General features: G+C 38.3%; 8 protein-coding genes across 9 annotated transcripts in view; 5 read left to right on the top strand and 3 right to left on the bottom strand.

Annotated features, from left to right (window-relative positions):
• Positions 1 to 1,743, top strand: part of LOC107803601 (uncharacterized) — a 7,807-nt gene extending 6,064 nt beyond the window's left edge. The window contains exon 6 of the mRNA XM_016627349.2: positions 960 to 1,743. Coding sequence (XP_016482835.1) covers positions 960 to 1,418 — 459 coding nt within the window. The 3' untranslated portion in view covers positions 1,419 to 1,743. The remainder of the gene's footprint in view (positions 1 to 959) is intronic.
• A 2,687-nt stretch (positions 1,744 to 4,430) lies between these two features.
• Positions 4,431 to 8,729, top strand: LOC107803599 (uncharacterized). The gene is made up of 2 exons (XM_016627347.2): positions 4,431 to 4,630; positions 6,412 to 8,729. Exon 2 carries the CDS (start codon positions 6,515 to 6,517, stop codon positions 8,459 to 8,461), a length of 1,947 nt encoding a protein of 648 aa, XP_016482833.1. The 5' UTR covers positions 4,431 to 4,630; positions 6,412 to 6,514; the 3' UTR covers positions 8,462 to 8,729.
• Positions 8,730 to 11,599: 2,870 nt separating this feature from the next.
• Positions 11,600 to 19,770, top strand: LOC107803604 (uncharacterized). 2 transcript variants are annotated; one of them, XM_016627351.2, is made up of 10 exons: positions 11,600 to 11,984; positions 13,206 to 13,324; positions 16,015 to 16,112; positions 16,857 to 17,062; positions 17,189 to 17,845; positions 17,988 to 18,136; positions 18,419 to 18,640; positions 18,875 to 19,024; positions 19,206 to 19,247; positions 19,325 to 19,770. In XM_016627351.2, the coding sequence occupies exons 1-10, from the start codon at positions 11,804 to 11,806 to the stop codon at positions 19,652 to 19,654; spliced, it is 2,154 nt and encodes a 717-aa protein (XP_016482837.2). In that variant the 5' UTR covers positions 11,600 to 11,803; the 3' UTR covers positions 19,655 to 19,770. The 2 variants fall into 2 exon arrangements, with proteins under 2 accessions (XP_016482837.2, XP_016482838.2); XM_016627352.2 differs by lacking the exon at positions 19,206 to 19,247 and having other exon boundaries at positions 11,603 to 11,984.
• Positions 19,771 to 32,434: 12,664 nt separating this feature from the next.
• Positions 32,435 to 41,420, top strand: LOC107803598 (65-kDa microtubule-associated protein 5). Its single transcript, XM_016627346.2, has 11 exons — positions 32,435 to 32,703; positions 33,687 to 33,890; positions 33,982 to 34,236; positions 34,332 to 34,547; positions 35,439 to 35,594; positions 35,744 to 35,903; positions 37,195 to 37,343; positions 38,745 to 38,832; positions 39,446 to 39,519; positions 39,598 to 39,672; positions 40,007 to 41,420. The coding sequence occupies exons 1-11, from the start codon at positions 32,620 to 32,622 to the stop codon at positions 40,256 to 40,258; spliced, it is 1,713 nt and encodes a 570-aa protein (XP_016482832.1). The 5' UTR covers positions 32,435 to 32,619; the 3' UTR covers positions 40,259 to 41,420.
• On the bottom strand, positions 41,355 to 44,585 carry LOC107803600 (cytochrome P450 98A2-like). Its single transcript, XM_016627348.2, has 3 exons — positions 44,093 to 44,585; positions 42,315 to 42,712; positions 41,355 to 42,129 (listed from the first exon to the last, which is right to left on the bottom strand). The coding sequence occupies exons 1-3, from the start codon at positions 44,583 to 44,585 to the stop codon at positions 41,485 to 41,487; spliced, it is 1,536 nt and encodes a 511-aa protein (XP_016482834.1). The 3' UTR covers positions 41,355 to 41,484.
• Positions 44,586 to 46,159: 1,574 nt separating this feature from the next.
• Positions 46,160 to 49,232, bottom strand: LOC107803602 (protein MAINTENANCE OF PSII UNDER HIGH LIGHT 1). Its single transcript, XM_016627350.2, has 3 exons — positions 48,854 to 49,232; positions 48,016 to 48,150; positions 46,160 to 46,759 (listed from the first exon to the last, which is right to left on the bottom strand). The coding sequence occupies exons 1-3, from the start codon at positions 49,040 to 49,042 to the stop codon at positions 46,343 to 46,345; spliced, it is 741 nt and encodes a 246-aa protein (XP_016482836.1). The 5' UTR covers positions 49,043 to 49,232; the 3' UTR covers positions 46,160 to 46,342.
• Positions 49,233 to 68,935: 19,703 nt separating this feature from the next.
• LOC107810030 (putative RING-H2 finger protein ATL69) lies at positions 68,936 to 69,457 on the top strand. The gene has a single exon (XM_016634752.2). The coding sequence runs from the start codon at positions 68,936 to 68,938 to the stop codon at positions 69,455 to 69,457; it is 522 nt and encodes a 173-aa protein (XP_016490238.1).
• Positions 69,458 to 69,825: 368 nt separating this feature from the next.
• LOC107810029 (cytosolic sulfotransferase 15) overlaps positions 69,826 to 70,594 on the bottom strand; it is a 1,268-nt gene continuing 499 nt past the window's right edge. Inside the window, exon 1 of the mRNA XM_016634751.2 lies at positions 69,826 to 70,594. This exon is cut by the window's right edge and continues 499 nt beyond it. Within this exon, the coding sequence (XP_016490237.1) occupies positions 69,956 to 70,594 (639 nt within the window). The 3' untranslated portion in view covers positions 69,826 to 69,955.

The raw sequence follows: 70,594 nt of genomic DNA, 5'->3' as shown, positions 1-70,594 counted from the left end.
GCCATACTTGCCAAAGATTTGAGCTTTCTTGCTTTTTTGGACTAGAAGCTAGATAAAGCTCGAACCTGTTAGGTTATTTTGTTTCAGAGGCCTCCAAGTATATTAAAGTGAAAGAGAGACGGGATCGGCCGAGAGCGAGTCTGGTGAGAGTAGAAAGGAGGAAGATGATGATTATTTTAACAGGAAAAGGGGGAGGGGATAGGGGTGTGGGTTAATTTTAAGCCACATGTCACACTTTGCTGGTGCAAATAAGATATTTAATGACTAATTAATCTTTTAATAGCTGACCGTTAGTCATAACTCAGAAGGGCAAATTTGTGCCACTTTTGTAACGGCAGGGGTGCGGATGACCCCGACTATTTACGGAGGACAAATGCAGACAATTTCGAAAGTTCAGGGGTAAATTTGACCCTTTTCCCTTCCTTATATGAATCGAGAATTTATTTAGAGTTGCACCAACACTTTCACTCATTGCAGTTGAGTTTTCTCCAAGAGAGTGATGTAGATTAAACTAAGGTTGCACTCATTTTTTATTTATTTTTAATCTGTTAAAGATTTATATGTCAATAGAAAATGAAAATAACTTAGTGTTAGATAACCCAAATTATGGGATATTGGAATTAAGTTGGTTTTAAATGGAGCAATACGGATAAAGGATTCTTATCACTGACCCAACTACCTTGACATTGAGGTGTATGTTATTGTTTCTCTCAGTTAGTTAGCGTTTTTATATGGCATAATTAAATAAGGAGGAAGATGCAATGTGATAAGGCAATGTCGCATGTCGCATATCACAGATCAGGTGTTTTTTGTATAATGTGATAACACAATCATTTGTGGTTGTCATGAGAGTTGTGAAAGCATGATGTTTTCACATAGTAATCAGCTTACAGTGTACAGTGATCACTTTATATTTTCTGTTATCAATTCATGACGTGAATGGCATTTTTTTCCTGCAGGAGACGTGTCATGCTAGCAGTAGTGGTAGGGGAAGAGGTAGGGGTAGAGGAAGAGGTCGTGGCCGGGGACGTGCTGATAGGGAGCTCTCGCGGCCTGATATGCAGCTTGAATCCTGCACATCTGTTCAGCAGAGTGGTTTGCAGAATCCAAACCCTGGAACTCACACAGAAAACTGCACTGAACCGAAGGGATCACCTAAACAGGATTCCAGTGCTTGTGACAGGGAAAGTTCAGTTGTAACAACTCCTGATCTGAAGGTCAACGTAGATGAAAGCGTTGATAAATCAGCTGCACCAGATATAGCAGCCTGCAATCCATCGCCAAGGCCTGCCAATGAGAAAGTGGAGGAAGGCCCCCAATGGTCTCTCGAGATGGAGAGAATGGTTATCGACCCTGTCCATATGTCACAACTTAATTCAAGTTTGGCGGAGGAGGAAGAAGATTATGATGAAGAGTAGACAGATAAAATAACAAACAAATGGTCTATTCAGCATATGCTATTTATTTGGTAGCAAGTTCCTATGGGCCCTAACATAAAGGACATGAATCCCTCTGCCTCCCTTTGTGATTTGTTGCAGTATATGTATTTCTTAGTTGTCTTTGTGACTCCAGTCTTGTAATGGTCTCTAACCGTTTCCTCTTTCCAGTAGAAATAAGTAGGAAATGCGTGTTGCTCTCCAACCAGCACTCCATGTACCAGTTACTGTATGAAATAGCGAGGGATAACTAGTTTGTATCTTTATTCGATTTACATAATATTAGTCCTTGACTTCTGCTGAAAAAGGGTGCCATAAAATTTTCGAAAACTAGAAGGGGTTAAAGTGCCCTTTGAAGTGCCCCTACTACATTATTGCCTACTCCAGCATACATAATATCAAAGTTATGCTGGTCTCTTGTTCTACACACATTTTGATACTTAACTTTAACCATCCTGCTGGTTACTCTTCTCTTATTTTGAATCATTTTTATCAGCTTAAAGCAAAACAAACTGGAATACCATTTTGATGATGGATCGATCTATTGTGAGTTTCTTATTAACATTCAGAAACTCTCTTCCTTGATGTCAGAAGATTTATAGCTGTCATTTAACTAGGCAAATCCTAAACGCTCCTGTCAAAAGTGATCAATATACTAAGAAGTAATATGAACTCATTTCTTTTTTAGTCCGTGTTAAGAAGAATGACCCCTTTCTATATTTGTAAATAATTTACCTTTTTAAAGTGATTTATAGCCACACAATGTGACTCATTTTACACCACAAGTTCAAAAGGGTTCTCTATTTTTCTTAAATTACATGCCTAGTCAAATAGGTTCACATAAATTGAAATGTATGAAGTATTATTACAAGACGCCTAGTAATACTACACTTGGTCAACAGTACATAACTCTCCTTACCAATAAGATATAGACATTTAAATTGGGATAAAAGAAGGTATATATATAACAGACGGATAGCATTTGGGTACTGTAGACGCATTAGGGTTGAGGAGGTCGTGTGGACTATGCGTATGATGAGGAGGGATAGAGCGACCGGACCAGACGAAATTCCTATTGAATTTTGGAGGAGTGTGGGCAGAGAAGGTTTGGAGTGGCTGACTAGGCTGTTAAATATTATTCTCAGGACGAAGAGGATGTCGGACGAGTGGAGGTGGAGCAGGATGGTACTATTGTACAAGAACAAAGGCGATATCCAGAGTTGTAACAACTATAGGGGTATCAAGTTACTAAGTCATACCATGAAAGTTTGGGAGAGGGTGGTGGAAAAGAGGGTGAGGAGAACTGTGTCTGTATCTGATAACCAGTTCGGGTTCATGCCGGGTCGTTCAACTACGGAGGCTATCCACCTTATTAGGAGGTTGGTGGAACATTAGAGGGATAAGAAGAATGATTTGCACATGGTGTTTATTGACCTGGAGAAAACGTATAACAAGGTACTTATGGAGGTTCTTTGGAGATGCCTGGAGGCAAAAGGCGTGCCGGTTGCTTACATTAGGGCGATTAAAGACATGTATGAGGGAGCTAAGACCCGGTTTAGGACAATGAGAGGCGACTCCGAGCATTTTCCGGTTGTTATGGGGCTTCACCAAGGATCTGTGCTTAGCCTATTTTTATTTGTCCTGGTAATGGACACACTGATGCACCATATTCAAGGGGAGGTGCCATGATGTATGTTATTCGCTGACGACATAGTTTTGATTGATGAGACGCGAGGCGGCGTTAACGAGAGACTGGAGGTTTGGAGACATGCCCTTGAGTCTAAAGGTTTCAAGTTTAGCAGAACTAAAACAGAATACCTAGAGTGCAAGTTCAACGCCGAGTCGAGGGAAGTGGGTATGGACGTGATGCTTGAATCACAGGTCATCCCCAAGAGAAGCAGTTTCAAGTATCTTGGGTCGGTTATACAAGGGGACGAGGAGATCGACAAAGATATTGCGCACCGTATAGGGGTGGGATGGATGAAGTGGAGGTTAGCATCTGGAGTCCTATATGTCAAGAAGGTGTCACTGGGGCTCAAAGGTAAATTTTATAGAGGAGAGGTTACACCAGCCATGTTGTATGGGGCAGAGTGTTGGCCGGTTAAGAACTCGCATATCCAGAGGATGAAATTAGCAGAAATGAGGATGTTGAGGTGGATGTGCGGGCACGCTAGGATGGATAAGATTAGGAATGAAGATATTTGGGAGAAGGTGGGCGTGGCCTCGATAGATGACAAGATGCGGGAAGCTAGGATCAGATGGTTCGGACATGTGCGGAGGAGAAGTCCAAACGCCCCAGTTAGGAGATATGAGCGGTTGGCTTTGACAAGTATAAGAAGAGGCAGAGGGCGACCCAAGAAGTATTGGGGATAGGTGATCAGGCAGGACATGGCGAGGCTTCAGATTTCTGAGGACATGGCCCTTGATAGAAAAGTATGGAGGTCTAGCATTAGGGTTATAGGATAGGGGGTAGCGGAGCTCTTTGCTACTCCGCACCGGATGAGAGGCTAGTCTCACAGGGTTGTGTCCTAGAGTGCTAGTGGTTATTGTTGTGTCCACACTTCTCTTTTACTTTTCATAGTACCGGACCTTTCTTTCATCTATTTTCTGGTACTTTTGATTCTGTTACTATTTTTATGCCTTCTGCTGTTAGTACTGATATATTGTCTTTTCGTCTGCTTGAGGTGAGGGTCTATCGGAAACAACCTCTCTACCCCTTGGGGTAGGGGTAAGGTCTGCGTACACTCTACTCTCTCCAGACCCCACTTGTGAGACTTTACTGGGTTGTTGTTGTTGTTATTTATTTACGGTAGCTCTTTTTTTTTTCTTTGAAATGCATGACCAAACCTTAGTTATTTTACGACAAAAAGATAGATGACGGTATTCAAATCACTTGTAGGAATTGATAGAGCCCATTTCTCCGCTTTTTACTGGTCCAGGCCCACGGTATAAATGTCTAGGTTCTTACTAACCCAGCCCATAGACTGTTTCCGCAGACACAATTAGGTATAAATCTCAACAATCAACCACATGCATCTTCCTTTTTCTTTTCAGCTGGTTGAGGCAGCTGAGCTCCGCAAACTAAACCCTAGCTCCTCTGCCCTCCTCCTTCTGCCACTTTCTCTTATCTCTCCATTAACACCACTACTTGATCCGTTTTTAAGATCAGCGTCAAAATTAGATTATCAGAAAAGGTAATATCCGTCCCTATGTTTTTTGTTTTTGCTTTTGCTTTTTATCAGTTATAAAGTTATGCGCTTATTTTTATCTGAACAAAGAAGAAACGATTTAATGCGATGTGCTCAATATAGCTTCTCTCGAATCTATACAACGTTATTTTTATTTTTACCTTTTTAATAATGCTGATTTTTGTTCCTGTTTAATAGATACTTGTAATTTCTTCTATTTGCTTCTGTGTCGGTGTTTTTTCTCCCTATTTGGTCTTGTTATGAAAAGGGAATCAAATGTTTAATGCTGATTTTTTTGGTTCTATTTGTTAGCTTATTCCTGAAACTTAAACCTGTGTCTATGTATGTTTATTTGTTATTCTCATTTTATTAATATGAAGAAAGTTTTGACTAAGACTTTGGAGAAAAGGTTACTCATAGTACTGCTCGGGAAGTTTCTGAATTTTATTTCCAAGTGGATTAGTACATGTCCGCTTTTAGACCAAATTGATCATTGAAAAGCAAAAAGATTCTATAATTTTGGGGTGGAGTAATTTTGTATATGTTTTAATAAAGTTGAATGGAAAGTGGTACTGTTTGGACAAAGTAATTTTTGTGTGCTTGTATAAGTAAAACGGATTTCATTGGTACTGAATGTACATTGTGACTTTGTTTGTATCCGAGGATATGATCAAGGTCATGGATCAAGTATTATGATGAATTCTTTTGATTGTAGCTTGACAAAATGATTTATTGATGCTCTAAATTTCAATAGCTTTGTCAACTGCATTTTCCCGTGGAGAAAGATTGGTGATTTCATCTTTTTCTTGGAGTTACTTATAAACTTTAGTTTCGATACATGCAATTTGGTTCCAGACCGAATTTTTGGAACCTATTCAACTCAGGTTTTGAAGCGTACTTTCTAAGCCAAGCTGTATGATTTTGGCAGTCTTGAATCAGTTGACATGTGATTAAGTTTTTGATTACCCAGATTGTTTGTTGATGGAAAGTGTTGGTCGTATAATCATTTTATTTTCTTGCTGCTTTCAAACTGTGATGAAGTATATCAAGATATCAAAAGCAACATGGTCCCCCTCTATTTTCATTAAAAAGGCAGCCCCGTGCATGAAGCATCATGAAGCATCATGCATTCACGGGGGGTCATGGAAAGGGCCGCACCCTATGGTGTGATGTAGGCAGCCTACCCTGATGCAATCATCCCCTCTATTTTCGTATTCCAACATTTTGTCCTATGAAGCTGTTGTACTAATCTTACTCCACTTTGTTTTGGTGCCTCAACACTTTCATGAAATATATCAATCAACTATGCCTGAGCCCCATCCTGTATCTTTTTGTTCTATTTATGTTCATTTCATTTCAATACTACTAGACAAATTAGGAGATTTTTACAACTGGAGGTTCTTTAAATCTATGACTTATGCATACTCGGGCAGCCAACACCCTTTTAGTGGCTACTATCCACACAAGCATATAATGTTGTGTAAACAGAGGCCAGGAAGTAATAAGTTGGAGGTTGACCCTTCGTAAATGTCACAACTGCTGGCCCATTAAAGTTTTAACCAGAAGAATAAATGGACTCATGCATCTAATGTTTGTAACAACCCAACTAAGCCTGCCAAATACCTGGTATAGCCATGAAGTATTCTTTTCTTAGTGATTTTTTCAATCTGCTGCATGCAGTAAGACATGCACTTCTTTTGTGATGATGGATAACTATTATTTCCCACTCTCCACATTGTCTTTGACTTATTCTTTGATGTGTTTGTAATTATTTTTCCTCAATGCAGGCTGGAGACTGTAAAAGGCTGCGCTCTCATCTCCTGCCCTAAGTGTAGTAGTTGGTAGATGTGTTCATATTCATCTTCTAAACTTGAGGGCTAAACTTTCTCTATGGCTTCCAGGAGTAGCGTCCGTCTTATTTCATACTCAGAAGAGCTTATAAATGGTGAGCCAATCTATATTTCCTCAAACTGCTTTCCTAATAAAGCTCTCAAATATGAGCCTGCTGGGCTTGCTTTTCATTCTGCTGCTCTTAGACTGAGTGGGCATGTTGAGAAAGAAGACTCCAAAGATGGTAAAGAAGATGTTCCTACTGAAAAGGAACAGTCATTTACATATTCATCAGAATCATACAGCTCTAAGGGTAAAAAGAAATCTTCTACTGGGGAAAAGGTACAAGATCATTATGCATTGTTAGGGTTGAGCCATTTAAGATATCTTGCTTCTGAGGATCAGATAAGGAAGAGCTACCGTGATGCTGCATTGAGGCATCATCCTGACAAGCTGGCTTCTCTTCTTCTAGCCGAGGAAACTGAAGCTGCAAAACAAGCTAAGAAGGAGGAAATAGAAAACCACTTCAAAGCTATTCAGGAAGCATATGAGGTTCTTATTGACCCCGTTAGAAGAAGGATTTATGATTCCACAGATGAATTTGATGATGAAATCCCAACTGAATGTGCTCCACAAGATTTTTTTAAGGTCTTTGGACCTGCATTTTTGAGGAATGGACGTTGGTCTGTCACCCAACCTGTCCCTTCATTGGGTGATGAGAATACTCCAATTAAAGAAGTGGATAACTTTTATAATTTCTGGTACATCTTCAAAAGCTGGAGAGAGTTCCCACATGCTGATGAGTTTGACCTTGAACAAGCTGAATCTCGTGATCATAGGAGGTGGATGGAGAGGCAGAATGCGAAACTATCAGAGAAGGCTAGAAAAGAAGAAACTGCTAGGGTACGCACACTTGTTGACAATGCCTATAAGAGGGACCCTAGAATCCTGGGAAGAAAAGAAGCAGAGAAAGCAGAGAAGCAGAAAAAGAAGGAAGCTAAACTACTGGCAAAGAAATTACAGGAGGAAGAAGCAGCTAGGATTGCTGAAGAGGAAAAGCGTAAGAAGGAAGAGGAGGGAAAAAGAGCTGCCGAAGTGGCTTTGCAGCAGAAGAAGTTGAAGGAGAAAGAAAAGAAATTGTTGCGAAAGGAGCGGAGCCGTTTAAGAACCCTTGCAGCTCCTGTTTTGTCCCAGCATTTGCTTGGGCTAGCTGATGATGATGTAGAAGGCCTATGCATGTCACTTGACATTGAGCAACTGAGGAACTTATGCGACAAAGCTGATGGAAAGGATGAGCTTATGATAGCTGAACTTCTCAGGGAGGCACTTGGACATGATCACAACTCGAATAAGGGCGAAAAGAGTAAGTCACATCAAAATGGTTCTCTGGAGGGTAAAAGACAAGTTTCTCTGATGAGCAGTGAGAAAAGGGAGAAACCTTGGAGCAAGGAAGAAATTGATCTTTTAAGAAAGGGAATGCTGAAGTATCCTAAAGGAACATCTCGAAGATGGGAAGTTATTTCTGAGTATATTGGTACCGGAAGGACAGTTGAAGAGATCCTGAAGGCTACAAAAACAGTTCTGCTCCAGAAGCCCGACTCTGCTAAAGCCTTTGACTCCTTCCTCGAGAAGAGAAAGCCCGCACCGACTATTGCATCTCCTCTTTCCACAAGAGCAGAAGTAGAGGGGGTAGAAAACAGTAGCAAGCCTGAAAGTGAAAGTGCTAAGTTAGCTGATTCTCAGGAGCCCCCCAGTCAAAACACAAACAGCCAGAACACTGAGGATCCACCTGCTGCAAACGGGGTTTCCTCGAGCTCCGATTCAGACATATGGTCTGCTGTTCAAGAAAAAGCTTTAGTTCAAGCTCTGAAAACCTTCCCCAAGGAAACCAGCCAGCGGTGGGAACGAGTTGCAACTGCAGTCCCTGGGAAGACCATGAACCAGTGTAAAAAGAAGTTTGCATTACTCAAAGAGAACTTCAGGAACAAGAAAGGAGGTGCAGTGTGAGGTTAGTGGTGGTTGAAACTTCAGAGTCTAGTTTTTCCAATTTCTATCTTCTTATTGTTCAGGAGCAGCCGCAGCAAGCTCACACGTGAAATGTGACAAACATACCCAAATCCTCTTTCGCGGCCATTTTTGTCATTAAGCAGTAGCTAGCATTTACATATCTTACTATCAGTACGGCATTGTGAAGTTACTATACTGGAATACATTAATATTTGATGGGAAATACCGATGATACCTAAAGTTATGCATCTTTATATTTATTTTGAAAGTTGGCCTCTTAATTTAGATTCTCTTTCCTTGATAAAAAAAATTGCTTGTTTTCATCCCCCTCCCGTTTGGGTCGAGTTTCTTTGACCCTGTATTGGGGGCTTTTATAAATCTGGGCGTGTTTGGTAACTGCTTTGGGACGACCCTTGTGGGTTTACTCCATCATGCAAGTTGGATTAAAAGTTCTCCAATATTTGTTACGGAATATGTCGATTCAAATGTAAATTTGTTTTCCAGAAGTAGAGTTAACAATAAATTGTGATGAAAAGGAGTAAGAATGAGGCCCATGGAACTTGTTGATTAGATATAGAAATGAAACATTTCTTTTAACAGAAGCGGACTCCATTTTATGATGGGTTCAAGGAGGGAAATTGCTGTATTTTAAGGACAGAGCTTGATGTTAAGCTTCCCGTCTTTGCCTTTTTCATTGTATCATTCCAAAGATCTTTTTCTTTTATCTATTTTATGACCACGCACGAGGTATCAATTAGGGGTGTTTAACGGGCGGGTTGGGACGGGCTGGACAAAAAAAAATCAGTCCGTCCGTTTAACGTTGCGGGCTGTTAGCGGGCTATTAACTGGCTGTACTTTTTCGGGGTTTTTTTTGTCCGTCCGGGTTCGGGCTTAGAGGATTGTTAACGGCTGTTGGCGGGTTGTTAGAGGGCTGTTAGCGGGTTGTTCGCGGGCTGTTAGAGGGTTGTTAGCGGGCCATGAATTTTTTTTTTTTTTTTTAAAGTAAATTTTGTTTTTCTTATTCAATGTTATTGATACTTAAGTGTTTGTAAACTTTTAAGGCTTAGAATTAAACTTTGAAGTTTAAAATTTGAAATTTGAAATTTGAATTTTATAATGTTAAAATTAAAATTTGAAAGTAAGTGGCTACAAAAAATTATTTAATAAGACCTATATATAAGGATCAAGCTCCGAATACTTTCATTTGATATTTTTATTGAATAATATATAATACTTCAAATTAAGTTGCAAGTTCTTTTTTGATTTTGTTATTTTTGAACTTGCAAATTAAAATTTACAACAATTATAAAAAAACAAATAGTACATCACATGCTTTGCATCATTTTTGTAAGTTCATCCATGTCAACATGAGGTTTTGGTTTCCGGCATTGGATGAATCGGAACCATAAACCATTATATTTTTAATTTTTTGGTCCTCCGCTTCATCTACCTCGTCACGCCCTTGATTTCGTCATTCTGATCTTATTCAATCTCTGAAGCACACTAGAATTTCCAAAGCGTTGCTACCCAATGAATGACGGGTATCTCCTAGTTGCTGCCTTGCTTGGCTAAATGCGCTCTCTGATGCGACTGTTGAAATCGGCACATTTAGCACGTCTCGAGCCATGGCCGAAAGAACAGGAAATTGATTTGAGTTGCTCCTCCACCAACCTAATGATAGAAATTCCTTTGTGCGGGGCTCTGCTGACTTTTGCAAGTACAATTGAAGTTCATTGTTATTCCTGCTACTGGTTTGTTGATGGCTTGATGCTCCCCTATTGTAGACCAAATCAAATAATCTTCAACATCATCATTATCATCCAAAGCACTGGTCCCAGATGTTGAAACTGAACTTGAAGGAATATTTGCATCTACAGCAGAAGAAGCATCAACAATGTTAGCATAATAATTATATAATGTTTCTAAATGTTTGTGTAGATAAGAAATACAAGTGTCAATATCAGGAGTTTAAGTTGGTCCATAATTTTTAAAAAAAAAAACGTTAATAAACGGGCTGAACCGGGCTGTAGCCCGTTGACAACCCGTTAACGGGCTGAACCGGGTTGTAGCCCGTTAACAACCCGTTAATAACCCGTTAACGGGTTAACGGGCTTAGCGGGTTTCGGTGCACCGATATCAAAAAATTGTTCGTTTGAAACCCGCTCCCTGCCCAACCCGTCCCAACCCGCCCCACGCTATAGTACCGGGCTGGACCGAGCTGTAAACGGGTCAGCCCGGCCCGATTAACAGGTATATGAATACTTTCCGCCGAAATAGATGATCTGAAAGAAGAGTGAAGTTATAAATAACCCAAACTCGATATCGTTTCTGTTAACTAGGGGAAACACTGGGGATGTCCATTGTACTCAATTTTCAAGTGAAATTAATAGGGTTGATTGGTAAAAAAGGTTCAATTATTATTTTATCCTTTATCATTGCAATAAACCACGAACCAATCCATCATATCACTTACGGACGAGCAGTGAAACATATATAAGGGGCTTGAGAAAAGAGCTGGCGGAAAGTAAGCTCTTCTGACGCATTTTGTATTGGCATTCCTCCTTGCGCCATAGTTGCTTTGATACACATACAATCTAGAAAATTAATATAGCATAACTTGTCCAAACACTAAAAATAAACGACAATAACAGGAATCTGCCTACGTTAGAGATTCTGAATCTTGAAATGTTATAAGGAATAGAATACATCGGCTCCTTATTTTATAAAATCTGGAAGAGAGAGTACTACTGCTGGAAATTATACATGATATGAAAACAGTATTCTTTTAAAATAATATTACGCCATAATATACAAGCGAAAAACTAATGAAAACTTTGATTTTACAAAAGAAGATACTATAAACATACTTTTATATTACAAAACTAGGTATAGTGCACCCCCTACAAGTAGCATAATAAATTATAGTAATAGCCCAAGTCTTTATCACCGCATGGAAATGAATCTTTCCCTAAAAATAAACAAAACAATTCACTTGCAACAAATTAGATACCTTGTAATGATCAGAATCACTACATCAGCTCTTGTGTTTTCTTTCGTACAGCTTAGCATAGGAATTACCAATCTGTAACCTTCTTATACCAGCAATTTACTTTCCTTTTCCTTTGTGGCAGACTTTCGTCTCTATTCAACTAATTGGTCTCACATTTAGGCAACAGGTTTATACCATTAAGTTCACGAGCAGAATTTTACCTTAGATCGTAACACCTTTGTTACTTTTTTAGGAGATATCACCTCCGAATAAACCACCCACATCGCAACCATTCTCCTCATAATCTATCAAAAATTTTCTTTAAAAACGTAAAAAAGAAAGGAATTTTTTTCATGGGAAGCAAGAGAGTGGTTGTGGTCCATGATACATCAAAAGAGGTAAACTGGGCAGCCATTAGAGGGCTTCTTTATAATTTATGTCTGAAGGCTGGAGATGAGTTCATATTACTTGGAATTGTTCACCAATTTAATAACTCAACTACTACATCAGCTTTCCTGGGCACTGTAAAACTTCGTAAGTCTTCTATACTTTCTGTTAGAAGTGTTGAGGTTTTTGTTATCTAAGATGAAATAGTCTTAAAATGAGGGTGAATGGGAAATGGAGGAAAAATAAAAATTTTTGAGTAAAATTTTAAGTTTCCCCTCTTGATAATGAGACATTGTCCCATATTGGAAGAGGAAAAGATTTTTGGTGGGTATATATATAATTGCTCTTCTTGTAGCTATTAAAGAGTTAAGAAGAAAGCAAGCCTCGCGCCGCCGTCGTCGTCGCTCGGCTCGGCTACGGCTACTACGGCATTCGGATTGATTGATTTTGATTTTTTGGACCAAATTTATTTGTTAATAGTAAATATTAACGTAAGATTATCCGCATTTGTAACGGATATATTCCAATCCGTGTATTGGCCATCAGCTCCACAAACAAGCTAGTGCATGCTCCACCATGGAGGGTGGAGGGTCGTTCATCTTCAAAGCTAGCTGCTATATATATGTGCAGCAGCTGTTGAAGAAAGATACGAACGAAAAACGAAAAAACACCAACAAAACTGAAAAAACGCTCAACTTTGGCTATACATTGCACTCCTTCCTCTCAGCATTTCCATACGATTTTATGAGTTTCTACTCCTTCGTTCTGCATTGTTTTAACTTCAAACAAAGCAACTGTAAGTGTGATTTGCTACCGAACTTTGTGTTCACTGAAACACTGGGGTTTGAAGTACCGCTACACCAGTGTGTGATTCGTTCTATCCTGGGAGGAAATAATCCATTACCTTGGGTACTAGGAGGGGATTAAATTCCTTAAGGAAACACTGTGAATTCAGTGGGCTCGAATTAATTACTGTTTCATTACGATAACTTATATTTTGCAGAATTATTATTTACAAATACAACAATATTGGCGGGACTAACAAGAAGTCCAGAGGCGGAGCCAGGATTTGAAATGGGTTCGAGATTCTAAATCTTTAAATTACTGAGTTTTAAATTAATAATTTATACATGTTCAACGAATTTCTTAAGACAAATATATAGTTTGAACCAAAACTATTGGGTTCGATCGAATCCGTAGATTCTACTCTCCTCTGCCCCTGGTTAGAACTAATTATATACCAAATTAATTCATAAGTACGTTTTATAGCAATAGAAATTGTTAGTAGTAATATTTACGGGTTCATATTTTTTTATATGAAAAATGATTGAATATCTCATTATTTCTTCAACTTGTTCATTTTTCTAGTGGGGCAACCGAATAGAGTAGACCATAAACTGGTGGAAGAAGAACTAGTTAAAAGGATGGAGGAGTATAATAAGAGTTTGGAGATGCTAATGATGTTGAAACAATGTGAAATTCAAAAGGTTAGTCTCTTAAAACTCTCACTAGTCACTTCATATTTCTTTAATTAATTCATTCAGCTTTCACCTCCAGTATGGACCTCTACACAACAACAACAACAACAACCCAGTAAAATTCCACTAATGGGGTCTGGGGAGGATAGTGTATACGCAGACCTTACCCCTACTCCGAAGGAGTAAAGAGGCTGTTTCCGAAAGACCCTCGGCTCAAAAAATAAAAAGACAAAAGGGACAAAAAGGGACAAAAAGGGAGACAATATTAGTATCACAACAACAATCATAGGATAAACATGTACACCATGAAATCCAGAAGAAAGATGCAAAGTAAAGGGAGACAATATTAGTAAATATTAGTATCACCACAACAGTCATAAGAAAAATAGGAAATCATGAAATCTAGAAGAAAGATGTAAAGCAAAAGCGATAGCTAGTAAATAGGACCTGCACTGAAAAGAGAAATAGTAAGCCACAATATTCCCACTAGTTATCTTAATAAAAAATAAAAAATAAAAAAAACCTACATGGCTAGTCCCACCATGTTACGAAGTAAGGCACGACTCAACTACCTCTTAACCTACAACCCTAATACTCGACCTCCACATCTTCCTATCAAGTGTCATGTCCTCGAAAATCTGGAGTCTCGCTATATCCTGCCTGATCACCTCTCCCCAATACTTCTTAGGCCGCCCTCTACCTCTTCATATTTATTAATATTCAAAAGAAAAAATACGAATAAGGAGAACAAGATCTTACCTTACTGATGTAGGATAGACAATTATGCACTTCATTTATATTTTAGTCACTCTTCTAAGAATTCGTCCAACTTCTTTTAACTCATAATTAATATAGTAGACGTAGGATAGCCACTTTTTAACATGATATTTAGTTTTTATCCAGTATTTTTAATGCTGAACAAAAATAGCCATTACTCTATTAAAATTAATACGAAGAGATATTTTTACACTTTCTTCACGAGTGCTGTGTAAATATTAAGGACATGGTGTCCTTAACATTTACACTGCACACATGAAGTTAAGGACGACGTGTCCTTAACATTTACACTGCATATATGAAGTTAAGGACATGATATCCTAAAGTTTAACAACGGAAGGTGCATATACAAGACACTTTGTCCTTAATATTTACACAACATTTATGAAGTTAAGGACACCATGTCCTTAATATTTACATAATACTCATAAAGTTAAGGACACTATGTCCTTAACATTTACACTGCACACATGAAGTTAAGGACACTATATCCTTAACATTTATATTGCACATATAAAGTTAAGGACACGAGGTTCTAAAGTTTAACAACAGAAGGTGCAAATACAAGTTAAGGACATGATGTCCTAAAGTTTAACAATGAAAGGTGCAAATACATGACACTTTGTCTTTAATATTTACACAACATTCATGAAGTTAAGGACACCATGTCCTTAATATTTACACAACACCCATGTCTAACACAAGGGTATTTTCGTTCGGACGGGTAAAAATTTATTAAGTACTGGCTAAAGAGTAAATACATTTTAAATAATGGCTAAAGAGTAAGTATATCTCTAATTAATGGCTAAATGTGCACTTCTCCCTTTAATATAATCTAGTTTCTTTTGTTGACCCAAAAAAAAAAGAGACGGAATTTAGCCCACTTAAGTAACATGGGTGTATAACTTAAAGAGTGGCCTAAAAGGTCATACGGAAAATAATCACTATTGTAAGAATAGTCCATACTTTTTTATTGTCCATTTTACATTCGCTCTTTTATTAACTAGGATTTGTAATATGAGGTGAATGGAGACATCAACCTAACCATTATCATAGTTTTGCTCTTTCATTATTGATTAATTAATTTTGTCTTCTGTTAAGCTTTTGATCCAAAACTATTTCTATGTTAAGATATGACACCTAACGGAATTTCAATATAACAATAATAATAATAATTTTAGAGAGTTATGCGGTGCATTATCTATCAAATAAAAGTTTTACTATGTTTTAAACAGTTTGTCATCTGAATATATCCCACGGAAGTTATGACCTTTTTTTAATAAGGGTAATAGGGCAGCCACACAACTACCTCATAGAATACCAATTAACTACATAATAAAAAATTGGTGGGTGAATTTGGATCAATTTGTTAAAAAATATGAATGGACCCAAAAAACAATGTAAGAAGAACAAAATTGAGCAATTGCGGGATAATACAAATGAAACATTTAAGCTTTTTCCCCTGTGATATAGTATGTGAGAATTGTGATACAGTACTAATGTACTATACAAAAAGCTGTAAATTTGATCGATAGATATTGAAGATGCCTATGAGGTTCAATGAGGAAGTAGAGCTTCTTCACTCTTACCCAATGGGAGAATTCCCTACACAGACTGTCGAGTCAAATGGAAAGCTATACATCTTCTCGACAAACCCAATCTGTTTTTATGGCGGGAAAAAAAGAGAAAGCATTTTTGTGGAATTTCACTAGGTTTTTGCACTGTGAATCGTCAGCAATCGGCCAAAATTCCTCTTCTCTCCGACCAATAGAAACCAGAATTTCTGGGCAGGAAATTGTATCGAAGAAGAAGTAGAATAAGAAAGTTTCACATATGGAGTCTTAAATCATGGAATCGATAGTCTCAATATAATTTCAAGTGCGAAATCTTAACTCTTCGAATATTATTATTTGGTGTTGCAGGTGAAGTTTCACATAGAAGTTCAAGCTGGAAATTCACGAAAGGTGGTAGCTGTGATTGCAGTCAAGAGGTTGGAAGCAACTTGGATCATTCTAGATAGGTTAGTGATAACATCAGAAAGTTTACAAAATTCACGAAACTCAAATTAGGTAGCTCAAATGCACAATTCTAATTAGTACTACCATTAGAATTTTACAGAAATTGATATTATTACTCCTTATATCCCGTTTTATATAACTCAATTTGACTAGACCTGAAATTTAAAATATTAGTTTGATTCATCTGTTGTATTAGTGCGAGTAGAATCGAATATAAAGTCAAAATTGAAAAGTTAGTTTGATGAGAAAGCAACACCATAGTAAAATATGAATAGTTAAATGATCTTGAGTTATTGAATTGTACAAACTAATATTATCTGTCAAAATGAGTCAAATATTTTAAAACGTCCGAAAATAGAAAAACGGTTATGTAGATGGTGGAAGGAGTATTACTATCTGTATTGTTTGGTTAATAGCTAAGTTATCGTCAACTTGGCGGAGCCACGCTTACTTGGTTCAACTAAATCCTCTTCATCTAAAAATTGTACTATACATATAGGTAATACGTTTTTATGTTTGTATATGTGTTGAATCCTGTAGACATAAAACCCCATGTGTTTGAATCCAACAAGAACAACAAACCACTAAGTCCCACGAATGGGGTCTTGGAAGGGTAGTTTTTGAATCCCTTTTACGAAATTCTTGTTTACACCTACGTGAAGTTCGTAGTATAAAACGTTATTGCTTTGAGCCATCTTTCTTTTTAACTTCCTTTTGGTCTTATAATTGTTCTTTTTTGTTTGTAGGGAAATGAAAAAGGAGAAGAGGTATTTTATGGAGAAGCTATCATGTGGGATATCAAAATTGAGAAGTGACAACTCCATAGAAGATGTAAGAGTGCCACTAACATTAATGGAGAACACCAAGGTCTCCCTTACCAGAAGTAAATTTTCTTATGATGAAATGATTCCAGGCGACGATGACTCATCAGATGAACTTACTTTGCAAAAAGGTAAGCAATATGTATAATTTCCTCTACATAACTGAAATTTCTATCAAAATAATATATTCTTCTGTCAATACATTTTTGCTTATGTTTGACAGTGCTCTAATGCCATTTATTTTTTATGAATTGTAGACTCGAAAGTTATTTCTCATGTGAGAACCTCAAGCAAAGAACAAGCAAGCAGTATTATGGGAAAGTCCTCCGCCGAGTTTTGTGAAAACTTGGTAAAAATATCTTCAGCAAGTGACCTAGTAGATTCAAGTTCAAGCTTGGAAAATCCTAATAGCTCCTCAAGTTCTCACCAGAAAGCAAAAACAACCGAAAACTCACCTTCCCGCGTCTCCAATGACCAAACCCAAAAGCATCAAACTGTTAAAGACAAAGAAAAAGTGGAGATGATTATTGATCAATATTTTTGTGGTGCAATATTCAAAAAACCTGAATGTTCAACATGTGGGAACAAAAGGCCAAAGATGGGATGGCATAAAGGATTCAGCTATAAGGAGCTTGAAGAAGCAACAGAATGGTTTTCCAATGAGAACTTTCTATCGGAAGGTGGATTTGGTTCTGTCTATAGAGGGGTTTTAAAGAATGGGCTAAGAGTTGCTGTGAAGCAGCACAATGGTATGAGCCTTCAAGGGGATAAAGAATTCAAGTGTGAAGTTGAGGTTCTTAGCAAGGCCAGGCATCCAAATTTGGTTATGTTGTTAGGGTCTTGCTCCGAAGGAAACCAAAAGTTGCTTGTCTATGAGTATGTTTGCAATGGTTCACTAGACCAATTCTTATCAGGTAATTGGTAATGCATTAGTTTTAGAATAGTAAATATTGGAGGGTCTGAATGACCCGCCAATACACATATATATACCCAACCTCATCCGTCCAAGTTGGAACATCTATATATGCTGACGCATAATTGTTTTATACTTTGCAGGAGATATAAGAACGCCTCGCGATTGGGAGAGGAGGATGAAAATAGCTTTGGGTGCTGCCAGAGGATTAGAATATCTTCATAAACATAACATCATCCACAGAGATATCAGACCTAACAACATCCTCATCACACATGATCATGAATCACTGGTATGTTGTCCATGGATTAATTATATCCATAGTATATTAACAAAAAAATTACCAAAAAAGGGAGGGAAAACATACACTGCTATTCATGATTATGTAGGATGCACTAATTAGTAAGTTGAGTTATAACCTTAGTTTGGTTCAAGCAAGTTGAGGTGAAATGCTCTGGTGTGAAATGTAGAGAGATTAATATGGACATGATCAAAATGCATGGATAATTGACATTCATTTAGCTTAGGTGTTAGACATATATTTTTATCTAACTATGTAACATCGATCACTTAGCTAGGAGATTTTGGACTTGCAAAAGCTGGGTATGATGAATCACAAATATCTTCTGATAACAATGTGGTTGGCACTCTTGGATATATGGCACCAGAATATGCAGCAAATGGGAAGTTCTCAACTAAAACAGATGTTTATGCTTTTGGGGTTGTCCTGCTGCAGCTGATCACTGGGCTGAAGACCACAGATAATTATCCTGAAGATAAAAGTCTTGTTGAATGGGTAAATTAAAAAGACTGTTTCTTATATTTCACCATATAACACATGCTTATTTCGTTTTGAAAAATGATATATAGCTCGTGAGACAAATATTTATTGTTTTCTCCTTTCTTTTGTATAAGCAAAATTATATGGAGTATGTAGTAACTAGGTGTGTGAAAAAGAAAATCCCCAAGGTCATATTACTTACGAAAATGTAAAATGTATTACATAATAGGACATCCCTTTTAAGTGCAGGCAATGCCACTTTTGGAGCAAAGGAATTATCCTCGTCTAATTGACAAGAGAATTGTGGATTCCCATGATTTCCATCAGCTATTTTGGATGGTTGAAATAGCAGAAAAATGTCTCAAAAAGGATCCTAATAAGAGGCATACTATGGAATGGGTAAGTTTTTCTTGTAACGTCAGACTAAATGAGACTTGTTTTTCTCTTGAATTTTCTGATTCTATGAGATACGAATAGTAGATCCATCATTTTTTCCCCTTAAAACTATTATAATCTTCATCAATATGATCTTAAAATCCCGACATTTGATTTGAGTATCCTGACACACTACCCTCCCCAGACTCCACTTGTGGGATTATACTTGGTATGTTATTGTTATAAGGTACTCCCTTCGTCCATCATATATGACACTCTTTATGGTTTTTCCCACACTTCTGACTCATCATTTTGTTAATGCAGGTGGCTAAAACTTTGAGCCATATAATGGAAGGAAGTACTGATAATTCTATAGACTTCAACCCGATAGAGTCAAGTTCATATGTTCATATAGGTGATAATAATATTAACAATAGTAGTAAACAAGGGGATGTCAAAGGCAAGGAAGATGATAAGATCCTTGAAACAAAAGCAACATCTTCATGTTCAACTTACAGAAAATGTTCATCAAAAAGTTGGAGTCCTTCATCATCCAATACTCAAGAAGGATATGAAAGAAGGAAGATTCAACTCAAATATAAAGGACCATCTCCAAGCAAAGGGAAACTACTTTATGAAGAGATGATTCATTAAATTTATTTCGATGTGTTTTGTTACATGTGTAAAGTTAATTACTTACTATTATTTTGTGATTAGTTATTTGCTTAAGTGACACCAGTTTTATATCAGTTGTCTGGCTGAATGGTTGATACATACTACACTTTTTTTTTAACCTTAAAGGAGGAATAAAGAAAAGGCCAAGGACAATGATTTCCTTTTATTGCATAGTCAACAGTGAGGAAGAAATGAAATAAGGATTTTACTGATGTTACGAAATGTCCCGAGGGTGGTCTTGTGGATATGTTTGGAGGCTAGAGGTATACTTGTTGCTTATATTAGGGCGATTAAGGACATGTACGATGGAGCTAAGACAACAATGAGGACAGTAGGAGGGGACTCGGATCACTTTTCGGTCATGATGGGGTTGCACCAAGGGTTGGCACTCAACCCTTTTTTGTTTGCTCTGGCGATGGACGTATTAACGCGCCACATCCAAGAGGAGGTGTCGTGGTGCATGTTATTTGCAGATGACATTGTATTGATTGACGAGACGCCAGATGGCGTTAATGCGAGGTTATAGATGTGGAGGCAAACGGTGGAGTCTAAAGGTTTCAAGCTGAGTTGGACTAAGACAGAATACTTTGAGTGTAAGTTCAGTGGGGCGACTCAGGGAGTGGAGGGGGGGAGGGGGGTGAGACTTTATTCACAAGTCATCCCTAGGAAAGGAAGTTTTAAGTACCTTGGGTCTGTTATACAGTTATACGGGGGTTGGGGAAATCGACGAAGATGCCATGCATCGTATTGGGACGGGATGGATGAAAAGGAAACTTTGTTCCGGTGTTTTGTGTAATAAGAGGATGCCAGCAAAACTTAAAGGTAAGTTCTACAGAGTGGTGGTCAGGCCGATTATGTTGTATGGGGTTGAGTGTTGGCCAGTCAAGAGCTCCCATGTCCAGAACATAAAGGTAGTAGAGATGAGGATGTTGAGATAGATGTGCGGGCACACAAGGTTAGATAGGATTAGGAATGAAGTTATTCGGGACAAGGTGGGTGTGACCCCTATTGAGGACAAAATGCGGGAAACGAGACTTAGATAGTTTGTACATGTGAGGAGACGGAGGACATACGCTCCAATCAAGAGGTGTGAGAGGTTGACATTAGAGGGCCTAAGGAGAGGTAGAGGTAAGCCGAAGAAGAATTGGGGACAGGTGATTAGGCAAGACGTGGCACAACTTCAGTTGACCGAGGACATGACCCTTGATAGGAAGGTGTGGAGGTCGAAGATTAGGGTAGTAAGATAGTTAGTTTAGTGTTCTCCTTGTCATATCGGTAGTATTAGTACGTACTTTCGTATTCTATTGGTATTAGATTTTTATGACTACCTGTCGTTTCTTTCATTTCGGTCGTCTGACTATCTGGTTGTTATTTATGCCGTTTTTACATGGCTTCTCGTTGTTGCGCTTCTTGTTTTTCTCTTCATTAATGTGGTGCTTATGCTTTTCTAAGCCGATGGTTTATTTGAAACAATCTCTCTATCTCCACAAGGTAGGGGTAAGACTGCGTACGCACTACTCTCCCCATATCCCACTATGTGGAATTATACTGGATTTATTGTTGTTATTGTAATGATGTTACGAAATATTTTATATTGTACTTTGTTACCTTGATATTATTGTAAAATGATTAATCATCTTTTAAATGAAATGGAGAATCCCTGTATTTTTTTTTAATTCAAGCCATCACCCAGGGTATGCTGCCCTATGGTGGTGGGGGGTTTGGCATTACCCCTACCTGTCTATTAGATAATCCAAAAGAATATATAGAGGAGGACATAAACATTTGCCTCTAGAGATACATGGAGAGTGAGTGAGTGAGCTCGAAGATAATTTTGTGTATTGTCTAAGTTTTCACTAAGAGAGGACTCCCCTCTCATGTTACGGATGAAAGAGCTAGCTTTGAAATGAAACCTATATGTTAATACATCTTGAGTAGTCTTAACCATTATCAAATATGAAATGCCACTTCTGGGACCTTATTCTAAAGCGAATAAAGCCATTTTGATCATTCTTCAATAAAGCTTTAGTCTCTCATGGTAAGGCCTTAACTTGTGTGAAGAATCTCTCATGTTTAGTCTCCACTCCAATGTTAGCAAGTGAGTCAGCAACAAAGTTGGCCTCCCTATAACAGTGACCAACACGAGTAATTTGCCCTTGAATCATCAGGCATTTGATTTGATGGATATAATCCTTGAGGTATGGCTGAATCTTGTTCTCCCCTTTAATCATTCTGACTAGTAATAAGGAGTCGGTTGCCACCAAAATATTGTTGTGCCCATTGTTGACGCACCATTGCAACCCTTTAAGTAAGGCCATAGTCTCAGTTTTGTTATTGTTGCAAACACCAAAGTAAGAATAGTGGCAGATGCCTTGAGTCGTAAGGCGGAGAGTTTGGGCAGCTTAGCATATTTACCGGTAGCAGAGAGGCCTTTAGACTTGGATGTTAAGGTCTTAGCCAACCAGTTTGTCAGGTTGGATGTTTCCGAGCCGAGCCGAGTTTTGGCTTGTGTGGTTTATCAGTCTTCTCTTTATGATCGTATCAGGGAGCGTCAGTATGATGACCCCCATTTGCTTGTCCTTAAGGATACAGTTCAGCACAGTGATGCCAAGGAAGTCACTATTGGAGATGACGGTGTACTATGGATGCAGGGAAGGCTATGTGTACCCAATGTAGATGGCTTGCGTGAGTTGATTCTCCAGGAGGCTCACAGTTCGGGGTACTCCATTCATCTAGGTACTGCAAAGATGTATCAAGACTTGAGACAACACAATTGGTGGAGGCAGATGAAGAAAGACATATTGGAGTATGTATCTCGGTGTCTAAATTGTCAATAGGTGAAATATGAGCATCAATGACCGGGTGGATTACATCAGAAGTTAGAGATTTCAGAATGGAAATGGGAGCGGATCACTATGGATTTCGTTGTTGGGCTCCCACGGACTCAGCGGAAGTTTGATGCAGTTTGGGTGATTATGGATAGGCTGACCAAATCAGCTCATTTCATTCCTGTGATTACTGCTTACTCTTCAGAGCAGCTGGCTCAGGTATATATTCGCGAGATTGTCAGACTTCACGGTGTACCGGTATCTATCATCTCTGACCGGGGTACACAGTTTACCTCACAATTTTGGAGGGCAGTACAACGTGAGTTGGGTACTCGGGTAGAGTTGAGTACAACATTTCACCCTCAGACGGACGGGCAGTCCGAACGCACTATTCAGATACTGGAGGATATGCTTCGTGCGTGTGTGATAGATTTTGGGGGTACTTGGGGATCAGTTCTTACCACTTGCGGAGTTTGCTTACAATAACAGTTACCAGTCAAGCATTCAGATGGCTCCGTATGAGGCCTTGTATGGTAGGCGATGCCGGTCTCCAGTGGGTTGGTTCGAACCGGGCGAGGCTAGACTATTGGGTACAGACTTGGTTCAGGATGCCTTGGAAATGGTTAAGTTGATTCAGGATCGACTTCGTACAGACCAATCTAGACAGAAGAGTTATGCGGATCGGAAGGTTCGTGATGTTGCATTCATGATTGGTGAGCGGGTATTGCTCCGGGTTTCGCCTATGAAGGGTGTGATGAGGTTCGTGAAGAAGGGCAAGTTGAGCCCTAGGTATATTGGGCCTTTTGAGATTCTTGAGAGAGGTGGAGAGGTGGCTTACTGACTTGCACTACCAACTAGTCTTTTTGCGGTTCATCCGGTATTCCATGTTTTTATGCTTCAGAAATATCACGACGATCCGTCTCATTTGTTAGACTTCAGTTCGGTTCAGTTGGACAAGGATCTATCTTATGTTGAGGAACCAGTGGCTATTTTGGATAGGCAGGTTCGTCAAAGAACATTGCTTCCGTGAAGGTTCAATAGAGGGGTCATCCGGTCGAAGAGGCGACTTGGGAGACCGAGCATGATATGCGCAGCTGATATCCACACTTATTCACCAGCTCAAGTATTTCTTCTAACTCCGTTCGAGAACGAACGTTTGTTTTAGAGGTGGAGAATGTGATAACCTAAAATGTCATCTTTAAATTTAATAATTAATTTTGTGTTCTAAGATCTCGAAAATCACTATTTATCATTATTTGACTTGCGTGCGTAATCCGTAAAATTTTCCGAAAAATTTTTATGCGAAAAATTAATTAAAATGTGAATTAGAGCTTTAAAACTCAACTGAGTTGACCTTGATCAACATTTCTACCAAACGGACTCGGATCAGTGTATTGACAGTTTCGGTAGGGCTGTATCGTGATTTGGGACTTGGGTGTATGCCCGGAATCAAATTCCGAGGTCCCTAGCCCGAGATATGAAATTTTGAAAAAAAATTAAAAGTTTAAATTTAAATAGTGACCGGATGTCGAATTATATGCAAATGACCCCGGAATAGAATTTTGATAATTCCAACAGCTTCGTATGGTGATTTTGAACTTACGAGCGCGATCAGAATTTTATTTGGAAGTCTGTAGTGAAATTAGGCTTGAAATGGCTAAAATAGGAATTTAAGTTTGGAAGTTTGACCGGGGAGTTGGCTTTTTTATGTCGGGATCGGAATTCAGTTCTGAAAATTTTAACAGCTCTGTTATGTCATTTGTGACTTGTGTACAAAATTTGAGGTCAATCGGACTTGATTTGATATGTTCTGGCGTCGTTTGTAGAAATTAAAAGTTTCAAAGTTTATTAGGCTTGAATCTATGTGTGATTCGTGTTTTTAGTGTTGTTGGATGTGATTTGAAGACTCGACTAAGTTCGTATGATGTATTAGGGCTTGCTGGTATATTTGATTGAGGTCCCGAGGGGCTCGGGCTTGTTCCGAATAGTTAACGCATCATTTTTGGCCTTGGTGAGATAGTTGATATCTGCTGCTGTAATTTTTCTGGTTTCCTCTTTCGCGTTCGCGAGAGGAGCCTTGCATTCGCGAAGAGTGTTCTGAGCTGGTGAGATTTTTGTTCTACGCGTTCGCGGAGGAGAGGACGCGAATGCGAAAGCGAAGGGTAGGGCAGTGTGTGCATCGCGAACGCGTGAGTGGCGTCGCGTTCGCGAAGGATAGTGAGGCAGCTGGGAACCCCAGTCTTTTGTTCTACGCGTTCGCGAGGTAATGGACGCATTCGTGAAGCGTAGGTCGTGTTCGCGAAGAGGAAAGTCGGGCAGCACATTTTTGTGCTTCGCGAACGCGAGTCAAGGGTCGCGTTCGCGAAGAAGAAACCACTGGACAAAATGTTTAAGTTCAGAAAATGGGATTTCGTCCCATTTTCCATTTTTAACGATTTGGAGATTAGATTGAGGCGATTTTTGGGAGATTTTCAGAGAAAACATCGAGGTAAGTGTTCTTAACTCAATCTTGGTTAGATTACCCGAATCCATCACTGTTTTTAACATTTAATTGGCTTTAAGTTGAAAAATTTTGAAAAACTCTCATGGGTAGATTTGAGGATTTGAGGGTCGAATTGTTATTGGAATTTAGTCATTTTGGTATGGTTAAACTCGTTATTGAATGGGCATTCATATTTCGTAACTTTCACATGATTTCGAGATGTGGGCCCCACTGGCCATTTTTGAGTTAATTTCGGATTTTTATTGAAAAATGTAGTATTTTTTTTATAGAATTAATTCTATAATTTTTGTTGACTCTATCGAATTAATTATGACTAGATACGAGTCGACTGGAATCGAAAAATCGAGAAAAAAAGCATACTACTTGGTTAAATTGGAGCAAGTCTTGTGGGGTGGAAATTCCCCCTAGGATTGATAATTGTAATGAATGGAAAGTCGTGTACACGAGGTGACGAGTGTGTATACGGGCTAAATGTAAAAGATTATGTTTTAAATTGTGTAGATCACTGTTGCGCATTAATTAAATTATTTTATTTTGTTATATTCTTCATTATTGATTTAATGTTTATATTTTAAATTTGCTTGACCTTTTCCTACTAATTGTTTTATCTGTTTAGTTGGAACTTGGTTTCTTTTATTCTGTGCATTATTTGCAGGTTGATTTTTTTTAAATTAAATATTATTAATATGAAGTATTTGACATTTTAAAACTTGATATTGAAGCAACGTATTAAAGATTTTCAAATATTATTGTTGAATTATTTTGACATGAGCCGTGAGCTATTTATTGTGGAAAAATATTATTGTTGAATTATTTTGACATGAGCCGTGAGCTCTTTATTGTGGAAAAATATTATTGTTGAATTATTTTGACATGATCCATGAGCTCTTTATTGTGGAAAAAATATTGTTGTTGAATTATTTTGGCAAGTTAAATTATTTGAGCAATTGAGGTGCAAATTGTGATATATTATGATATTGATACGCATGCGGTGGTATAAGGTTTGGGTATTGAAACGCATGCGGTGAGATAAGGGTGGCTTAATACGCGTGGCTAGTAGGGGGAACTACTAGAAGTCATGCGGTGTGATAAAGATGGCTTAAACGCGGGATGCTATTTCGGAAAAAATATTTTCTTTAAAATAAATTGTGAAGGCTCCCGCGGTGAGATAAGAAAATGAGATATTGCGAATTTATTTATAATTTGGGACTACGAGGTGGTACCTCGGGAGTGCCCTTGTTGATATTGATTTATGACCGTAGTTGCCGTTGATTATTTGTTGTGATTTTCTTAAGTTGAAAGAAAATTTTGTTGGTTTCTACGAGATATTATTTGCCATTATTTTGTATAATTAAATGGTGACCTGCTACTTGATTCATTTCCATTGTCATTTTATCTTATTATATTGTTAAACATTTTACCATGTTATTATTTATTTTCCAGTAGGGCCTGACCTGACCTCGTCACTACTCTACCGAGGTTAGGCTTGGCACTTACTGGGTACCGCTGTGGTATACTTATACTACGCTTCTCCACATCTTTTTGTGCAGATCCAGGTACATCTTATCAGACTAGGCATCAGTAAACTAGTTGTACGAGGAGACTTCGAGGTATACCTGCTAGCGTCCGCAGACTCCGGAGTCCCCTTCTATCTTACTATGTTGCTTCCTTATTTGCTTTAGACTCTGATGTATAGAGACATGGAGAATAAATTCTTAGAAGCTTATGACTTATTTCTACCGGGTTTTGGGAGTTGAAATTATTTGAATTGTAGTTTATTTATTTCAGATATTTATTATTATTCCGCATTGATAGGCTTACCTAGTCTTAGAGACTAGGTGCCATCACGACATACTACGGAGGGAATTTGGGGTCGTGACAGAAATCCTTTTCCTGCCTATGTATATAGGACAACCAAGGTAGGTAAAAAGGAAATTGATGTTGAGTGAATCTTGTAATCTGGTTCATCTCTTGAATAAAGATATCAGTGGCTTTAGGGTGGACAATGAACCCAGATTTGCTTTTGTTAATGAGTTGTCCTGAGACCTTTTCATATGTCTCTAGAGTGTTCATCATCTTGGTGATAGAATTTGAATCTCCTGAAGAGAAAAGAATGGTGTCATCTGCATAGCATGTGTGATTCTAGGTCCATTTCTGCCAGTGGTGAAAGGGATGAAATTATCCACTAATAGCATGTCCATTGTTCTAGAAATGAGCTCAGCACCAATAATGAATAATGAAGGAGATAAGGGATCCCCTTGTTTGAGACCTCGGGTGGATTTAAAGAAACCATGTCTGGTTCCATTGATATTAATAGAGTATCAATTATTAGCAATCACTCTCCAAATCATATGAATCCAGTTCTCAGAAAATCCCATTTGCCGCAGAACCTGGCACAAATAACTCCACGAGACTCTATCATAAGCCTTAGCAGTGTCTAGCTTCAGAGCCACATTAGAATTAGGATCGTTCTTGTTCATGTTGTGAATCATTTCCTGAGTCAAGATGATATTCTCTATAATTGATCTCCCCTTCATAAAACCAGTTTGATTATAGGACACTAATTTATTGATAATCTTGGAAAGCCTACTATTAAGCATCGTGGAGATAATTTTGCAAGAGAAGTTACTCAGGCTAATAGGCCTCATCTCAGAGAATTCTTGAGGAGATTTGACCTTAGGGACAAGAATCAAGCAGGAGTGCGATATAGATCTAGGAAGGCAACTCCCATTGAAGAAGTCTAAAATCATATTGTGCAGGTCCTGAGCAATGATATCCCAACAATGATGGTAGAAGAGCCCTGACATACCATCTGGCCCAGGTGCACTGTCAAAACTCATGTCAAAGACTATCTCTTTTAGCTCCTGAATAGTCGGATATGCATGTAGCATATCATTGTCCTCACTAGCAACCTTAGAGGGTAGACACTGAATTAAGGAGAGATCCCTATTAAGATTCTCCTCGGTAAATAAATTTTCAAAAAATTTGACTGCTTCGTGGCCGATATTGTTCTGCCCTTCAATCCAAATTCCTCTATCATTCTTAATTCTACTCAGTTTTAGCCTCTGCCTTCTAGAAGAAATAACTTAATGAAAGAATTTGGTATTGAGGTCACCTTCAGCATGCCATTTAATCCCAGACTTTTGTCTCAAGAAGGCTTCTTCTATCTTGTAGTGTCTAATAAGTTGAGCATTGGATTCATTGAGCCTGACTATATTCTCAACAGAGTTGTCATGAATACAAATGTCTTCTAGCTCTGCTACCTTCTTTTCTTTATCCTTATTAATAGCAAATATGTCCCCTACAGTATTTTTAGACCATCAGGAGAGGCTCTTACATGTGTTTTTCAACTTAAGGTGGAACTTCCACATAGGAAATCCCTCCACTTGAATTTGCCAAGCTTGTTGAACAATCTCCTTAAAACCAGGTTCATTTACCCAAAAATTTAAGAATTAAAAATATTTAGGGGGCTGATAATCATTACTACCAACAACAATTAGAAGAGGAGCATGATCCGATCATGTTCTGACCAAGTGGGTAACCGTGGTGTTGGGGAATTTTGAGAGCCATTCCTGATTTGCAAGAGCTCTATCTAGTCTCTGCCATATCCTTTCTGATGGAGTTTTGAGGTTGCACCACGTGTATGTAGAGCCAATATAACCAAGATCATTTAATTCACAGTTTGTCATGCATTCGATTAAAGGGAGGCTCTTTTCCATTATGTGAGAATTACCACCAATCCTTTCAGATGGTTCAATAATACAATTGAAGTCACCCATGACCATCCATTCCTTCATGTGGTTCGAATAAGTCTGCCTCAGCTCTTCCCATAGTGGTTCCCTGAGAGGAACCTTGCTTTTAGCATAGATAGTAGTGATGGTGATGTCCTTTTCCTCACTCTCTAGTGAACATGTGAGTTGTTGCTCACCATCAGAGAGAACCGAGAGAATAAAATCCTTGTCTGAGAATATCCAAATCTTATTATTGCAACTAGCATAAGCATAGTGATATCCTAACCAATTCTTGTATTTGTCAAGTTTAGACCTTTTGCGAAAAGGTTCTTGAATGGCTGGCCATGAAATTTATTTTGTATTGCTTCATAAGCATTTTCAGTCTCTCAATGGAGGTCTTAATGCCCCTGATATTCCAACATAGAGATCTAATCATGAAAGGTGAGTTTAGGTTGATTAGTATGGACTTGCTAGTTGTGTTGCCTCTGCCTCCTCTACCCCTAATGCTTTCTCTGCCTCGAATAGTAGATGTAGTACCTCTCTCTGATAGGTTTGCTCGATCTGTAATGTCACCGAAAGCTTGTGAAATAATTGGATCATAAACCTGATGTCCAGTAAAAGCTTCTACTTACCATCACTGAAGGGTCCTTATTCTATGCTCTTATAATTGCCTTCGTAACTACTAGATTCCACCCCTGAGCTATCCTCATCACTATCTGAATCTGAATTACCTAGCTTATATTCACTACCAAGGACCTCTTCTTCTTCATCTAAGGAACTAGACATTTGGATCTTGGGTGTTCTGTGTGCAGCTGAGATAATAGCCTCCTTAATAATTTGATTCTTAGACATCTGGTTGTTGTTTTTTGGTATATTTTGTGATGTAAGTTTTTTCTTCATTCCATAAGTGCCTTCTTGTGTCATATTGAGTGTCACCACATTGAGGTGATCATCCTGTAGAATGTGGTCTGAATGGACTATATCGTGAGTTCTATGTTCCTGTTCACTTTGATTCTGATATTCATCTTGCCTTTCTTGACTGTCAATGTGTTCTCCCAGAATCTGGTGTTGTTGACCTTGATCCTTTTCTATTTGATTTTGTATTGCTGCCTACTCTCTTTGCTGGCTTCGCTTCTTATCTCTTCATTCTTTTCTTTTGTCATTCTTCTTCTTTGACTTCTCAGTACTTGTATGTTTGTCAGCAGCATATTTGTGGGGTGCATAAGATATTTCATGTGCCGTGTTGTGGTTATTCTGCTGCTGCTCCTTGCTACTACTCCTTGTAATTTCCCTTTATTGATTCTTGGTGACAACTGGTTTTATCGGTTGGCTTTCAGAATTTTCTAAATCTTTGTCCTTCACCTCAGTAGTTTGAGCTCTATCTTTAGTCATAAAAGGTATATTGGAGTACCTGTTGTCTGCTTCTTTGCTCACTTGAGTATTGTTACCAGAGTTGTTGTGTCTAGCCTTGTATGCTCCATTTGTAGTGATAATGGAAAACCATTTTCGTGATTAATAGGCATGTCATCATTTCTTTCTGTTTTCTTCTTTTTTTCAGCATCCTTTTGAGCCTCTTTTTGATCTTTAGCCTTTTCACGCACAACTTTAGTTCTGCAGTTGGCTTCAACATGCCCTTGGAGTTTGCAGTAAGAACAATAACCGGAGACATTTTCATATTATATGTCTAGCCAAACACCATCTTCCCCTCCTTTCGGCCTATTAAAGCCTAGCCAAATTTGACCTAACTTTTGGCTTTAGTAAGTCTATTTCAACTTTTAACTTTGGCAACATTTCCCCAAGACTTGGAATATGTTGCTTGATTTGGAGCAATAGCAACATCAACAGATTCAAGAATTCTAGAAAGTACATTCCATCTAAAGAGATGCCATGGTAATTTATTCACCAGAATCTAGACATGGACGATGGTTGTCTCAGCTTCAGGCTTAAAATCGGGGGTCCATTTAAGGACCTTCATAGGATAATCTCCAAAGTAGATATAAGGCTTAAAGTAAATATGCTTGTAATCGGTCTCACTGGTAAAATCAATGTAAACGGTTTGAGAATCTACAAAAGCAATTTTGACCGAACCTTTCAAATGGAATTGAGTGACGAATTGTTTCCTGAGATCTTCCATAGCTGGTTTTCCTCTGTAAAATTTTCCCACTATTGTCATTTTGCAATCTTGGGCCAGATTAATGAAATAGTCTTGCGCACTGAAGAAAACAGTTGGTTTGCCCAAATGTGTGCAATGTCTAATCTCAATTTGGTTAACATTGGCCATGTCTTTGGTTTGAACTGCAGCAGCAAAGGCAGGCTTTGATATCACCTGTGTGTTTGGTCGATTCCCAGCATTGTTAGTTAATTTAGGTTCAGATGAGCTAGGGATATCGGGGTGAATTTTTTGATTTTGCTGGTTTGTATTTGTTTGTTTGGTCGTGTCTCCCTGCTTCATTGCTTCAATAAATGAAGGATCTTCAGGCAGCTCGACTGAATCATCAAAGTGCAGGTTCTTCCTCCTTGAAGTTGGTCGATCAAAATTTGTCAATATTTTCGGTGGTGGAGGAATTTGCTTTTGTGCATTGTTACTGATTTTGGCATTTACAGTGGATTCACCATTAGCGGACAACTCAATGTTATTTGGTGTCACTTCCGGTGGTGTTAAACTGGGTTTGGTGAGTGGTGGTGGCGGTGTTCTGGTGTGGTGTCGAATTCTCATTGGGTTTGGATTGTTGGGGAGTGTGTTGATCTGACATAGTAGCTGTTGGTTGAAGGGGATCGGGGGGTACAGGAGGGATTGATACCATAGAGAGGAGAAACCTTGTTTGAACTATTTAAACTATGCTTTAGAATCACAGTCATATCACATTTGAACTATTTAAACAATTTTACTCTTATTTCTTTCAAAATAGTTAGTTTTAGTTTTTTTCAAACCATGAAATATGTAAGAACGTCATGAAAATAGAAAAATATACTTTTAACAAAATTAATTAGGTACCTAAAACTTCCATGCTAGCAATTATGCTCTTTTGTTTTTGCTTATAGTCACGTTAGGAAATGGCGTTTTCACAAAATGTGTATCTCCGACTATAAGTACTTCATCCGTCTCGTTCATCTGATGATGTTTAACACTACACAAAGTTTAAGAAAAAAATAAAACTTTTCAAATTTCTAGTGTAAACAAGCTCTAGATATGGGACAAATTAAAAAGCAAAGTATGATGCACAAATTGAGATAGATTGAGTTGTTCCTAATGAGTACTCCCTCTATTCCAAATTATTTGCCATGTTTCATTTTTCGAAAGTCTAACCTTGTGAACTTTGACCAATACTTTAAAATATTTTTCTTAATCGTCTTGACACGAGAAAAGTTGTAACTTGTAATATTTTTCTTATAATTTTTGAATATCCAAATTTTAATTTAAAAATATTTAGTTGATTTAATCCAATTTAATTTTGACGATTAGTCAAATTGACTCTCAAACGTGAAACATGACAACTAATTTGGGATGGGGGAGTGCTATTTTTTACACAAAAAAAGTTACTCTTAAAAAATATACTTCTAGAAATGAAGGATAATGAACAAGAACAGGAAAAGAAAAAGAAAGAAAAAAGAAAAGGAAAAGTCAATAAAAGAAAGGTGAAAGGAGAGAAATGGGGAATATTAGAATTTTAGAACAGTTTTCCCGCCCAAAAACAAAAAGCGAAAATCTCAGTACTTTTATAACGCCAAAAATCTTTTAAAGTTTTAACACAATAAATATACCCTAAATGTGAAAATTTGAAGAACATTAGCGATCTTCTTCTACTCAGTGATTGCCAGGGTTTTTCTCTTCTTCTGCTCAGTGATTGCTAGGGTTTTTCTTGTGAAGAATAGAGACAGACAATGTCATCAATGAGTGGTTCCTCTCCGCTTTCTCTTTCTAAATCGGCCACTACTACTTGTGCCACTCTTCTTCAACAATTGCAGGTATTCAATTCAAACGCCTCCTCTTCTTCTTTTTCTTTTTCTTTTTCTTTTTATTTGTTTGAATGTGATTTTGAAAGTGATTTTTGGTCCTCTTTTCTTTTAAAAAAATTTCTTTTGGATACCCAGAGCTTTTTTGTGGAGTAGGATTGCGTTGTAGGGAGATACTATAGGGATAGTAAATTGTATTCTTGAGTATATTTATTCAACCAGTTTTTAGGTTCTTGTGCTTTCTATTCGTGTTTCCTTTTTTTTTTTTTTTTAAATGTGTGGGAGATGCAGTAGGATTTGTTGAGAATTAGCCATAACTTCGTTGATTTAGTAAAAATGTATGTTTTAAAAATCAAATGGGTTTGTTCTTGTAGTTGCTCTCTTCTTTTTTTCTCTTCTCTTTCTGGTATACGCACATACATACATATTTGCACTCACACACACACACGTACATAAGGAGAAGATCTAAGATTTGTCGTAGATAAGAGTTGTATACGACAGGCTTGACCTTTGGGGTTTCAGTGGTATATGGTTGGATATGCCAATAACCGGTGTCTTCTTGGTTCCACAAATGAAATTGAGAAGAATCGATAGTGAAGGAGAGTTCTTAAAGTAGAAATCTCTTGGTTGTTGGTTGAATGAATTGAATGTTTCAACAGTTTGTAAAAAATGTCTTTTGCCAGATTTAGGTTGATCTGTTATATTCTCTATGGGGTCCTGTTTGGCATCTTAGGTATGCATGTCGATAGCTTGGATATTCATGTATCTCTGCATTCTTGTTGCTCTATTCTTTATTAGTGTATCTGTGTCTGTAATATTTTTTAATGGAAGTCCATGTTTTCTTAATTGGAGAATGACGCATTTTGTTCCTACTTTCCCACTTGTGTCAGTATCGACACCCATAAGAATATATGTTCTTTCTAGTTTATTTCACCTGCTGAATTTTCACTTATATTGTAGTAGAATCTAATCAAATAATCTTTTTTTGTCTGAAGGAAATATGGGATGAGATTGGGGAGAGTGACAGCGAGAGGGACAAAAAGCTTCTTCAGGTTGAGCAGGAATGCCTTGACATTTACCGTAGAAATGTAGAGAAAGAGAGAAAATACAGAGCTGAATTGCATCAGTCATTAGCTGAGGCTGAGGCAGGAATTTCCAAACTTGTTTCTGCCCTTGGAGAACAAGCTTCTTTGCCATTGGTTTGTCCTTTGTTTCCTTAGAATTGTTAACCTTCCATTATTCAGGTTTAATATTTTTAACTTATAATTTACTTTTTTCCTTCCTTTTTAGTCTGAAAAGATGAAAGGCACCCTTAAGCAGAAATTGTCTGTCGTTGATCCTGTGTTAAAGGACATTAGGACAAAGAAACAAGAAAGGATTAAGGAATTCTTGAACATAGAAACGCAGATAGCGGTGATTTGTGCAGAAATAGCAGGAAATGACAGAGTTATTGGTCCCACAGATATTCAAGTAGATGAACAAGACCTGACAGCTAAGAGATTGGGAGAACTGAAGTCACATCTTCAGGAACTTCAGTCTGAAAAGGTTCCTCAACTGATTTTGCTGCCTCTAATTTTTACTGGATAGACAAATGACTTATCATTTCAATTCAATCTGTTAACTTTCGTCCTTTTCTGCAGAAACTCCGTTTGCAACGAGTGAATAGCTATATGAGTGAAATTCATGAGCTTTCAGTTGTTATGTCACTTGATTTCAAGCAGATAATAGCTAATATCAATCCAAGCTTAGCGAATCATATGACTGTACAATCAAAGAGCATAAGCAATGAAACACTTGCTAGCTTGACCAGTGAAGTCATCTCACTAAAGCAATTGAAACAGCAACGGCTAGAAAGGGTGGGCGAATTATCAATCACAATCTTTCCAGTGTTTTGCACTTCACATTTAGTGGAATAGTCTCTCTAAAATGTATAGGGAGCAAAGTTGCAGGCTTGTTTTTAATTCGAATTGAATACACTTGCATGAATGCGTATCATATTAATGTACCTACTGTGCATTCACCTTCCTGTTTACAGCACTAAATTTGATAACGTGCAAGTACTGTTCCGTAGCAGTCTCTAGTCACATGACATTTTGAAAATTGTATTGCTGTAACTCAAATTTCGGCTAAATTGCATGAAATGATTAACAGAATGGTACTTGCTACAAAATGTTAACAACTAAGAATTTAGATGGATAAGCATGACTGAGAATTGTTTGGAATTTGTTATTCTGCTTTAATGTCGTTAATTTCAGATTTAGACTACCCTATTTAGAATGCACCTGTTAATATTGATTCCATCAGCAGTCTAGCTGTTTATTTGATGGAACTTTATCCCTTTCCTTTAAATGATAAAGTCCTCTGTTTCTTGAAACCCGATTTCTGGAGAAGGTCCAATTTATTTTTGTTTATACATTGTGGTGATTGACGCTCGGTCATTTGGAACCTTCCCCCTTGTTTGATTTGGACATTAGACCCATGTTCCAGTTAGTACACCTGTTTTATGAAGTGTATAAAATGAACTATGGATATTTCTACACACAAGATAGTATATCTTCGGTATTTCAAGGTCAAGAAAATGTTGGAAGCCAGTTTGGTTAATCTTTAGGGTATTTCTTGTCCCGTTTGGAAAACTAGATTAGCACTTAAATGTCTATACTGGCATACACTTAATGCTGATACATATATAAAACTTAACCTTATCAAAAATGATGTTGATTCTTTTTCATTTTATTTTATTGGTGAAGCTTCAAGATCTTGGCAGCTCCCTAATAGAACTTTGGAACCTCATGGACATGCCAATGGAGGAACAACTGAAGTTTAACCATATTACTTCCTTAGTTTCTTCCTCTATTGATGAGGTATCTAAACAAGGATCTCTTGCCATTCACATTGTTGAGCAGGTACATTGAATCATTATTCCTTTCTCTTTTCTCATCTTAGTCTTTGGGGGATATGGGAAGAAATCTTGCGAAGATATTCTTCTGGTTTTCATTTCAGCTAACCTACTTTCTCTGCAGTCTCTTACTGCTTCTCATTTCTATCTTGGTAGGTTGAAGTGGAAGTTGAGCGTTTAAATGTTCTAAAGACCAGTAAGCTGAAGGAATTGATATTTAAGAGACAAAATGAGCTCGAGGAAATCTATAGGAGTGTTCATATGGATGTAGATAGTGAGACTGCACGCCAGATTTTAATCCAGCTTATGGAGTCTGGTACATTCAGTTTACTTTACCCTCATTTCTGTTGTGTGACTTGATGGGATTTAACTGCTTCTTTCTTGAAACAAAAGTTAATTTCTCTTGAAAAATAATTTTTCTCTTGAATTATTCTGGGTTTTTTTTATTTTGTTTCAACTTTCAACTTATAGTTTGTTCTTCTATTGTTTAAATTATTTGTGCTGGGTTTTAAGTGAGAAAGCTGTTAAATTCATTTGGGATCTTTTAGCTGTGGTTTGTATGTTTTTTGGTAGAGGCAAGTTTGTGGGGGTGATTCTGAAAAGTAATGGTTGGTTTGGATTAGCTTTCATGTGTTGACAAGGGAAAGAATCTGCCATCTCTCAGTCTCACCTGTTATAAATTGCATTTTGACTGTGTATTAGGCTCTTCACTTGGAAAAGAACAGTTAGTGTGAGATCTAAGTCCTCATGTTGGAGATGATATAGTCCTTGATGGCATGTTCTGCTCTTGCATATCCCTTCTTTTGAACGGTCAACTCCGAAGGAACTTTTGTTGGTTATAGCTTGAATTAGCAGTCAAAATGTCTATCAGAAATAGATTGTCTCACAATAGATGAGAAGATTAAAATCTTCAAAGAACTATTTCCAGAGGTTCTGAAGGGCCTCTAAATGAGTGGTCAACTGCAACAAGAGAAGGGATAGGGCATTAACCTATGGTCGATGTGAGGAGGCCTTACCTCTTAGATGGCCCAAGCAAATCATTAAACTATTGGATGGATCCTCCTAATTGTAGTTACATAAGGTTGAGTAGTGGACAGATGAGGGCAACAGTTCTAATTAAGCTGAAGCTTTTCAGAGCAAAGCAAGTCTACAAGGTGCCATTGCAGTTACTGAGTACTTAGGTCAAGAGTCCCGATCTTAGTAGCCTTTATTCCCCTCCTCGCAAGACGATATGTTTTTGTCCCTCATTTTTGCTCTCTTTTTTTTTCTCTTCATGAATGGCTCCTTATTATCTTTGGTGAAAGAATATATACGAAAATTGCTGGGAGAAAGTGGTACTGTCAATATCAATTGACAGTTCACAACTTTGATACTAATGATTCAAAAGAGGACATGCACTTTTTTAGCTGAGTTGTACTTTCATTCTCGGTTTCTGTTGAACTAGTTCAGTAACACACCAACCCATACTCCGAAGCAGGAATACAAATGTTTCCAGGCCTCTTGCATCTTAGCATGTCTATTGTTATCATCAGTTGAATTGAAAGATAGATTTCATTTGTATTAGGTTTGCGTTCTCTTATACATTCTTTTATTATAATCCAATACAGGCAGTGATCTCTCTTATCTTCTTTCAAGCATGGATGATCAGGTGGTGAAAGCCAAAGAGCAAGCTGCTAGCAGGAAAGAAGTTTTGGATAAAGTGGAGAAATGGAAGCATGCATCTCAAGAGGAAAGCTGGCTTGATGAGTATGAAAAGGTATAACATTGACATAAATATAGGTGTTTACTTTTGCATTGTACTCAGTTATGAATCATATGGAGCACCTGTGCATAAAGGACAATAATGATGCATTTGAATTTATCTCTTTCATTTTCGTCTCTTTTTTTTTTTATCCTTTTTGCACCCATCCTTCAAACATTCTAAGATCCTTATATTGTAGGTCAACTTTATATCTTTCAAAGATATGTCATAATCTAATACCTGTTGCAAGCTACTTAGGGAAGTTTGGCATGTCAAGCTTAGTGTTGCCAGAAGTCTGCTTGTGAAGCTCAGTGCAGTGTGGAGTTGGTGCTTCGCCTCACTCTGAATGCGCTTCAGCATACACCGTGTACATTCACGAGCATGTCTTAAAAGAGGACGGACAACGCTAAATAATTAATAGAGTTTTCAAAGCAATATCTTAATTACTAAGATTTGGATAAATATGTTAGAATTTTGGCATATGAAATTAGAAATTGAAACGGAAATTAGCAACTAATATGAATCATAATTTAAAAGTGTTTTGAATTAGATTGACATGGTTTAAAATTCATTCCACTTATTGCGGTGTTTCAATATTTTGGGTCGATATGATTATAGTTGTAGCAACAACAACAACAACATACCTAGTATTATCCTACACCGTGGGGTTTGGGGAGAGTAGTGTGTACGCAGACCTTACCCCTACCATGTGAGGATAGGGAGGCTGTTTCCAATAGACCCTCGGCTCAGGAACATGATTATAGTTGTAGAACTAGCAATTTTTCTTCTTTTGGTTACATATAATTTTTGATTATTTTTTTCATCTACGTCCTTTATTGACTTAAGCTAACACTTCAATTGTACTTTGTGCTTAAAGACCTGGCAAACAGATGGAATTATAAGCTTTTTATGATAACAGTGGTCAAGCTAGAAAAGTTACATAGGCATGCCTTGCTTGCTTTTTCTAAGTTGTTTGTGCTTATAGGCTGGTCGCAAATGCTGTGTTGTGCAGTCAAGTAGTGCTCATAATTGCTTATATCAATCAGTCTAATTATTCATTTCTGTAACTAAAAGTTGGACATTAGTTGGATGTGCTCCCACAAATTGTTTTGGGTGCTCTCTGTGATACCCCAGATAAACTGACCCTTTCTGTGTTCCATGCTTCTTATGTTGGCATAAAATCTGAAACGTATGTGCAGTCTACAAAACTAGGTGATATTATGTTTACTCAATTTGCTCATCCCTTCATCTCTATCATTTACTTGAATCATGAGTCTTTACCTTTTCTTATTCCCTGGATGACTTGACTAGTTTTACTTCAGGCGTTTTGATGGTGTAATAGTTCTGATGCTGTATAAGATACAGTTTGCAACTTGACTTCCCACTAAATCATGATTCACTTGTTCTAACTAACAGGATGAGAATCGTTTTAGTGCCGGGAAAGGTGTCCACATCAACCTGAAACGTGCAGAGAAAGCGCGGATTTTGGTCAGCAAACTACCATGTGAGCCTGTACTCATTTATCTCATGTGATGTACACCTCTTCCCTCGCCCTCTCCTGACCGACCACTATTAGTAGCTTCGTGAAGCCCTACTGTTCCCTTCTGGAGGATAATCCTATGCATAATTGTGGATCTATATTAATTACTTATACGAAGAAGCTTCTTGCTTTTGCTCGTTGTCCCATCGTTTTCCTTTTTTTATTTCCTATCTTCAAATTTTTTCTCTTTTTCTGGTAATAAACATACTAGTTCACCTATTTCTCTTTGCATTCTTTTGGTCCATTGGGTTGGTTGTCTACTCTGGAAACTAAATATTCAATGTCAGAGAGTGCTTGGTACTTGAAGTTAAAGTACCATTCAGGTCTACTCATTTGGTTTTTCTTTTTATTGTTCCATGTTACTTGGTATATTATGTTAATTTCATTGATCAGTTAAGCCGTGCTCGTAGCCCTTATCTAAGGTGGTGATCACCCAGTATATTAATGAAGAACCTAGTAAATTTTAAGTTCAGGTCTATTCTCAGCACATTGTAAATTTTAATAATCTAAAGTATGTTTGAATATTCTTTCTATATCAGCAATTATCATATACTGACTGAAAAAACCTATAATGCAGCTCTTGTTGAAAACTTGACTGCCAAGGTAAAGGCCTGGGAGAAGGAGAAAGGAATGCCATTTTTGTATCACAAAGTGAGTTCAACATTTTCTTTGTTCAAGATGATATTATGTTGTGGCAGTACCTTCAGACCATGACTGTTTTGTGTCTAGGACCCTCTGTTGCATACTTTGGAAGAGTACATCATCTCGCGGCAGGAAAAACAAGAAGAGAAGCGTAGATCTCGGGTATCACTTTTTATTCTCTTGTCTGGTACATGTTTCTGAATCTTTTTGTTCCGACGTTAGAGAAGAACTACTCTTAGCTGAGCAAGGGTCTATCTCATCAACTTTGCTTTGTTATGTTGTCGTTGATTTTGATAGATAATTAGCACTTCTAGTTAAACTGTTGGATTTTTGTTGGTTGCTTTGTGATTGTGATTGATATGTTGTGTTAACTATCTATTAGTATGTATGCTTGAAACTGAATTGTGTTGGATGTTTCAACTGCGCATACCATTGTCAATATAGCACAGGAGTTAGATTTGGATGCTTGGATGATCAACTAGTGTATATATTTCAGGAACAAAAACGGCTCCAAGATCAATTTGCTGCAGAACAAGAAACAATCTATGGTTCAAAGTCTGTCAAGAAACCTCTGGGTAATGCTAACACAATACTTGGTACTCCAAATAGTCGTCGTGTATCTACACCTTCAGGTCGTTATGGTGCGTCCATAGGGAAGGAAAAGAGAGGGAGCGGTAATGTTGGTGCTGTAATACCTGTAAACTACGTAGCTGTTGCAAAAGATGATCAGAAATCTGGAGGATTATAGACTGAAATTGTGACTTGTAGAAAGATCATACATTCTGCTGATTTTGCACAAACTAAGCCATTCGTCCTGTGTGGTAGTATAGCATATATTAGAATAAAAGGCCACGCATATTCATTATTCTTTTCCCATTTACAGAGGTTTTAGAAGTTCTGCTATGAACTGGGGCCTGAAATGCGTATATCTTGTTCATTTTCTTTGCAGAATTTTCTTATCAGATGTCTGGTAATTTGGCCTTACTGTTTGGACATAACTTTAACCAAATATTATTTGCAAATATTGAAACATTATTTACAAATTAGTGAATTTGAAGTTGAAAAACTGTTTGAGGAGTATTTCAAGTGAAATAATAGTTTTTAGTCACAGAATTTCAACTTATTTTCAAATGAAATTTATGTCCAAATGTAACAGCAATACAAAATTTGTTGCGAACTACATTATCCTTGCGAACTACATTAGATTGCTGATAATGCAGGTTCAGAGTTTGAAAACGAGAAATTGTACAAAAACCTATTTGATCATAAAAGAATGTTAATAATGGGGAGTTATAAAGTAGCAGCTTATGCGCTTTGTGAATTTGTTTGCTTTTTCTAAAGTCAGCAAACTTTTGATGTAATTTGTGAGATATCGCTTCGCAAAAAGAAAAGAAGAAATCTTATTGCGAGATTATTACTATTATTCACTCATTTGATAACAACATATCCAATATATTCTTACATGTGGGATGGGGGAGGATAGTGTATACGTAGACACCCCTACCTAGTGAAGGTAGAGATGTTGTTTCCAATAGACACTCGGTTCAGAAAAGTGAGGAGGAGAAGAAGAAAAGGAGGGAGAAAAGAATAAGTAGTACCGGAAATACCATAACTTATTTTCTTCCTCAATATATACAATATAGTTGAATTGATTTAATTATCCGAATATCAGCTGTCATATTGATCAGTTCTCGAACTTTATGTGAGTCTCAGAAGTATAACATTACGATTTCGAGAGCTACACCTCACACAACTAACCAGAAACATTATAATTTTTTAATGAAGTTCTGGCTGATACTAAAATAAAAATAATTCAAAAGAAATTGGACTCCGGGCTGAAATTGTAGTAATAATTTGACTCTTCTTGTAACAACTAAGTCAAGCAAATAAAGTACAAAAAAAAAAAACAACACATTTTCTGGGAAGTTACTGTATGCACCTGGCTTATCCAATTCTTCCCCTTTGGGCTTTCTTTTACATGTCCACTGCAATTCGTTTATACAACTCCGCTGGCAATCTGGGAGTGGCATCAGCCTGTAATGGAGTCCTCATGTAGGTAACAAGCCCGGGGTTCTCACCCATATCAATCTCCTCTGGGCTCAATCCATTAGAAGGAGCCCAATGAAAATGGTGCAAAAGATGGCCCAACATAGAGGTGACCAAGTTGATACCCAATTGTGCCCCTGGACATACTCTTCTACCTGCACCAAATGGGAGTAGCCTAAAATCATGTCCCTTCATGTCCACATCTTCCTCAAGGAACCTCTCCGGTCTGAACTCCAATGGGTTTTTCCACACCTCGGGATCACGAGCAACTGCCCAGACGTTCACGTGCACGTTGGAGCCCTTGGGAATGTCGTAGCCACCAATCTTGACGTTGGCGTTGGCTCTGTGTGGGAGCATTAGAGGAGTTGGAGGGTGCAGCCTTAGTGCTTCCTTGGCCACGCATTGTATGTATGGGAGGTTGGGGAAGTCTGTTTCGTTCATCACACGCTCGTAGCCAACCACTCGGTCGAGTTCTTCTTGGGCCTTCTGCTGCACCCTTGGGTTCTTGATCACCTCAGCCATTGCCCATTCAACAGAGATTGCAGTTGTGTCCATTCCAGCTGTGATCATATCCTGCAATTTCAACGAGATCGGTTCAAAGTTCATCCCCAAAATGAAATAATAGATATTTCATTTGTCATTTTAGCTATTTTTGTGAATCAGAGCAATGCGGAGCGCCAAATGGCTGAATCTCATAAGAACGTGGCAGCAATCATTTTAGCTCTTTTTGTGAGGTAAGTGTCTATTAATTTACTTACCCAAAGTAAGCCAATGAGAGTGTCTTCACTTAGGTCATATTTCTGTTGGAGGGTCAATAATGCATCAAAAAAGTGTTGCTTGGCTCCTCCACTTTGTTGGCGAGCAAGGGTGTGCTCCTCCATAATAGCTCGAGTGAGACGGTCCCTACGTGCCCCGTGCTTAGCAAAGGCGTCCTCGTCAATAGGGAACATCCAGCGAAGCCATGGGATGTGTTCGGCCATGGCAAGGGATGCTCCAAGCTTCAATCCATTAGCGACAATCGCCTTGAACTCGTTTCCTTGTTCATCCATCACACCTTCAAAGTTTACAAACCTCTTCCCAAAGGCAAGCCTTGTTATGTTATTAAAGGCCACTGCTCCAAGGTACTTCTTCACCAGCAGACTCTTCCCCACGTTATCTACACAAACACCATATTCTTAGGCATTTAATACCATATGCTTCACGGTTGAGTACTCAAGATTTTCATACTACTAGTTGTCCATAATATCATCTAATAGATAAGTAAAGGTAATTGTCCCATAAAAGTGTGATCAGCAGCCTAAAAAATAAAGCAAGATACCTGTTATAACGATTAAAATATATTAATAAGAAAAATTCTTTACATTGTAATGGTATCTATATCGTAATATAAAAAGGAGTAAGACACCAAATAATGATGCAACCATGATTTTTGCAGGGTGACCATAATGTCACGTGATCCTCACATGACACTGGCCAGACCAACTTAGCGATTATAGCGGGTCTTATTCAAAGTTTGGTGTAGCAGTATCAAGTAATATCATTAACCACCAAACACGTTTGCTAGTTAAGATGGTCACTATTCACCATTTCTTTTTCTTTTTGGAAAAAGTTAGGTTGATATTAGTCGACCGTCCATCTTAGTTGACCCATATCCAACAACCCCTATGGGTCCCAAATGAAAAAGAGAACCACCAAACATTCACCAAAAAACCTCAAACTCCTATAAAAGAAAGATAAGACTTATTTTCTTATCTACCTTCACGTACCTCAATACACTTTAAATACAATATACGGATAGTGTTTACGCAATTGGATCACCAAAAAGATAATAACATAGTTTCTCCATTTCAATTCACCAATATGTGGCAAGAAAAATGATCTATTTCCATAAGTAAAAATAATTTAACTTTATGCAATGATATATGTGACTCAATTTTCACCACAAATTCAAAAGTGTATCTTTTCTTAAACTATGTACCCAATGGAGTGAATACCATTATTTGTAAAAAAGTAAAATTAGTTATGGCAAATTAGTTGTTAAATTAGGTTAAAATACACCACCAGTATAAACCTTTTTTGCATTGTCATATATATAAAATTAAATTCACGTGAATATATCGAGGAAATCTGCATAGAACGAATAATAATAAAATCTCAAATTCCACAAACAAAAGAAAGGAACAATGCTTTGTTGAATATTCTGTAACATCCAATCATGTATATTTTATTTTTATTTGATAAGTCCAATCAGGTATATTTTTAAAAGAGCTAGATATTAAACTTTTCAAAAGTAATTAATAGACATCATTCTTAACACATAATTTTTCAATAACTTACTCAAATTTAATAGGGTAATTTAAGGCATGAATAATCTTCATTCAAAAGTTAAGGCGTGGCCAATTTTTTTATATGGTTTCACTCGATAATGTGTCTGAGCATCATAGCAATTATAAACTTGATAAAAAAGAAATTATACCAACTGAAAATACATTGAACATTAAAAGAAGAGGAAGTCAAAATTTTAGTAAAAACATACCAGGATTAGTGCAATCTCTGTAAATGGACTCTACCATAGCAGTGACCTCATCTTCTCGAATGGGCCTAAGGGCTTCAAGCCTTTTAGGCGTAAAAAGCTCAATCGTACAAACCTTTCTAACCTTAACATAATGAGGCCCATAATCAGCCCAAATAAGATCCTGCCCGTCTCTGCTAAACTTGGCCGCCGATCGGCTCCTGTGCCGGTCAGCCAACTGCTGGTCCTTTTCTTTCAGAACTTCCTTGGCTAATTCCGAGCTGGAAACGACGACGTTCAGGGTCGACCCGAACCAAACCGAAATGATCGGTCCGTAAGTTTGGGCCCATTCGTAAAAGCATCGGAACCTGACGGGCTTTATCTGGTACAGGTTTCCGACGATGGGCCGTGGACTTGGGCCCGGAGGAAGCTTGAATCGGAGACGATAGTAAAGGTGATAAGCTATAAATGTGAAAATGAAAGCTAAAGGAATTGCAGCAGCTAAAGAAATAGCCATTGTTAGGGATATTTGAGGAAAAGAAGGGTAGCTGGTGTTATATAAGAACTGAGACAGTGGGAAAAGGAAGGAGAAGAGAGTTGGTGAAGGGTATTTTAGTCTTTTAAGGAAACGGTAGTTGGTGCTTTTGGTGAAGAGTATTATCTTGATTTTAGAATATGGAATCTTGTGAAATTTTGATTGGTGAGGAAAGTGTATTTCAACGGGTGAGTTTATCTATTAATTTATTTTTTAAAGTTTTTTCCCTCTTAAGCAAGATATACAATATCCTTAATTATTACGGTATTTCTCTAAAATACCTTTTATTCCTTTATTGAATGTTCCATTAATTAGAACAATAAGGTTGAAATTTGAAGAACAAAAATAGTAGTAAAAACTTTTTTATAACGTTAAATATGTTAAAATAAATTAAGTTTATTTAAAAGATCAATACTCCGTAATAGGGATTGGATGGAGTATTTCATAATACTGAAATATAAATAGGAAAAAATGCTAAAAATATCTAACACCTTCCGTAGTTTTCTTATTTTATCCATTATATTGGATTTGTAGTAATTTGTAAATATGCATTAGAAATCTCCTTAAAACATTATTTCGACAAACTCTGACTATGTCTCCATCGTTGCAAGTGCTATTTGAATTTGGGTAATATGTATTACCCTTCTCTTTGTCTTTCAATGCCAATCTTAGTGACATGTATGATGTTTTGAATATTTTATCTTCTATGATAATTTTTACGAACTTGTTATATCATGACGTTACTGTGGATGTTCTTGTTGTATATGACAAATTTTATTAAACAAAACAAATGCACTTAGTTCACATTCGATCAAGCTATTTAATTAAGCATCGTGTCTCCACGGTTAATATAAACATACAGCGCATAGCAAGGTTTAATTTACATGATGCCTAAGAATTCAAATTCATGATTTAACCTTGGATTTAAATGATGAATATAATTAGTGAGAATCATATAGCTGATTCATCTTATTTGAAACTCAGGTATACTTATTATTGTTGTAAAGACAAATGAGCTATACACGAGCAATGGCTGAGCTAGGGAGGCGGAAGGGTTCATCCGAACCCCCTTTCCTCAAAAATTACACTGTGTATGTGAGGTAAAAAAGTAATTTATCTATACGTATGAGATGTTGAATCCCCTAAGTTTCTTCATATATTTAACTTTTTTATTTTTTGAACTACTTTATAAAAATTCGGGTTCCGCCACACATGAGCGCTAGCGCTAGTTGTTGGAAATACTAATGAAAGATTGGAAAACAATATGCCCGCCCATAGAACGATGTGGTTGGTAAAATGGACCCACCTTAAGTAGGTATCCAGTATGGAAGGTATAGCCAATGAAAGGTTTACAATTCTGTTTTTCCAAAGATGTGGGCAAACTCCACAAAAAAAAAAAGGGGGGGGGGGGGTGAGAAAAATGGAAAGAAGTCGAGTATATTAAGAGATAAGCTGGGGTAGAACATATAGAATTGTTTTTACTGGTAAAACGGACCCACCTTAAGTGTATATGTAACAGTCACTAGTGGATAGAGATCAGTACATACTACATAGGATTTACCTAAATAACATATATAGATAGACTCATACATAGATATGATCATTTAAGTAATTCAATTAAATTGATTGTTGACACGCAGAATATTTTCTCTTTGAATAATAGTATTACAAAAACTTACCGAAATATATATATACTAGGTCATCTACCAATATATAACAAGAAAACTAAATGATTTGTCCTAAGAGATGTCAGAACTTGAGCTTGAAGTGTCCTGAGGGGCTTCAGATTGGACCTCAACTTGGGGAGCAGGAACTTCTGGAGCAGAGCTTTCAACTTCTGGTGCATTTGGTGCTTCGGTTTCTGGTGCTGCTGAAGCTTGGACAACTTCTGGTGCATTTGGTGTTTCGATTACTGAAGCTTGGACTATTTCTGCCAGCTTAAACTTGTTGATATAGTAGCTAAGGGATGGTCCTGAGTACTCCATTGTTTGTACCGGAGGAGGTGAGTTCTTCCCGACTTGAAGGAGTACCGATGAAGCAGCTGCAATAGAGATTAAGGCTATCCCAGCTGCAATAGCTGCGGTGTTCTCTGCTCCATCAGAAGCTGTGCCCGCAGTCCCAGAGCTGATAGCACTTTCTGCTACATAAACTGCAGGCTGTTTCCAAAGTAAGCAACGTTAACGACACAGATAACATAACTGAATCCATACAGGTTTTCAGATAGTATTATTTCCTCTTAAAAAGGACTAAAAGAGGATGATGATTCAGTGTGATATTGCCAAGATATATATACTCTCTCACCCATCATATATTGTACAGAACTATTCAGTAGTTGAGATGGATTTTGGACAGAATCACATTGATCCTAAATGAAGTGAGAGGCCAGGGGGCAGGGAAAAGGGCTGAGTTGATCAGCATTGGCAATCAGGAGAAGCAAAACGGCTTGTCTTGTGGAAAAGCAGAAGAGCAATTGGTATGTTATGATTCATCGCATGACTCTTTTCTAGAATCCTGATATGTCCCAGACTTAATTCATGATATCTCTAGAATAAATACCTTAGGGCCTGAAAATTTGAGGTCTGAGATCTCTACATCCTCAGCTTTACATAGCCTACATACTTTGGTTATGCCATCCTGGCTCTATATATTGTCCCAAGTGAAATAGCAAAGGATATAGGCATGAAAGTTAGATTTAGAACCCTGATATTTCCTAGACTAGATTCATGATATCGCTAGTATAAATACCTTAGACACTAACATCCTTGATCTTTTGGCTATGCCCACCTGGCTCTATTCACTTGAATATACTACTGTTTATCTTTTTCAAACATGCTGTGAATTGCTTTTCTTGAACCGAAGGTATATCGGAAACAACCTCTCTACCTCCACAAAGTAGGGGTAAGGTCTGCGTACACATTGCCCTCCCCAGCCCCCACACTGATTGTTGTATTTTTTTGTTTACTATTCACTAGAATAATGGACGTTAGATTTAGCCCGCGCGGAGAAAAACTGAGAAATAGAATAAAGCTAGAAATATATAAACCCTCCATCTCAAAGCTAGATTTGCTCTAGCGCATATGTGGATTAAGAAAACTCATATGGGTGAGCCTCCCAGCCCAATACCTCAGAGTAAAAAGTGAAACAGCCTAAAACCATTTATTACTCTGTCCAAGCATCACTATAAATTGCAGTTGCAGTGGTAATACTATATTGATACTTGAAGTTGAACTTCAACAAAATGAAATAAAGATTGATTCGTTTATGTAATTCAACAGACAGATTTCACTACGAGATAGTTTCTTATGTGAAGAGCTAAGGCATGCCATAATCTGAAACTTCCTTTTGCTCCATACCATCTGAACAATGTAGTTTCAGGAGAACTTATGTAATTGCAGAACATAGAAGTACTAACCTCAACAGAGTATATATTTGTCTGCCCAGCAGTATCCTTCTCAACATACCCAGTCCAGCCACGTTTGCGAGGTGGAAATGTCCCAACCACTTTGGTGTTGTCCCCAGCTACCCATTCCATGCTCACCTTCCCGACCTGTTTCAAAAAAAAAAATTGTATCAATACTTTTTCCAGTGTGAACTACCATCTTGCTGGACAGTATGACCTACAATGTCGATTCAATAATGATAATTAAAAAAAGCTCTAAAATATGGGCAATAAACTCAAATTACTACAAAAGTTGTATAGGTATTGTTTACAAAGTTTTATATTATTGATGAAAAATATTACATGCTCTTGGTACATTTGAAAAGGCTTAACACTAGATACGAAAAAAAGTATCCCATGTGTTTCCATATGCCTAAACAAATACAACTCTCCTTTGCAGATTTTTCCAGAACTGGCTCGCCGATCTTATACAATCTAAATGAAATCAAACTGCTTACTGCTAACATCTCGACTAGTTGTAGCAGTAGACATAAACATATCATTATCACTCAAAAGAGCGCATAGTCTTTAACTAATTTTCAATAAAATAGTCTATAATTACAACACAATAGTATTTTCTTCCCCCAAATATTCATAAGTAGCCATAATTATTAGCCATTTTGAGAATTCTCTACGTATTTAAACAATTCCTAAAAACTTCAAGAAAAAAAATTCTCTCGAGGGAGTACAAGACTGTGCATATCCACTTCCTTTTTTCTATATCTGTCAACATATATTAATCCACATACACAAATTCAACAAGGAAAAGAAGTATATAATTAAGCTCAAGGAAGCAAAGAGGAAGATTGACCTCCTTATCAGGGGCACATTCTTCATCATTGCAATCAGAATCATCAGTTGAAGCTGCCCTAATTCTGAATCGAATAAGACTCTGCTTTTGCCTCAATTTTGAGTCCTTTTGGTATGTGCAAAAGCTCAATCTTCCGCTAGAAGTTGAGGCTATGGTGCAGCTGTTTGCTGATAAAGCAGCACAAGCCATTATTTCTTTTTTGCTGGTTATTTTTGGGTTCTTTAGAGTGCGAATTTTTGTAGCCCAACAAAAGATTTCAAATGTATTGAGGTGAAGAAGCAGAACCACTTGTAGAATTTTTTGCTTCTTCGATTGGCTGTGTTTGAGCCTCGAAAATCCTTTCCTTTTAAGGATTGTTTGGTTTTGTGGTTTGATTTGAATGCACGTTGAGTGGGTTATGTGTCTCGGATTTCATTCTCTTTCGAAAAGTATTAAAATGACGACTATATCCCTTATTGTCATTTTCTGACATCCATAAAATGCTACTACTATATTAGAGATAATTAAAAATTGTGTAAATTATGCATTGAAAAAAAAATCAAAATAATTTTGTTTGTATTTGGCACGTTATCAACAACAATAACCCACTAGAATTTCACTAGTGGAGTTTGTGACATTATGTTTGTGACAAATAAATAGTGGAATAACATTGCTTGTGAAAAAATCTGAGCAAGTGCGAGCAGCCAAATTTTTCCACATTACCTCCTTCATTCAATTGCATATATCTAAGATCGCTCCACGGAAGGTTTTAGTGTGAAAGTGTCACGACTATTGTCTATTGGTGAGAGAAAAAAACACATACATAACGCCTTCTTTATCTAGCTTTCGAATGTGTAGACTTTATTCACGAAATATTAATATTAAAGAATCAATATCCCAATTCGAGATTTGGTTGAGTGACTAATGCTAAGGAATGCTTAAATTAGAGGTGTCAATGGATATTTAAAAACTTACTAAACCGATCGTATCGCACCGAATTGATTTTTAGGTTTCTTTTAATAAAACTATAGATTTTTATATAAATCTATAACCGTACCGATAATTAGGGTAAGTTTTTTATTTTATGAAAATAAATCGAAAAAATACCGAACCATGCTGAATAAATTTATATGGGAAAAACATATCTATATATTATGTTTAAAAATAATAAAGCATTAGATTTTTCCTTGAGCCTTGGAATTATGAAAACAATTACAAGTCAACAAGTAATTAAACTCAAAATCCTAATTCCCAAACCTATTATATTACTCTTTTGAAACTAAATTATTTCCATCATATTCACTAGCAAGACACAAGACATTCAAGCGATTATGAGTAGCAAACTACAATGTATTGAATATGTTTCCTTTCAAATGATTTAAATTTATATTTTCGAATATTTAATCTTCTATCGATTTTATTCTTGAGTCCAGCTTGCTTAATATCTTTTCACTCGTGTGATTTATATTTTATTTGTCTTTGCTTAGTTTCTTTTACACTGCTGTAGAATAGTTGATGGATCTATACTCTGGTCATCTTTCATGTTTTCATAATTCATCACCCTTTAAATTGTAAAAATATCTAAAAGTTTTGCTAAGTCCTATAATACGTATGTTTTTGCTTCTAATAGTGACTTTTAAATGAAATTTAAAAAATTACCAAAAAATAACTGGACCGTACCGATACCGAAGAGAAACCGACATGATTGGTACGATTTCTAAAAGTCTATTTTTTGTTATAAATAATAGAATAACCAAAAAATTAGTATGATGTATATTTTATAAAATAATCAGTCGAACCATTGACACTCCTAGCTCAAATATAAATAAAGAAGTAAACGAAACCATTAAATGTTAGAAGATCAATAGAAGGTAGTAAAATGAACTAAATGTGATTGATAAAGGAAAGAAATAACAAGCAATACATAATAATTAAGTGCTTTTACACAAAAGTATTTTTTTCAAAAGTACTTTTGGTGAGAAGCAGTTTGTGTTTGGCTAATTTATTTGAAAAATACTTCTAAGAAGCAATTAGTATTTGGCCAAGATTTTAAAAAATACTTTTTATAGCATGTTTGGCCAAGCTTAGTTTTTGGCCGAAAGTACTTTTTTTGGCCAAAAGTGCTTTTGGCCAAAAATTGAGGTGTTTGGCCAAGCTTTTAGAAGGAAAAAAGTGCTTTTGAGGAGAAGCAGAAGCAGATTGTGAGAAACAGAAAAATGTAGTTTCTCTCCAAAATCACTTTTCTCAGAAGCACTTTTGAGAAAAATACACTTAGAAGCAGTTTTCAAAAGTTTGGCCAAACACTAATTACTGCTCAAAAGTGTTTTTCAAATTAATTAGCCAAACACAAACCGATTCTCACCAAAAGTACTTTTTTGAAAAGCACTTTTGAAAAAAGTATTTTTCAAAATAAGTAGATTTTAGAAGCTTTGCCAAACATACTATAAGTGTATTTTTTTCAAAAGTGCTTTTCAAAAAAATACTTTTGGAGAGAAGCTACTTTTTTCTGCTTCTCCAAAACTGCTTCTGCTTCTACTCAAAAATACTTTTTTTTCCTCAAAAAACTTGACCAAACACTTCAACTTTGGGAAAAAAAAATACTTTTTTTAATTAAAAAAATATTTTTGACTTGGAGAAACTTGACCAAACAGACTATAAATATATTAATTGAACCGAAGTGGGCTCATGACAAATTATACCACCATAATAAGTCGATGAAGTGAAGTAAAGATTAATATATGTGGGTTTAACAATATACCAAGTCTAACTGATATATGCCTAATAAATCCATCTCAACCGCGTTGCGTGCAGTTCAATTGCATGAGTGAGTTTTTGAGTTTTAGCATATATCTTAGCTCCAGTTTGGTCATAAATTTTGGCCTTTTTTTCTCAAATTCTTTTTGAAAATATTATTTGTTCATGGAATATGATCATTTTTTTGAAAAAGATTTGAATTTTTTTTGAAAATCCCAAAAACTGGATTAGGGCAGTTTTGAGTAAACAATTTTTTTCCACTCACAAAATTTCAACCTTTTTTCAAATAAAATATATGTTCAAACACAACTTCAATTTTCAAAAAATATATTTTAAAACTCTTTTTCAAGTTTTAACTAAGTTTATGTCCAAGCTTAGATTCGAGTCCTCAAAAAGCATTTTTGTACGGTTTATTAGGTAGTCTAGAGAAGGCAAATAGACTTTATGATGTTGTAATACCCCGAAAAAAATTTCGAAGTGTTTTAAGACCATTAAGAAGATTGGCATGTGCTAATTATATTAATCCGGGTATGAACATGACTAATAATTTAAATGATATCAGTTGAACATGATAATATATGTATGAGGTGCATTAAGAATGGTTTATGGTCTAATAAGATACATAAGACTAAGTCAAGTTGAAAATTATATGATGGGATAAAGTTTCAAGTGAGTTCGCACAAGACCTAATTTCAAACGAGCATACCTCTCAAGATATGAAAAGTTATATGGTGTATAACCTATTAAATGAAAGGTATATGTGTCTAGTTTCTAATGCGTCAAACCGTTTATCATTTGGAGATTCCTACAAGAAGTTATGGCCTTTTTACTAAAGGGTGACAGAATAGCTACGCGAGTCTACGTAGCCTATGCACCATAACAACATAGCCTACGCACCATAACAGCGTAGCCTACGCACCATTGCGTAGGCAAATCCAGCAACTTCTAAAATGAAGGGGAATGGAAGTCCATCCTGCGTAGCCTTTGTGCGTAGCCTACGCAGCTCCAAGGGTCATTTTAAAGGGGCTGAAACAAGGGGTTTAGACAGAGAAAGCATTAGTTCTTCAACTTGGAATTGATTTCTAAAGAGAAGGAGGAGCTCTTCCACCATGAATACACTTCAAGGTAAGTTATTTTGGTACAAAGATAATTATATAACATCATTTAGTGATAACACTAATATTATTATGGATCAAATCCATAGAAAATGGATTGAATCTTCAAGAACACCAAAAATAGAAAAATTTAGATTCTTCCATCAAGAGGTAATCCCTTCACTTGAGCTTCATATATATGTCATATTGGAGTATGGGTAGTATGTTTATGAGTTTTGTTTGAAGTTATAATGGGATATTGTATGAACCCTAAGGGTGGGTCTTGAGAATACCATTTTTGGGTAAAAAAAAAGATGAATAGTGATGAATTGATATAAATACATATGTCTTGAGTTTCTAATGATTCCAATAGACTTGATAACTTAATTGATGCACGAATTTAATTTGGAATCACCATTTGGATAAGATACAACACTAATTCTTGAAATGGATGTTCTTGAACCTAGACTTTTGTTAGAGAAGGCAATAAATAGTGACTTGATGACGTTGGATAATTAATATAGTATTATTAATGACTCCAAATGAGTATTAAATAATAAGAATTGAATTGAATTGAATTGAATAGGCTAATGGATGAGCCTATTGGATAATTTGGGATGGTTGAAGGCTTGTTGTCGAGCTGTGAAGCCTAAATGGGTATTTATGAATCTTTTCGTATTTGTTTTAATGTAGTAGGGATAACTAATGGTAGATATTGAATTGTGGGTGATATTTAAATATTTTAATCAATTGGAGTATTGTAGTATTTTTGGAGCTTGAAGATTGAGGTAAGTTGATTAATACTTACTCTTCTTGAGTGATTTTCTCTAAAATCATATTTGAGTTATTACGTGAGTTGGTTTGTAAATGTGCATCCGTACGTGTGGGGACAAGCGAAAAATATGTCACCATGTATTTCTAAATTGTTGCTTATGAGGTGTCATGAGATTTTATAAAAGTCTTGTTTTCAAAATTTATTAGCAAAATGACACTTAAGGAAATTCTTATAAGTTTTATTAAAACTTATTTGTTGATAAGAGTATAAAATACTTGATTGCTAAATATATGCTTTCATGAAAAAGATAATTTTTTGAAACTTCACCAAAGAAAGCACTTGTTTCATCTTAAGGTTTATGTTAATTGCTAAAGGCTTTAACATGAAAAAGGTTATTCATTTGATTTTATTTAAATGGTTTGAATTGACTATGAAAATCATGATTTGATAAAAATAGATCATTTGAGGCAATTATGCTATGAATCTATTTTTAAAATATCAAATATTTTGGGAGTTACTAGTGGAGACCACCGAGATTGGTTCGAATGTCGAGTTCGTTACCATGGAACTACATGTGCCGGTGTATGGATACATTCCAAGGCTAAGCCGAGGTTTGTGGGATAAAGTCCCCAATTGAGAGGGCAAATGATCATTACATAAAGTAATGAGGTTAAGTCGACTCGTACGATACTACGGGAAGCCGCCCAGACAAGTAGGGTCAAATACTTATTACTAGGTCGATCACCTAGTAGTTGTTTATTATGTCGGTGTCGGTATAGTACTCTTGGTTAAAGGTAAAAGAGGACTTTCTTATGTTTAGGCCTAAGGAGCCGAAAATGATTTTAATGATTTAATGAGATTGAAATGGTTTTATATGATTTCTATTAAAATCTTGGGTTGATAGAGATGTTCTAAAACTTTATAGTATGGCTTACATTTCACTTATCTTTTATCTAAAATGATAAAGAGCGTATTTTATATAATTGTTTATCACTTTATGTCAAATATTGGTTGCATAGTTTTTGTAAACTCTTGTCCCAGGAACTTGAGTTAGAGAGAGTCTATGACACTTATTGAGTACCGTTGTGGTGTACTCAGCCCTTAGACCCCCACTCCAGGGCCCCACTTACTTTACATGTTTCAGGATGAGGTACGGTACATGGCATACAGACATGGTTAGGATGACTCTCTTCCTGAGGTATATGGCAAGGCTCCACTCCTATTTTGTGGTAGCTATCATGTTATTTCTTAATTTATGTTAGTCGGACATTAGCCCAAGTGTTTAGTTCTATTCCTGGGTATAGAGCCTCCATAGATAGTTGTGAAAAGTTGTAGTAATGAAATTGTATGCGACATACATGGAAATATATTTACTTTACTTACTCTCATTGTTATGATTATGAGAGGCTCCGGGTATGATTTTGAATTGGAAAATTATTCCATGCTTTAACTTGAAAATATATAAAATTTTCAAAGAGTTTCTGCAGTTAAATTGATTTTTCATGCATATGGTTTGGGTGCATTATATGGGTTGGTTCGCTCAGGTCGAATAGTGTGCCGGATGCCGGTCACGCAAATTTGGATCGTGACAGATGTCTACCATTGTTCTCATTATTTAATAGGAAAAATATATAAGTTAACTCTCAAACTTGTCCCTAAAACTTAAGATTGTTTATTTACCCCTTATTCTTGTTTGAAGTAAATTTAATACCCCTTCAAAGTATACAAACAATTGCATAGTAGTAGGTGTTTTGCACTCTCCTTGTAATTTTTCCACGTCAGATATCATTTAATTTTACTTTTTTACTCTTTTTTTCTTTCCTTTTCATTCCTTTTCTCTCTTTTTTTCACTCTTTTTTCTTTTCATATCCCTTCCCCAAGTCCATCACCGGCATAGCTATCGACTTTCAAGCCAACCAAAATTATTTCAAAATTTTTAGTGTAAGTTTGATGAAATATTAGTTTTGGCAAAAGAACACCAAGAAAATAGAGATTATGGTAAGAGGGATGAATATATAGGATTGAAATTTGGCCCGAAGAAATGGAAGCTTGCCGGAAGTTTTTGTCGGCAACATATTTTAACGCTATCTTTTTAATCTTGCCAGTTCTTGAGCTAATGATGAAAAAAATAAAACGATGAACTGCAAGAAATGGGCAACTTCCAGCTTTTATTTCTCCGTGCTCTGCATAACTGTTCTCTGTTTCAGGGACTCTCTTTCTGCTGTTAGCAGCTGAAGAAGCCAAGGCCTCAAAAGGGACATGAGATATTGACGTTGGTGGGTGCAAGATTGAGTTTTGACTTAAAAGGGCTATTTGTATACGGGTGAAATCGGACCCATGAGCCGCTCCGATTCCCGATAAAATAAATCGAGTAAGGAACGCGATGACAAGGAATCGGAATTGAGGTAAGGGACTCACCGAGTCAGGCATCGGGGGTACGACGCCCGCCCTCGAGTATATCGAGGCCATGACCCCGGATCGGTCCAAATCTCAAGAGACTTTGGAGAGCATTATTCGGCGATCGAGCACGATTAATAGAAAGTCGTGATATTCGCGGTCAATCGGGTATCACGACGCAGATCTTGGCATGTAGCGACGGGAATCCAGTAGTTAGTTAAACGGGAGAATTTTAACTTTTATAGAATTGTACTTTGGGTAAAACTCTCATACTATATAAAGGGGAGTCTGATTATTCATTGGAGACATGGTAACACGCATCCCAAATCAATATACAATTATTTTCACTGTTATTCATAGCTCTTAGTCTCGTTCATCAGTGCTAGCCATTATGAATCCGGATCGAGGGAGGATATTTCATCTAGGCTGGAATCATGCCTCGCGTGGTTTGACTTTACTATATCTTTATTTGTTTAATCTAACACAATTTATCGTTCGTATCGAATTAATTCGTGTATCCTTAAAATCACTTACAAATTTAATTGTTATCCATTTTTTAGGGTAAACAGTTTGGCGCCCACCGTTGGGCTAAGGATAATAGTGGCAATTTGATACAAATTTTCATAACGCACCCTATTTTACACTTGTTCTTTGAAGTGTCTTCAATTTCAGGTCAAAGTTCAAAATGTCGAACTCCCAATCTGCACCTCTAAACGTGGATGCTGAGTCGGTCACCACGGCGAGAATAATAATATGGTACCCAGTAATGAGGTGCCTCATGTCGATCCCAGTGGAGTTCCAGTAGCGGACCCAATCGACGCTAACTCACATGTGGCCATCAATGCAAATTTGCCTACCGATCCTCAGAACAGCGTCCGCGGGGGAGTCCGATCGACATCCCAAAATACACACGACGGTGAAGGAGGTGAGATTAACTTGCGAGTGATCTTAGAATGCTGCAGGCCAAGCAGGCAGCGATAGCCCAGCTGCAGAAACAAAACCGCTCCCCTAGTAGAATTGAGCCCGAGCCGTCCCGGATCATCACTCGTACAAATGAACCAATTACGGAGAGGCCGAGTGAAGTTGAACCCGGGACTAACCCCGAGATCATAAAAATGCTCTAGGAACTGACAAAACGGGTAGAATCGTAAGAAAAAAAAATCGAAGCCAGAGGTGGAACCCTACAATTCCAAGGTCGACCAAATCCCAGGAGCGCCACCGATTTTGAAGGGCCTGGATTCCAAGAAGTTTGTTCAAAAACCTTTTCCTCCAAGCGCAACTCCGAAGCCAATACCGAAGAAGTTCCACATCCCCGAGATTCCTAAGTACAACGGAACAATCGACCCAAATGAGCATGTGACCTCTTGCACATGCGCCATCAAAGAGAATGACTTAGAAGATGATGAGATCGAGTCCGGGGCCATCAAGGTCGAGACCAAGAAGTCAGACCTTTTCAAAGTGAAACATAGATATAATGAGATGCTGAGGGAATTCATGTCCCGATTTCAAATGAAACGAATGGACCTGCCTCCGGTCGCACACGATTGGGTTGTTTAGGCCTTTACCCAAGGACTCAATACTCGAAACTCATTGTCTTCACAACAGTTGAAGCAAAATCTGGTAGAATATCCAGCTGTAACTTGGGCCGACGTACATAACCGGTATCAATAAAAAATTAGGGTCAAAGATGATCAGCTTGGGGCCCCTTCCGGGTCCGTTTATCTCGTCAGAACTATTGACAAACCCAAGAGAGACATTGATCGTGAACTAAGATCAAATAGGGATCGATATCAACCATAGAGTGAGGACCGAAGAGGCAATGGATCTGGACGCAATCCTGTGAGAAGTGAAAGGTGAAGCGATCGGGGTCAAAATTACCGAGGACTCATGAGCAAAAACGGTTTCGACAGTCCCATCGGGCCTAAGGAAGCGCCAAGGTTATCGAAGTACAACTTCAATGTCGATGTTGCTGCCATCGTATCTGCAAATCGGACGCATCAAAGACACCAAGTGGCCTCGACCTCTACAGTCCAATCCAGCCCAAAAGGACCCCAACCTATTGTGTAAGTATCACGGCACTCACGGCCATAGAACGGAAGATTGCCGATAATTGTGCCGATAATTGAGAGAGGAAGTAGCCCAGTTATTCAACAACGGACATCTCCGAGAGTTCCTGAGCGATCGAGCCAAAAACCATTTCAGGAATAGGGACTCTAATAAGCAGATCGAGCAGGAGGAACTTCAGCATGTCATAAACATGATCATCGGTGGGGTCGACGACCCCTAGAGGCCGATGTTAAAGCGCACCAAAGTGTCCATCACTAGAGAAAAATAGACTCGATATTACGTGCCCGAAGGAACCTTATCTTTCAACGACGAGGACGCTGAAGGCATCGTGCATCCACACAACGATGAAATGGTAATATTTGTACTCGTAAATAAATCTCGAGTTAAGTGTGTGTTAATTGATCCTGGTAGCTCAACCAATATCATCAGATCGAGAGTCGTAGAGCAGCTAGGTCTACAAGACCAAATTGTGCCTACAGTCCGAGTTCCTAACGGATTCAACATGGCATGTGAGACCACTAAAGGGGAGATAACACTACCGGTGAACACCGCTGGAACCATTTAGGAGGCAAAATTCTACGTGATCGAAAGAGATATGAGATACAATGCTCTGTTCGGGGCCGTGGATTCACACCATGAGCGCAATGCCATCGACACTGCACCAGGTGTTGACATTCCTAATGTCATGAGGGATTAAAACAATTTACGGAGAGCAACCGGCTGCAAAGAAGATATTTGCGGTCGATGAGGTGATCCCGATATTCGCACTTTCTACACCAAAGGATCCGAGTTCGGTCGCCAAGGAAGGAACTAAATAGCAATCACCGACACCGGTCCTGACCGAACCTGAGAAGCAGGGGATGAATAAGGACGACGACTACGGAGTTCCCAGATCTTTCATAGTCCTCGACGATTCCGACGCCACCAAATCAATAATCAAAGAACGGGAGCAAGTCATATTGATCGAACACCTACCCGATCATAAGGTATACCTGGGCATGAGGTTAAATATCGAGCTCAGGAGTAAACTCATTAAATTCCTTATAGCTAACATATATTGTTTCGCTTGGTCCCACCTCGACATGATTCATCCGCCCGGGGAGCTGCTGCATTCGATCTTGTCACCCTGGCCATTGATGAAATAAGGAATGGACATCGTTGGCCCCCTGCCATGGGCACCCTGTAAGGGTCAATTTATATTATTTATTACTCAATATTTTTCTAAATGGGTGAAAGCCCAGGCATTCGAGAAAGTAAGGGAGAAAGAAGTTATTGACTTCATTTGGAACCACATAATATGCCGGTTCGGAATGTCAGCCGAGATCGTGTACGACAATGGGAAGCAGTTCAACGGCAGTAAAGTGAGTAAATATTTTGAGGACCATAAGATCAAAAGGATCCTATCGACACCCTACCACCCTAGTGGGAATGAGCAAGCAGAGTATACGAACAAAACCATACTCCAAAATCTTAAGAAGAGGTTGGCTGACGCCAAAAGGAAATAGAAAGAAATTTTGCCCGAAGTCTTGTGGGCATACCGAACGACCTCAAAATCTAGTACCGGGGCTACTCCTCGTTGGTCTACGATGTCGAAGCGCTAATACCGGTCGAAGTAGGGGAACCGAGTCTCAGGTTCCGATACGCGACCAAATAGTCAAACGATGAGGCCATGAACACGAGCCTGGAACTGATGGATGAGAGGCGCGAGGCCGCCCTCGTCCAGTTGGCCGCCAAAAAATAACATATTAAACGATATTACAACCGGAGAGCCAACCTCCGGGACTTTAACATCAGGAACTTGGTATTAAGAAAAGTAACACTAAACACCCGAAACTCGAACGAAATCAAATTGGGACCGAATTGAGAAGGTCCATATCAAATTATCGAGATCACCGACAAAGGATCGTACAAACTCGAAGCAGGGAACGGTGAGCGACTACAGAATAACTGGAACATGACCCACTTAAAATGGTACTACTACTAAGGTACGACCCCATTCGTTCTTTTCTTTACCTAACATTACGAATTGAACTAACACTTACAGGCAACAACCAAAGAATGTTGCAGTTATTAGGCCTGAAAGCACGTGTTGCACTCTTTTTCCCTTGGACCGGTTTTGTCCCAAATGGGTTTTCCGGCAAGATTTTTAACGAGTCAACAATAGATCGTGCTAACTTAGAATTGAAGACCGTCTATGAACCGGAGTCGAGGGTCACATCAACAGTATCCGAGCCCTCTCTATGATCGGCCTCGAATACTGGGGGCCATCACCTTTGATAATGATTTTAGCAAGGAAGGAAACTTTGTGCTCGAACAGTCTGAGCTTAGTGGATAGGATTTATTGTAAGGGCCAAATGGTCAAATGAATCGTGCCCACGTAAACCACTTAAGCCATAACACAAAGTTTGTACACATTTTCCATCTTGTACGTTGCGCACAAAAATGAAAGAAAGTTTCTACCTTACAGATACATATTTTGTCTCCTAAAAGCTATCACATTTTTCTCCTTAAGGACATCGGGCCCAAGGGCCACCTCTATCCGAATCTAAGGGATCACCCCATTCGGGGACTGTCGTCCTGGGCAAGCCCGGATGGCTCGGGCATCGAAGCCCGGGGTAATAAGCCTATTGGGCAATACCCGAACTTAAAAGGCTACGTCCATCCTAGAAATGGCTCGGAGACGTCCGAAACCCGTAACCAAAACATAAGGCCTTCAAAATTTTAAAACTGGTCCAAAGGCTACCCTCGGCAAAGCTATAATCTAAAAACTTTTAAATAAGTACTTTGGGGAAAGCTTCCGGTCATACCAAGTTCCCACGAGTTATAAACAAAGTCACATCGAGAATGAGCCTTGTTCGAACCTCCGAACAAGACCTTATTACTACGTGCAAAGGCATTTGAAATCTTTGCAATCGTAAAGAAAAAGCCAAAAGAAACAAAACTTGAAAATTGCCAAAGGTAAAAAAGAAAAGCCTTGTATATATATATAAAGATCCTTACAAATGCCAAACGACCTCAACAAAACATATAAAAATACAAAAGGAAAGAAAAATCTACAAGGCACCTAAGCCTGATCTTCGCCGAAGCCCGCTTCGTCACCGGGACTGTCGGGGTCTTCTCCACCCTCGGATTCGTCGGATTCCTCGGAGCTTTCATAGTCCTCGGGATTTTCCAACTTTTTAGCCTCGGCCTCGAGCCTCTTAACATTTTCGATCTCGACCGTTAAGTCAAAACCTCGGGCATGAACTTCCTTGAGAGCCTCCCTTCGAGACTGCCACTTCACATAATCGGCAATAACTTTCAGGCGGTCCTAGGCTGCCACATCGTTAGCTTTGTACTGGGCCACCATTTTTTCTGCATCGACCCTGGTCATTTCCGTCACTGACTTGGCCTCTTTAAGCTCCTTGGCAAGGGTATCCCATTCGGCAACGGCCGGGCCCAGTTGAGAAAGGAGGTCTTCGATTTTTCGAGACCGGGCCTCAGCTTTCTCCTTCGTCGCTCGAAGTTGGGCCTCCGCCGAAGCCATCTGCTCCTGGTAGTCTCTTTTTCCAAAGCCAATCGGTCTATTTTTCCCTTCCATTCTTAGTCCATGGCCTTGACCTCGTCCATATCGGCTCGAAGATGGTCGACCCAATCAACTTTCTGCTGGATCGGCGGGTTCTGACCGTTAGTCACCATGTCTAACTCGTCATCACTAACTTCAAATATCTTTACCTATTTCACCAGGTTGGCATGTTCTTTCTCAGCCTCGTCCTACTCGGCTCGAAGGTTCCTGGCTTCTCCTTCCCGTTGCTCGCTGAGAAGCTTATACAAATCTCTCTTCTCAGCAAGCTATTTGACCACGGCCTCGAGTTAGCTTAGATTATCCTGGTACCGGAGAAAGGTTTCATGATAAAGCACTGAGGCTTGCAGAATGTGAAAAAGTGAAGGCATTAGAGTCATCAAAAACCCGAATTCGAAGATAAAAGAGTGTGATAACGCCTCACCCGGTTCATCGCCTGTTATTCTTCGTTGAACAAGCATGGCGTATCCACCTCATTTATTTTTGCCTGGTCTTCTTCAGTTACCAGGCACCAGAGGTAGCTAGCCACCCCAACAGGGGCGAAAAGAACCTGGGCATCCTCCGGGACGGTGATAACAACTGATCGCTTCCGGCCAGGATCTGTGCTCGGATCGGGGAACCGATTAATCAACCTCGGGCTCGAATTTGACCCGCCGACCTCCGAGGATGGACTTTTCCTCAGCACCTCTAAATCGCCCATCCCGGTGAAGTCTTCCAGGGTGGTTGAGTCCACACCATCAAAGAAGCATCGAAGGGGATCGTCCGCTCCATGGACCCCTTCGTTGAATCGTTCCTTCGTCGCTCGGACTTCTTCAAACATAGACTCTGTAAAATAGGGCGATCTTTAAATTTTTCTATGACACCGAGTGGGCCGGAGCCGGCGTCTCGAGGAGTCTCGACCCCCACCCGTGTGCCAGCCTCGTGTACTTAAGTGAGATTTGCCTCCGTCGTTCCCCCCTCGGCTGCCACATACTCCTCAGGGAAAGATGGCTCGGGAGCCATAAAAATTTTGTCCTCCTCGGGCTCGTCCCTGAGCCGGTAAAGTGAGTCCGAGTCAGGAACTCGGGAGCTGGAGCTTTCCTTTGACTTACGAACCAACCTTCTCCTTGCTTTCTTTTTCTCCAAGCTCGGAGAACTCGGGGCCCTCTTCCTTTTCTTCTCTCCTACTGTGTCTCCGTGCTGCTCTGAAGCAAAAGAATAAGTGCGCAAGTCCTTGTCCCTGACCGTAGGGCTAAGCTCGACGGTCTTAGGCAAACCTGCAAAAAGGAAATAAAAGAAATAAGAACCTTATGCTAGGAGAAGAAGCCTAACGCGACATATTCGGGAAAGAAATCTTACCATGGGAACGGGCTTGCCAGCTTCCCTTTGAGAGTTTGCACCATGAGCGTTCGGAGTAGGGCATCTGTTAAACAATGCCTTCGATCTACTCCTTTAATCGAGGGATAGCATTTGGGACTCGAGCTACAGCTGCACCGCCATGAATACCAATGAGGAAAAGGGAGATGATCATGAAATCAACATTTAAAGGAAAGTTGTACTTACGTGATGCATTCCACTTCTTGGGGAATGACCTAAATTCGGCCTGAATCAAGTCCGAGGTCCTCAACCGGACAAAGCGTCCCTGCCAGCCTCGATCCTGATCTTCATCGATGCTTGAGAATGTGGCTTTAGTAGCCCGGCGCACGAGCTTTATCAGTCCCTCTCAGAAGATTTGAGGACTATACAGACGGAGTAGATGATCCACGGTGAGCCGACAAGAGTCGATCTTGTTCACAAAAAATCGAAGGAGGATTACAATCCTCCACAGCGATGGGTGGATTTGACCGAGGCATACATCGTACATCTTACAGAAGTCTATAATGACCGGGTCCATCAGGCCTAGTGTGAAGGGATAAGTGGAAACACTTAGGTATCCCTGAACATGGGTAGTAATGGCCTCCTCGGATAGCATTTGGGACTCGAGCAAATGTATCTCGATGCCTCTTCACGCCGACCCTGCACCGAAGAAGGCTTCTCAACTTTGAAGTCGTCAGCGACCGAACAACCCCCGGGAATGAATATCTTCAAGGGAGGTTTAGGAGTCGGTTGATCAGTAGCAATGTTAGCGGCGGACCTCCTGAGGTCGACCACATCGGGAGCGATTTCGTCGATTTTGACAGTCGGATGGGAGACAAAGGCAAACTTTTGGGGAATAGATTTGGAGGTTTTGGCCATTGTTATCTGCAAAAACTTGAAAAAGATATAGAAAGGGTGAAAGTTCAAAGCTCAGATGTGTTGGCTTGAGTAAAGGATGAGTAAAAACTTTGTGACGTACTGAGAAATCTTGAGTAACAAAGGTAAGAATACTGAGGGATAAAAGAAGACTGTAATATCTTAAAGGATCGAGGGTAGAAGTTTGGACGTAAAGTGGAAAATGAACGAAGGAGGTGATATTATATGATTTCCATGATGTTTTGCGTCCAGGGGCAGCTGACCGACGGCTGACACGCATTTGAGGTCATTATGACGAGACTAATGGGACGTTTCAGTTTCTTTGTCGTTTTGTGTCGCAGCGTGTTGAAGAAGAGATCGAAGAACTCATGTCGTTCCTCGTCGATTCCGTAAAACTTACTCTTAGAGAAACAAGTGGACTATTTGTATACTCGTGAAACCGGACCCTTGAGTCGGTCCGGTTCCCGATAAAATAAATCGAGTAAGGAACGCGATGACAAGGAACCAGAATCGAGGTAAGGAACTCACCGAGTCAAGCATCGGGGGCACAACGCCCGCCCCTCGAGTATATCGAGGCCATGACCCCAGATCGATCCAAATCTCAAGAGACTTCGGAGAGCATTATTGGGCGATCGAACACGATTAACAGAAGGCCGTGATATCCGCGGGCAACCATGTATCACGGCGCAGATCGTGGCACGTACCGACGAGAATCCATTAGTCAGTTAAATTGGAGATTTTTACCTTTTATAGAATTGTACTTAGGGTAAAACTCCCCTACTATATAAAGGGGAGTCTGATTATTTATTGGAGACATGATAACACGCATCCCAAAGAAATATACTATTATTTTCACTGTTATTCATACTTCTTATTCTCGTACATCAGTGCTAGCCATTGTGAATCCGGATCGATGGTGGATATTTCATCAAGACTGGAATCATCCTTATCGCGTGGTTTGACTTTACTATATCTTTATTTATTTAATCTAACGCAATTTATGGTTCGTATCGAATTAATCAGCGTATTCTTAAAATCACTTACAAATTTAATTGTTATCCATTTTTTAGGGTAAACATTGTTAACAAAGTAATGAAGCTCTAGAACAATGTTCAAGTACAGAAAAGTTGCCGGAAGAACCGTGAAGAAGAAGAGAGTGAGGGGAGAAATTCTAAATTTTTTTCGTTTTTTACAATCCTATGTGCCTATTTTTTTTACTATAATTATTTGCCATGTCAACATTTGGGGTGGTATTAAATTTACTTTGAATTAGAATAAGGGGTAAATAAGCGATCGTAAAGTTAAAGTGTGCAATCGAGTTTTCCAGACAAGTTTAAGGGAAACATATGTTAATATGTTTATATAGTGATATATATAGATTTGTGTGTATATATATTTGCTAAAAACATATCCTGATGAAAATTGGTAAGTTCAAGATGAAATCAACGTCATACTTTGTTCCACAATAAGCACTTTCAATTCCGAGTTTCCTCCTAGCATGGCAAACTCTAAGCTTCGTAGCCATATTCATAATTTCAATTTTATGGGTTCAACCTTTAGAATTTTTAACATTGAACCATTATATTGTTAAAGTTATCGGTTCATATCAATTATTTGTTATAATTTTAATAAATATTTACGCATAAATTAATGTTCCGCATTGAAAGTACAGGCTTCGGATGCACCTAGTACCAAAGAACACATAGGGGTTTTTTTTTACTTTTAGCCTGCGTCATAAACTATTTACATTCGATAGCCGAAAAATAAAAAATATATAAATATATAAATATATATATATATATATAGTATTATTTTTTTATAAGGATATGCCCTAAGCCCAATTCCCAAAGTTGACCCACATCTCATTTTCAAACATAGACTTTGTGAAAGAGGGAGATCTTGAAATTTCTATGACACCGGGTGGGCCGGAGCCGGCGTCTCAAGGAGTCTCAACCCTCACCCGTACGCCAGCCTCGTGTACTTAAGGGGGATTTGCCTCCGTCGTTCCCCCCTCGGCTGCCACATGCTCCTCAAGGAAAGACGGCTCGTGGGCCACAAAAATTTCGTCCTCCTCGAGCTCGTCCCTAAGCCGATAAAGTGAGTCCGAATAGGGAACTCGGGAGCTGGAGCTTTCCTTTGACTTACGAACCAACCTTCTCCTGGCTTTCTTTTTCTCCGAGCTCGGGGAACTCGGGGCCCTCTTCCTTTTCTTCTTTCCTACTGTGGCTCTGGGCTGCTCCGAAGCAAAAGAATTAGCGGGCAAGTCCTCGTCCCCGACCGGAGGCCTAAACTCGACGGTCTTAGGCAAACCTGCAAAAAGGAAATAAAAGAAATAAGAACCTGATGCTAGGAGAAGAATCCTAACGCGACTTATTCGGGAAAGAGATCCTACCATGGGAATGAGCCTCCCAGCGGCCCTTCGAGAGTTTGCACCACGAGCGCTCGGAATAGGGCATCTATGAAACAATGCCCTCGATCCACTCCTTTAACCGATGGATAGCATTTGGGACTCGAGCTACAGCTGCACCGCCATGAATACCAATGAGGAAAAAAGAGATGAACATGAAATCAACATTCAAAGGAAAGTTGTACTTACGTGATGTATTCCACTTCTCGGGGAATAACCTAAATTCGGCCTGAATCAAGTCCGAGGTCCTCACCCGGACAAAGCGTCCCTGCCAGCCTCGATCCTGATCTTCATTGATGCTTGAGAATGGGGCTTTACTAGCCCGGCGCACGAGTTTTATCAGTCCCCCTTAGAAGATTCGGGGACTATACAGATGGAGTATATGATCCACGGTGAGCCAACAAGAGTTGTTCACAAAAAATCGAAGGAGGATTACAATCCTCCACAGCGATGGGTGGAGTTGACCGAGGCATACCTCGTACCTCTTACAGAAGTCTATAATGACCGGGTCCATCAGGCCCAGTGTGAAGGGATAAGTGTAAACACTTAGGTATCCCTCAACATGGGTAGTAATGGCCTGTTCGGATTCGGGGACCACTATGTCCTTATCGGCTCAGTTGCAGTCCTTTCGGACCGCTGGGAGGTCATCTTCGGTGATCAAGCAAATGTATCTCGATGCCTCTTCACGCCGACCCTGCACCGAATAAGGCTTCTCAACCTTGAAGACGTCAGCGACCGAACAACCCCCGGGAATGAATATCTTCAAGGGAGGCTTATGAGTCGGTTCATCGGTAGCAACGTTAGCGGCGGACCTCCTGAGGTCGACCACATCGGGAGCGGTTTCGTTGATTTTGACAGTCGGTTGGGAGATAGAGGCGACCTTTTGGGGAATAGATTTGGAGGTTTTGGCCATTGTTATCTGCAAAAACTTGAAAAAGATATAGAAAGGGTGAAAGTTCAAAGCTCAGATGTGTTGGCTTGAGTAAAGGATGAGTAAAAACTTTGTGACGTACTGAGAAATCTTGAGTAACAAAGGTAAGAATACTAAGGGATAAAAGAAGACTGTAATTTGAGGTCATTATGACGCGACTAATGGGACGTTTCGGTTTCTTTGTCGTTTTGTGTCGCAACGTGTTGAAGAAGAGATCGAAGAACTCATGTCGTTCCTCGTCGATTCCGTAAAACTTACTCTTAGAGAAACAAGGGGACTATCTGTATACGGGTGAAACCGGACCCTTGATTCGGCCCGTTTCCCGATAAAATAAATCGAGTAAGGAACGCGATGACAAGGAACTGGAATCGAGGTAAGGGACTCACCGAGTCAGACATCGGGGGCACAACGCCCGCCCTCGAGTATATCGAGGCCATGACCCCGGATCGGTCCAAATCTCAAGAGACTTCGGAGAGCATTATTGGGCAATCGAACACGATTAATAGAAGGCCGTGATATCCGCGGTCAGCCGGGTATCACGGCGCATATCTCGGCACGTACCGACGAGAATCCAGTAGTTAGTTAAACGGGAGATTTTTACCTTTTATAGAATTGTACTTAGGGTAAAACTCCCCTACTATATAAAGGGGAGTCTGATTATTCATTGGAAACATGATAACATGCATCCCAAAGAAATATACTATTATTTTCACTGTTATTCATACTTCTTATTCTCGTTCATCAGTGCTAGCCATTGTGAATCCGGATCGAGGGTGGATATTTCATCAAGGCTGGAATCATCATCATCGCGTGGTTTGACTTTACTATATCTTTATTTGTTTAATCTAACGCAATTTATCGTTCGTATCGAATTAATCCGCATATTCTTAAAACCACTTACAAATTTAATTGTTATCCGTTTTTTAGGGTAAACACTGTTAACAAAGTAATGAAGCTCTACAACAATGTTCAAATTCAGAAAAGTTGCCGGAAGAACCGTGAAGAAGAAGAGAGGGAGGGGAGAAATTCTAATTTTTTTTGTTTTTTTACAATCCTATGCGCCTATTTTTTTACTATAATTATTTGCCATGTCAACATTTGGGGTGGTATTAAATTTACTTTGAATTAGAATAAGGGGTAAATAAACGCTCGTAAAGTTAAAGTGGGCAATCGAGTTTTCCGGACAAGTTTAAGGGGAACTTATGTTAATATGTTTATGTGTGTATATATATTTGCTAAAAACATATCCCGATGAAAATTGGTAAGTTCAAGACGAAATCAACGTCATACTTTGTTCCACAATAAGCACTTTCAATTCCGAGTTTCCTCCTAGCATGGCAAACTCTAAGCTTCGTAGCCATATTCAGAATTTAAATTTTATGGGTTCTACCTTTAGAATTTTTAATATTGAACCATTCTATTGTTAAAGTTATCGGTTCATATCAATTATTTGTTATAATTTTAATAAATATTTACGCATAAATTAATGTTCCGCATCGAAAGTACAGGCTTCGGATGCACCTAGTACAAAAGAACATATAGGGTTTTTTTTCACTTTTAACCCGCGTCATAAACTATTTATATTCGATAGCCGAAAAAGTATATATATATATATATATATATATATATATATAGTATTATTTTTCCATAAGGATACGCCCCTGCTAAGCCCAATTCCCAAAGTTGACCCACATCTCATTTTCAAACACTCTGTAGACATTTAATTTTTCATGCACATTATCAACATAGTATTTTTCATTTATTTGGTTCTGACAACATTTACTCTCCGGTCCAACCTCATTAATTTCTTTCCGATTCATCCGCTGACCCTCGCTCCAACGCTTTTCATTTCTTCTTCCATTTAATTTGCAGCTATATCTTCACACACACACACACACACACAAAATGTCCATAGCTAACTTACCTGATTCCGCAAGCGGAGTAATTAGCCTCAGATATGGTATCGCCATTGTCATTGGCATTTTGATTCTCATTTGCCTTATCATGTTTGCTTCCTACGCTTGTTTGCGCGTCAAATTAGCTGCTTCTTCTAACACTGAAGACTTCACACCTGCATCTTCTAATGGGATTATTTATAGTTACTTCCTAGGATTGGATCAGCCCGTTATAGAGTCATTTCCCAAAGTGGTGTTAGGTGAAAGCAAGAGATTACCCAGTCCAACTAATGCAAATCTATGTGCTATTTGCTTGTCTGATTACTGTGCGAAAGATTTGGTTCGTTGTATACCGGAATGTCAACACTGTTTCCATGTAGATTGTGTTGACGAATGGTTGCGGAAGAGTGGGACTTGTCCAATTTGTAGGAGCTCTCCACCTAATTCTCTAATTGTCGGTTCAAACTTCGCCTATGCTCACTACTCCTCTTGCCCAATTAGTACCCTTGGCTTATTATCAGAGATGATGTAGTTGCAAAGGTGTAGGTATTAATTAAATACGTTATAATTTGTATAGTACTTCTTGTTTTGAATTCTCTCCTTTTATTTTTGTTTTCTTATTACAATTTGTGTACAATCTTGTTCCTAAATTTTATGTAGAAATTGTTGAAGTTCTTGTTTTTTTATCATTCTCCATTTTTTGTTACCTTTGAGTGCTTTATAACACATTTCGTGTTTTAAAAAATTAAGTCAAAGTATAGTTTTGGAAGATACCTATACATTTTCCGTAAACTTACATAAAGTTGTGCATAAGCAAAAATTCATTATTACTTGTATACGGTTTAGTTGTCATTTTTGTTGCCTGATACAAGATTGAAAAAGAATACAGAGATCAGTAATGTATGAATTAAAGCAACTAAATTTTTCAAAACAACCTTAAAAGTGAAATACATGTTCAAATATAATTTTAAATTACAAATATCATTTTTTTTTAACTTAACATATCCAAAGGCATGCTTAGTTTCTTGACTTAACAAACTGTGAAGGTAAGCCCCGAGCCTCCTAATTTCTCTTCCATAATATTGGAAAGCCTCTCAAACATGGAAGGTGTAAAATAATTCACCCAATCCCCAATCTCACCTTTCCTAAACAAATTCCTGTTTTCAAAGTCTGAAATTGCCCCTTTCCCTTTCTTATTCACTTGTAAATCCCTCAAGTTCTGAAAACTACAAAGATTTGACACATCTTTTATTATTCCTCCCTTTTCCTCCTCCTTTGTAAAAGGAAACCCCAAGAACTCAGCTAATCTCTTCAATTGATTACACATATCTACTTTCATATCCTCATATTTCAAGAACAACACCTTATTTGGACTTTCTAAGCTCTCTCTCCAGTACCCCAACATATGTTCCCAATAAGGACCAAACCCTGTAACTCCCCTACAGTACAAATCAAAGGCTTCCTCAAGAGTAAAAGGACCTAAAGATTCAGGTCTAATTTTTACAATATAATGCCAAACTGAAACAAAGGTGTCAAAAGGGTTCCTGCAAATGTAAACAATTTTGCATTTTGTGGTCTTAACTGAATTTGGTAATGCCCCAAATGGGACGTGAGTAGCAATAAGGCGTGGAGAAGGTAAAAGAGAGAGATCAGGAGGGGAATTATACTC

This window comes from Nicotiana tabacum, chromosome 19 (genome assembly GCF_000715075.1).
Source record: "Nicotiana tabacum cultivar K326 chromosome 19, ASM71507v2, whole genome shotgun sequence".
NCBI lineage: Eukaryota > Viridiplantae > Streptophyta > Magnoliopsida > Solanales > Solanaceae > Nicotiana > Nicotiana tabacum.
Note: the sequence above shows the minus strand (reverse complement) of the source record. Positions and strands in the feature narration are given on the sequence as shown.

Bases quoted from the DNA above. Each gene is read 5' to 3' on its own strand.
- LOC107803599 (XM_016627347.2), top strand. From the start codon at position 6,515: ATGGCTTCCAGGAGTAGCGTCCGTCTTATTTCATACTCAGAAGAGCTT.
- LOC107803604 (XM_016627351.2), top strand. From the start codon at position 11,804: ATGGGAAGCAAGAGAGTGGTTGTGGTCCATGATACATCAAAAGAGGTA. The intron at 17,846-17,987 runs GTAATTGGTAAT...TATACTTTGCAG, and splicing joins ACTAGACCAATTCTTATCAG to GAGATATAAGAACGCCTCGC. The intron at 19,248-19,324 runs GTACTCCCTTCG...TTGTTAATGCAG, and splicing joins TGGTATGTTATTGTTATAAG to GTGGCTAAAACTTTGAGCCA.
- LOC107803598 (XM_016627346.2), top strand. From the start codon at position 32,620: ATGTCATCAATGAGTGGTTCCTCTCCGCTTTCTCTTTCTAAATCGGCC. The intron at 34,548-35,438 runs GTGGGCGAATTA...TTATTGGTGAAG, and splicing joins AACAGCAACGGCTAGAAAGG to CTTCAAGATCTTGGCAGCTC. The intron at 38,833-39,445 runs GTGAGCCTGTAC...CCTATAATGCAG, and splicing joins TTTGGTCAGCAAACTACCAT to CTCTTGTTGAAAACTTGACT.
- LOC107803600 (XM_016627348.2), bottom strand. From the start codon at position 44,585: ATGGCTATTTCTTTAGCTGCTGCAATTCCTTTAGCTTTCATTTTCACA. The intron at 42,713-44,092 runs GTATGTTTTTAC...GTGTTTGTGTAG, and splicing joins CAGAGATTGCACTAATCCTG to ATAACGTGGGGAAGAGTCTG. The intron at 42,130-42,314 runs GTAAGTAAATTA...TTGAAATTGCAG, and splicing joins CTCTCATTGGCTTACTTTGG to GATATGATCACAGCTGGAAT.
- LOC107803602 (XM_016627350.2), bottom strand. From the start codon at position 49,042: ATGGCTTGTGCTGCTTTATCAGCAAACAGCTGCACCATAGCCTCAACT. The intron at 48,151-48,853 runs GTCAATCTTCCT...TTTTTGAAACAG, and splicing joins AATGTGCCCCTGATAAGGAG to GTCGGGAAGGTGAGCATGGA. The intron at 46,760-48,015 runs GTTAGTACTTCT...CTTTGGAAACAG, and splicing joins CAAATATATACTCTGTTGAG to CCTGCAGTTTATGTAGCAGA.
- LOC107810030 (XM_016634752.2), top strand. From the start codon at position 68,936: ATGTCCATAGCTAACTTACCTGATTCCGCAAGCGGAGTAATTAGCCTC.